The sequence below is a fragment of the Chlamydotis macqueenii genome, chromosome 8 (assembly GCF_036417535.1).
Source record: "Chlamydotis macqueenii isolate bChlMac1 chromosome 8, bChlMac1.mat, whole genome shotgun sequence".
In the NCBI taxonomy this organism is placed as follows: domain Eukaryota; kingdom Metazoa; phylum Chordata; class Aves; order Otidiformes; family Otididae; genus Chlamydotis; species Chlamydotis macqueenii.
In genome coordinates, this window is record NC_141563.1 from 3,124,935 (window position 1) to 3,191,723 (window position 66,789).

At 50.9% G+C, this 66,789-nt stretch overlaps 3 protein-coding genes across 3 annotated transcripts; all 3 read right to left on the minus strand.

Annotated features, from left to right (window-relative positions):
• Positions 1–14,817: 14,817 nt before the first annotated feature.
• On the minus strand, positions 14,818–15,771 carry LOC147599870 (olfactory receptor 14A16-like). Its single transcript, XM_086753702.1, has one exon. The coding sequence runs from the start codon at positions 15,769–15,771 to the stop codon at positions 14,818–14,820; it is 954 nt and encodes a 317-aa protein (XP_086609828.1).
• An 11,908-nt stretch (positions 15,772–27,679) lies between these two features.
• LOC147599871 (olfactory receptor 14A16-like) lies at positions 27,680–28,609 on the minus strand. The gene has a single exon (XM_086753703.1). The coding sequence runs from the start codon at positions 28,607–28,609 to the stop codon at positions 27,680–27,682; it is 930 nt and encodes a 309-aa protein (XP_086609829.1).
• Positions 28,610–48,270: 19,661 nt separating this feature from the next.
• Positions 48,271–48,903, minus strand: LOC147599872 (olfactory receptor 14J1-like). The gene has a single exon (XM_086753705.1). The coding sequence runs from the start codon at positions 48,901–48,903 to the stop codon at positions 48,271–48,273; it is 633 nt and encodes a 210-aa protein (XP_086609831.1).
• Between the last annotated feature and the right edge of the window lie 17,886 nt (positions 48,904–66,789).

Here is a 66,789-nt window from a genome sequence, read left to right on the forward strand (position 1 = left end):
CCCATGCTTGGCCATCAAACCCACATTCAACTGCCCTGATTGAGGTCAGGCAGAGGAAGGACGTATGTGGGACAAGTGCCATTCTACCCAAAGGACAGGTGGAAAATACAGCTGATGGTGAAGAGAAAGGGAAACTGAGCTCTCCCTGTTCTACTCCACGTGCTCAGCTGAACACCTCTGCCCTCTGGCCTGAACATCATGACTAGGGAAAAGTTCGCTTGTCCTGCATGTGGGCTTCTGCTGTCCTTTCACCTCCTCAAAGGGATTCCCCACCAGCCCCCAAGAGACACCTTCAGGTGCTGGCCTGTCTCTCAGCACTGCCTCATGACAGCTTGCAGCCAGCTCCATGCAGAGGGATGCAAGATTTGCTTCTTGCTTCCTCCACTCATTATGACATCACAAAATGTCTCGGAACAGCCTTGCTATGACATCATCCTGCTCTCAGAGCATCCTTAGATCCATCCCATCTGGTGCAACGGACTCTTAAGCACTGACCTTACCTAAGTAACCTCTGACTCCATCTCCATCCACTGCTGTGTTCTGGCTGGGCTCTGCCTTTTAGGCACACGCAACTCAGAGACCTTGCTGGAGAAGACAAAGGCCGAGAGTACCTCAAACCTATCTATTCTTCCTCTTGCTAAACCCAGCAGTGGCCACACATTCTCTTCCTTTCTTCTTGACCTTTTCCTCAAGTAGGAACAGCTGATTGTTGTGCACCTGAACTCCCTTGCAAGTGTGAAAAGCTTTGCACAAGTCCAGGGAGATGATATCCGTTGCTCGTCCCTTGTCCACCGATGCTGTCACCCCGTCATAGAAGGCCACCAAATTGGTCAAGCACGATCTGCCCTTGGTCAAGCCATGTTGGCTGTCACCAGCCACCTCCTTGCTCTCCATGTGCTTTAGCATGGTTTCCAGGAGAATCTGCTCCATGACCTTGCCAGGCACAGAAGTGAGGTTGACCACTCTGTAGTTACCCAGGTCGTCCTTATTCCCCTTTTTAAAAATTGGGGTTATGTTCCCTCTCTTCCAGGCATCGGGGACCTCACCAGACCGCCACGACTTCTCAAATATATAATGGTCAGTGGCTTGGCAACTTCATCCGCCAGTTCCCTCAGGACCCGCGGATGGATCTCATCAGGTCCCATGGACTTGTGCACCTTTAAGTTCCTCAGATGATCCCAAACCTGCTCTTCAAGTACAGTGGGTGGTTCTTCTTCCTCGCAGCCCCTGCTTGTGCCTTCTACAGCTTGGGTGGTGGGACAAGAGCCCTTATCGTTGAAGACTGAGGCAAAAAAAGTCATTGAGTACCTCAGCCTTCTCCCTGTCCTGGGTAACCAGGACACCAGTTCCCTTCTGGAGGGGGCCTACATTTCCTTGGACTTTCTTTTGTCCCCCACGTACCTATAAAAGCTCTTCTTGTTGCTTTTTATATCCCTGGCCAGATTCAGTTCTGCCAGGGCTTTGGCCTTCCTTACCTGATCCCTGGCCACTCGCACAGCCTCTCTGTAGACCTCCCAGGCTACCTGTCTCCATTTCCACCCTCTATAGGCTTTCCTCTTCACTTTCAGTTGGTCCAGGAGCTCCTTGCTCATCCACGCCAGCCTCCTGGCCTTTTTGCCCGACTTGTTCTTCATCGGGATGCACCTCTGCTGAGCTTGGAGCAGGTGCTCCTTGAATGTGGACCAACTTTCCTGGGCCCCTCTTCCCTCCAGGGCCGCCTCCCATGGCACTTGGCCCATCAGGTCCCTGAAGAGGCCGAAGTCCACAGTCTTGAAGTCTAGGGTTGAGAGCTTGCCATGTAGTTTCCTCGCTGCCCCGTGTCGTGGTTGCTGCAGCCAAGGCTGTCCTTTAGTTTCACATCCCCCACCAGCCCCTCCCGGTTGGTGAGCACAAGGTCGGGCATGGCATCCCTCCTTGGCCACTCCTCTAGTGCCTGCAGCAGGAAGTTGTCGTCCAGGCATTCCAGAACCTCCTGGACTGCCTGTGCCCTGCCGTGTTGTCTCTCCAGCAGATATCAGGGTGGCTGAAATCCCCCATGAGGACCAGGGCCTGTGACCGTGAGGCTGCTCCTGTCTACCTATACAGCGCTTCATCTGCTCTGTCCTCCTGCCCAGGCGGCCTGTAACAGACCCCCACCATAACCCCTGTCCGTCCCCATCCTCTAATCTTGACCCATAAGCTCTCTGTCAGCTCCTTCTCCATCCCCAGTGTCGTAGTTCAGCCCCAGTGGAGACCAGACTACGCAGTCTCTCTCTCACTCCCCCCCGCTCTCCGAGAGAATAGGAGGAGATTTGGTAAACAAAAGAAAACCAGGACAAAAAAAAAAAAAACAAACACATGGGTTGAAATTGAACAAAAGTAAATTAAGCAGTAATTACAGAAGAAAATAAAACAGTAATGGAATACAAATACAGTATAATATCTTAAAACAGGTCTCCACACCCAGTTTCTTCCAAGTAGCAGGGAGATCCCTTCAGCACCCTCCTCGCTTATATACTGAGCATGATGTCAGATGGGATGGAATAGCCCTTGGGCTAATTTGGGTAAATGAACCCCAGCTATTAGCTAATTAGTTAACTATCCCAGCCATAGGGGCTACCAGCTTCAGTTCTCCACCCAGCTCAGGTGAATATTAACTCTATCCTAGCCAGAACCAGGACAGGTAGCTCCTATGGCTAGTGCAAGGTGCTAGTAGCAAGAGCCAGTTCTGGTTGCATCACTGCTGCAATTTTTCCTGTTTTATTAAAGTTCATTCTTTGTTGGTCTAGATGATTTTACTATAATACTTTTGACACAATATCAGTCTCTCAGGGCGTGGAGCAGGTAGAAGCAAGGAGGGAAATATAATAGCTAGATAATGACATACAATACTGTATAGTAACCGACATCAAGCACTTCAAATTATTGGCTCTTTTCACCTAAAATTAGATCTCCTTGAGGTACACATCGGACTTTCCCATCCTCCTGCATTACCCACCAAGTACACACATGTTGGCCCATCTGACACCCCATCTGCAGAGACCTGTTTCCCAAAGTGTCCCAAGACCCTCCAGCAACCTCCACAATATTTGGCATGCTGATTTGCTCCCCTTCCAGGTGCTCCCAGGGTCACTGGTCGCAAAATTCTCCAGGAGGACTTGAATGGTTTCTTTATCTCCCACAGCAGTGTGCTCCTCAGCCTGAGGACATTGGTGCATGTTTGGCCTGGAGGTGAAGCCCATCCCAGCAAAGAAAGAGAGGATTTTGAAAGCGGTTTTGGGTGAGGACATCCTGTGATACAGGAACATCGTGAAACCTGTTGGATGAATCCATGATGGTATCATCAATGGGAAGGTTAACCGATGGGGAGAGAAGAACCAGGAGGGTTTGAGAGTGACGGAACACTTGCAGAGACCTCCGTGGGAGATGTTTTGTGTTCATGTGCTGTCATCCGTCTAGTGGATGGAGAAGGGACAGACCTTGTGTCTCTGCAGCGGTGGGATTCAGTCACTGGGCAAAGGCACTGAATTGGTCTGAGATGGCCTGGCTGGTGCCCGTCACACCGCTGCTCTGAATGGGGCTGGGCTTCCTGCACAGGGCCGCTGCTGTCTGTGCCAGCTGCATGCAGCTGTGCTGCAGAGCCCTGGCGTCTCGCGTAGCACTACAAGCCCATGCTTGGCCATCAAACCCACATTCAACTGCCCTGATTGAGGTCAGGCAGAGGAAGGACGTATGTGGGACAAGTGCCATTCTACCCAAAGGACAGGTGGAAAATACAGCTGATGGTGAAGAGAAAGGGAAACTGAGCTCTCCCTGTTCTACTCCACGTGCTCAGCTGAACACCTCTGCCCTCTGGCCTGAACATCATGACTAGGGAAAAGTTCGCTTGTCCTGCATGTGGGCTTCTGCTGTCCTTTCACCTCCTCAAAGGGATTCCCCACCAGCCCCCAAGAGACACCTTCAGGTGCTGGCCTGTCTCTCAGCACTGCCTCATGACAGCTTGCAGCCAGCTCCATGCAGAGGGATGCAAGATTTGCTTCTTGCTTCCTCCACTCATTATGACATCACAAAATGTCTCAGAACAGCCCTGCTATGACATCATCCTTGTCTCTCCGCATCCTAAGGTCCATCCCATCTGGTGCAACGGACTCTTAAGCACTGACCTTACCTAAGTAACCTCTGACTCCATCTCCATCCACTGCCGTGTTCTGGCTGGGCTCTGCCTTTTAGGCACACGCAACTCAGAGACCTTGCTGGAGAAGACAAAGGCCGAGGGTACCTCCACCCTATATATTCCTCCTCTTACTAAACCCAGCAGTGGCCACACATTCTCTTCAGTTCTTCTTGACCTTTTCCTCAAGTAGGAACAGCTGATTGTTGTGCCCCTGAACTCCCTTGCAAGTCTCAACTCTGCAGCTTTCCTAAAACCAACCCTATTTCTGAATTCCTTCTTTCTTTCAAGTCTCCGCATCCATCTCCTGTATGCTTCCTTTTTGCCATGGAGCTTTCCCAGGAATTTCCTGCTTCCTCCAGCTTCTCTCCTGAATCTCTCTTCTTCTTTTCCTGACTGTTGGTGCAGACACTCTTGGACTTGAAAAGCGCTGTCCTTGAAGACCAGCTCTACTGAGCTCTGCTGCCCTTCTGTGCTGCTCACATGGGCTCCCCCACTACAAATCACAAGACTAGGCCAAAGCCTCCTCCTCGGAAGTCGCGCATCTGCACTTTTCTAGTTTCCTTCCTCATTCTCCTGGGGAGGTGAGACCCTGGTATCTAATGATCGTGACGACTAAGGCTGACTCTGGCTTTCACATCCCTCATCAGATCTTCCCTCTTGGTGAGTAACAGATTAAATGAGTTTCACCATTGTTGCCCCATCTGACACCCCATCTACAGAGACCTGTTTCCCAAAGTGTCCCAAGACCCTCCAGCAACCTCCACAAGATTTGGCATGCTGATTTGCTCCCCTTCCAGGTGCTCCCTGGGTCACTGCTCACGAAATTCTCCAGGAGGACTTGAATGGTTTCTTTATCTCCCACAGCAGTGTGCTCCTCAGCCTGAGGACATTGGAGCATGTTTGGCCTGGAGGTGAAGCCCATCCCAGCAAAGAAAGAGAGGATTTTGAAAGCGGTTTTGGGTGAGGACATCCTGTGATACAGGAACATCGTGAAACCTGTTGGATGAATCCATGATGGTATCATCAATGGGAAGGTTAACCGATGGGGAGAGAAGAACCAGGAGGGTTTGAGAGTGACGGAACACTTGCAGAGACCTCCGTGGGAGATGTTTTGTGTTCATGTGCTGTCATCCGTCTAGTGGATGGAGAAGGGACAGACCTTGTGTCTCTGCAGCGGTGGGATTCAGTCACTGGGCAAAGGCACTGAATTGGTCTGAGATGGCCTGGCTGGTGCCCGTCACACCGCTGCTCTGAATGGGGCTGGGCTTCCTGCACAGGGCCGCTGCTGTCTGTGCCAGCTGCATGCAGCTGTGCTGCAGAGCCCTGGCGTCTCGCGTAGCACTACAAGCCCATGCTTGGCCATCAAACCCACATTCAACTGCCCTGATTGAGGTCAGGCAGAGGAAGGACGTATGTGGGACAAGTGCCATTCTACCCAAAGGACAGGTGGAAAATACAGCTGATGGTGAAGAGAAAGGGAAACTGAGCTCTCCCTGTTCTACTCCACGTGCTCAGCTGAACACCTCTGCCCTCTGGCCTGAACATCATGACTAGGGAAAAGTTCGCTTGTCCTGCATGTGGGCTTCTGCTGTCCTTTCACCTCCTCAAAGGGATTCCCCACCAGCCCCCAAGAGACACCTTCAGGTGCTGGCCTGTCTCTCAGCACTGCCTCATGACAGCTTGCAGCCAGCTCCATGCAGAGGGATGCAAGATTTGCTTCTTGCTTCCTCCACTCATTATGACATCACAAAATGTCTCAGAACAGCCCTGCTATGACATCATCCTTGTCTCTCCGCATCCTAAGGTCCATCCCATCTGGTGCAACGGACTCTTAAGCACTGACCTTACCTAAGTAACCTCTGACTCCATCTCCATCCACTGCCGTGTTCTGGCTGGGCTCTGCCTTTTAGGCACACGCAACTCAGAGACCTTGCTGGAGAAGACAAAGGCCGAGGGTACCTCCACCCTATATATTCCTCCTCTTACTAAACCCAGCAGTGGCCACACATTCTCTTCCTTTCTTCTTGACCTTTTCCTCAAGTAGGAACAGCTGATTGTTGTGCCCCTGAACTCCCTTGCAAGTCTCAACTCTGCAGCTTTCCTAAAACCAACCCTATTTCTGAATTCCTTCTTTCTTTCAAGTCTCCGCATCCATCTCCTGTATGCTTCCTTTTTGCCATGGAGCTTTCCCAGGAATTTCCTGCTTCCTCCAGCTTCTCTCCTGAATCTCTCTTCTTCTTTTCCTGACTGTTGGTGCAGACGCTCTTGGACTTGAAAAGCGCTGTCCTTGAAGACCAGCTCTACTGAGCTCTGCTGCCCTTCTGTGCTGCTCACATGGGCTCCCCCACTACAAATCACAAGACTAGGCCAAAGCCTCCTCCTCGGAAGTCGCGCATCTGCACTTTTCTAGTTTCCTTCCTCATTCTCCTGGGGAGGTGAGACCCTGGTATCTAATGATCGTGACGACTAAGGCTGACTCTGGCTTTCACATCCCTCATCAGATCTTCCCTCTTGGTGAGTAACAGATTAAATGAGTTTCACCATTGTTGCCCCATCTGACACCCCATCTACAGAGACCTGTTTCCCAAAGTGTCCCAAGACCCTCCAGCAACCTCCACAATATTTGGCATGCTGATTTGCTCCCCTTCCAGGTGCTCCCTGGGTCACTGCTCACGAAATTCTCCAGGAGGACTTGAATGGCTTCTTTATCTCCCACAGCAGTGTGCTCCTCAGCCTGAGGACATTGGAGCATGTTTGGCCTGGAGGTGAAGCCCATCCCAGCAAAGAAAGAGAGGATTTTGAAAGTGGTTTTGGGTGAGGACATCCTGTGATACAGGAACATCGTGAAACCTGTTGGATGAATCCATGATGGTATCATCAATGGGAAGGTTAACCGATGGGGAGAGAAGAACCAGGAGGGTTTGAGAGTGACGGAACACTTGCAGAGACCTCCGTGGGAGATGTTTTGTGTTCATGTGCTGTCATCCGTCTAGTGGATGGAGAAGGGACAGACCTTGTGTCTCTGCAGCGGTGGGATTCAGTCGCTGGCCAAAGGCACTGAATTGGTCTGAGATGGCCTGGCTGGTGCCCGTCACACCGCTGCTCTGAATGGGGCTGGGCTTCCTGCACAGGGCCGCTGCTGTCTGTGCCAGCTGCATGCAGCTGTGCTGCAGAGCCCTGGCGTCTCGCGTAGCACTACAAGCCCATGCTTGGCCATCAAACCCACATTCAACTGCCCTGGTTGAGGTCAGGCAGAGGAAGGACGTATGTGGGACAAGTGCCATTCTACCCAAAGGACAGGTGGAAAATACAGCTGATGGTGAAGAGAAAGGCAAACTGAGCTCTCCCTGTGCTACTCCACGTGCTCAGCTGAACACCTCTGCCCTCTGGCCTGAACATCATGACTAGGGAAAAGTTCGCTTGTCCTGCATGTGGGCTTCTGCTGTCCTTTCATCTCCTCAAAGGGATTCCCCACCAGCCCCCAAGAGACACCTTCAGGTGCTGGCCTGTCTCTCAGCACTGCCTCATGACAGCTTGCAGCCAGCTCCATGCAGAGGGATGCAAGATTTGCTTCTTGCTTCCTCCACTCATTATGACATCACAAAATGTTCCGGAACAGCCTTGCTATGACATCATCCTGGTCTCTCAGGTCTCTCCTCTAAGGTGGGGCATCTGTACTTTTCTATTTTACTTCCTGTCACGTACGGATAAATATCCGGTTTGAAAGGTACGAATTTCTCGGTTACAGAATTAAGACACAATGGCATCATACGCATATGTTGGTTCTTTTTTTCATTCACACACAAACTGTAATGGCGGGGAGAGAACGAGAAAGAGAGAGTCACCTTGGAGAGTCAGCCTCCTGAAAGTCTGTCTTATATAGTGGGTGTGGTGGGCGCCTCAAGAGGATGACAATGCCACCACGGAGAATCGGCGTCCCAAAGGTCCATCTGAGTGGGGTGGAGGTCCACACACGGGTTCATGCGGTGACCCTTTTTATAGTCCTTTCTATCAGCCCCCCCTTCTTGATATTTTGGGGTCTTTACCAGTCTTTCCATCTTATGAGGTCAGGTGCTTCCTGCCTGTGGTTTAGCTTGTGATTGCTGCATCATGCTGATCTGTCTCTGTGGTGGTGGGTGTTAGCTCTCTGCAAATGCAAGGCCTGCTTGTTCTTTTTAAGCCATGAGGTTACCTGAAGCATATTGTTACCTGATGTCCAGCAAGACGTTGTCCACAAAGTCATTTTGCATTCCCCAGTGCGGGCCTCCATTGTGCAGTCACTTGGCAATGCTGTGCATGTTTGGTATCATCCAGGGCCTGAGCTCATGCACAGGGTTTGGCTCTATTCTGGGGGAAGGGTACAAAAAGAAGATACCCCGTTTTGCAGTTCTTGGAGTTTTTAAGCACGCGTTGCTGCGTCAGCTACAAAAACAGGATATTTGTCTAGACATTCTTTCACAGTTATTGAAGTTTTTAGTATTATGGTTTATCGACATTTTGCTCAGTTCCATTCACCGTTTAGATATGCTGAGACATTAATTAACTTTTTCAGTCTCTGACAAGGGAGGTAGATTTAGATTAGATCTTAGGAAAAATTTTTTTAAACTGAGGGTGGTGGAACACTGTCCCAGGTTGCCCAGAGAGGTGGTGAATGTCCCGTACCTGGTAAAATTCAAGGCCAGGTTGGATGAGGCTCTGAGGAACCTGATCTGGTTGAAGATGTCCCTGCTCCCTGCAGAGGTGTTAGACTAGACAACATTTAAAGGTTCCTTCCAAACCTAAATATTCTAGGATTCTAAAATTTCCACTTAAATAATATTATTCTTGGCATTCAATTCCTGGGTTTTTTTGATCCAAACACCTCATGTACAAATGGAGCTAGACTCCTTGTGTAGAGAGACACAATAAAGAAACCAGTTCAAAATTGTTTTTCCAAGCTCCCATCTCTATTGAACTTTTCCTGAGCAAGGTGCAGCTGCAGCATGCAGGAGGGGTTCAGGAGCCAAGAGCCCAGATGCCGCATGGGGACCTACGGCCTTTCCATTGCTCTCCAGTTACCCCCTGACCTTGCACCTTGTTCAGAATCAGATCCTTCTCAAGTACCCAGGTGCTGCTTTGAGCTTCAAGGAGTCAGAAGCCTCGCCTTGTCTGTCAGCAACAGGATTATCTCTTCAGCCAGCTCCCTCACTGTGTTTGTATCTACCTGTGAAAAGCATCTCCAGTGAGGTTATCCCCTGTGGGTGGTGAACCTCATTGGAGGCACCTTAGACTTAGCATACAGATGAGGAGTGTGGGTTCTTGTTTATTAAACTTTACCATCCTCTCCTTCTGTTTGTTTGCAATGAAGGAAACCCTGCTGTGCCTGTGTGCAGCCAGGTCTCTCAGGAAAGCAGGTGGGAGTTGGTGCAGAGGAGCTGTCACCTCCAGCTGCAGACCTGGGTGCAGGAGTCTGATGTCAGGAAAAGTGATGCAAGTCCAGGGGGGTGATGAGAGGAATGGTGGGGCTGGAGTGGTGAGGAATCAGGTTGTCCATGCAGTGCCTGACCTCCAGGAGGAGCTGGTCCTACCCATGCTGATACCATTAGCAAATGCCCTGCATTCATATCGACTGAAGAATGCTGCAATCACTCCTTCTGACCACTGAAAAAAATAATAAAATTGAAAGAAAATTAAGAAACTAAAAAGTAAAAAATGCTTTTGTGTTGAATACTCAGTGAAAACTTCCCCTTTACCTACACTCTGGAGACTTCTCCAAGTAGTTGTCCAAGACTTGAAGATTGTAGAAAATAATTGGAGAAGACACGGCTTTTTGCATTTTAACAAGCCCCAGGGTGTACCTGGTGCTGAGACCGTGAAGCTCAGACACTGAGAGGAGCCTGGACAAACCCCTGAAGAAGCCAATGTCAGAAGCAACCCCTACAGTTTCAGGGAGTATTAATGGGTCCCACTGAGGATCGTTACCAACAAAGCTTCCCTGGGGGCTGGTTAGAGGAGAAAATGGGAGGCAGAGATGAGAGGCAGGCAAAGGCCATGTAAAGGTGGCTCTGAGACTGAGTGAACCTCCATGTGTTGCATGAAGACAAAGGGCCATGGCCTGACCCCCAGCCCCTGGGAAGGGACATCCTGTGGGTCACACATTGCTCAGGGCTTTTCCTGGGGCAGTGTGATGTAGGAATGTGTGGTGCCATGTGCAGGAGTACGGTATGATGCTTATGGGTCTCTCCTTGGTAGGATGAGGAGGCCTTCATGTCCTGGTCCCATCAAGTTTTGGTGTCTCATGACAGGCCTTGGTGGTCCAGGCAACAGGGGTAAAGACCTTGGCTCTGTTGGGAGCTCCTAGCCTTGCCACAGCCCTTGACCATCTCCACTACAGCCTGTTCTACAGAGTCTCACATCTGCAGCTCTTTCCCTGCACACTGTCAAAACCTTCCTTGCTTCCCTCTCCTGATCTCACCAGACCATATCCCTAATATTAATGATCTCTCTCTGTGCTCCCTGATTGTTCCTCAAAACACGAAGACACGGACTAATCTCAATTCCCTCAGAGTGACCTGTTGTAGCACAGAACAGCATTTGGAGAGACATTTCTTTCTCTTCGTGTCAAATCTCAGCCTCCTAAGCTGTACTTTCTCCTTTTCTTTTTATCTCAGGTTGTTTTTCACTGTGAAGCAAAGGCCCACCATCTCTGAAACCACCCTTCAAGCACTCTCAGGCTACTCCTGTACTGCTCTGAGCCTGTCTGCCACTGGGCCAAAGATGCCCAGATTTCTCCTTCTCTATACATAGATCATAAGCTTGAAGCTCTGAATCCCATCTTGGGAGACCTCCTCTGAGCACCCACCAAAATCAACAGGTAAGAGCTTCAGGGTCCAGACCATGGCCTTTGAGGGTGCTAAAACTTGATGCTATGAGCTTCAGGGGTAATGTGGAGCTGTCTGAGGCAGTGCCTCCCAGGCTCCCCTTGCAGTCAATGGAGTGGAGGAGAAGTTCACCTGACTTGGTTTACATGGTCACATAAAACACAGGAGGATTTGTGCCCCATATACATCTGCTCTCTCATCTGCTGAATAGATATCAGACAAGAGATCCTAGGATGATAAAAACATTGAGATTCGGAGCAGACCTTGGGACATCTGTAGAACCTCAAAGCAGCATCAGGTATATGGTCACACCTGGTTGCTCAGGGCTTGGTCCCTCTGGGTCTTGAAAATCTCCAAGGACGGAGGACTTCACAATGTCTCGTGGTGACCAAAGCTTGTTCCAATGTTTGGCTAGCCTCATGGTAAAAAAGATGAGCTCCCCCGCTTGCTGTGAGGTTCCCCTCAGCCATCCCTTCTGCAGGCTGAACAAGCCCAGCTTCATCAGCTTTTCCTCACAGGGAAAGTGATCCAGCCCCCTGACCATCTTCAGGGCCCTTCACTAAACCTGCTCCAGCTTGCCAACACCTTTCCCGTGCTGGGGTTCCCAAAACTGGACACAGTGTTCTGGATGTGGCCTAACAACCTCCACATAGAGGGGGAGTGCTTTCCCCCCATCTCCTGCCCATGCTCCTGCTCGTACAGCCCAGGGCACCGCTCTCCTCTCTTCCTACCAGGGCACACGGCCGCCTCCTGTCCAGCTCCCTGCCCATCAAGTCCTTTCCCTCAGAGCTGCTCCCCAGCCTGTGCCAGGGCCAGGGTGAGTGCCCTGCACGGGCAGGAACTGGCACTTGTCCTTGTGGGATCTGCCCAGGTTCCTCTCAATACACCCTCTCCTCCTCCTTGAGCCCTGTCACTAAGGAGAGGCCTGGGAGACCTTATCAGCAAAGCCTGAGGCAAAGAAGGCATCCAGTGCCTCAGCCCCGCCTGTGTCTGCAGTTATGCCCCCTCCACCCCATCACTCAGCAGCCTGTTCCTTGCTCAGCCTTCACTGCAAACTCAGTGACTGAAGCTCTTCATTTTTCTCTTGACCTTTCCTGCAGCCCCCATCAGCTCCAGGGGATTGTCAGCTTTCCTAAACACGTGCCTGTACGCTGAGGTCACACTTACAAATTTCTCCTTCATGGCCTGTCCTTGCTTCCACCTCCTGACTGTTGTCTTGTGGCTCCAATCTGTGACCCGTTCCTGAGCCAGCCCAGCCCCACTGCCCAACACACGCCCCCACGGCCCCCCCTCATCAGACACTGCACAGGACAGGGTGTGTTTGGGGTGGGGAAACTTCTGTCACCAGAGTTCCCCTGCCAGACCTCAGTGTCCATCCCCATCAGCCCTCCTTCTTTTGTAGTCCCCCAGTGCCTAGATCCAGCCAAGCCCCAGCAGTGTCCATGCAAGGGCTCACCAACAGCCCTGCTCTAGGGTCTGCCAAGGTCTGGGTGAGAAGAGCAGCTGGGCAGGGCTGGCTCTTCCCCCAGCACAGGTGCCGAGACCAGCAGGAGGATGGAGATGGCCACAGAGCAAAACCACCCACAAACTGGTGTGAGTGGCCAGTGCTAGAAATATCTGACAAAGGAGGCTGTGGGGTGACAGGTGCCCTGGGGCACCTTCTGGGACTGTCCATGCCACCAAGGGAACGGACCAGCCTCCTCTTTCCTGCACTTGTCTGTCTCAGCTGCCTTCCAGGACACTGGGCTCTGCACCACACACCCACTGCAGCGTGTCCTCGCTCTGCATGGTCAAACATCTACGCTGACATTGGTGTTGGCCTCTCCCAGGCACTTTCCAGCCCAGTCTAGCCCCTCTCCAGCTCTTCCCACCTCCCCTGCCTGCTCCCCAGCCCAGCCCCACAGAGCAGCCCAGTCTGGGCTGGCCCCATGGCAGTGCCCGCTGCAAGGTGCTGCAGAATTCTGGCCATAAACCCCCCAGCCCCAGCTCCTCTGAAGTGCACAGCAGTTGCTGCAGGGCAGGGAGGGGTCTCAGGCCCAGGGATGGAGGTTCACCACGGCATGAGGAAATGGATGTCAGTGAAACTCCAGTACCCTTGGTCTCGGGACCAGGAGATGCCCACCACAGACTGACTGTCCCTCCTCAGTGTCGACTCCTCTCCCCAGGCCAGCACAAGAGTCCTGGGCAGGTGACAGAGACATGTCCTGCCCTTGTGCCTGCAGAAGGAGGTTTCTCCTTTTCATTGATTCCTCCCTGCAGGCACAGAAATGCTCCCTTGCTCTTCTCCAGAGTCATCCCTGCTCCCCAAGAGCCTTTCCCAGCTGAGCGTGTCTGTGCTGGCCTGGTCAGCTGTGCCTGGCTCCCTCCTCATGCTCTGTGCAGGACCCTGATCCTGCGGTGCTGCTCTGCAGAGCAAGAGGACAATGATGCCCTGGGGCCACAGAGTTACTGTCCCCTAGCCGTGCTGGTGAGGGTGGGAAGTAGATCCAGACAGACAGAGTTCAGTGCTGCTGAGGCCCTTTCCATCTTCCCTTGATGGACCAAGAGCCAAAGACAAGGCTTAGCAGGACTATGGAGTGTCTCCAATGGCACTAAGGGCAAGGGAGGGATTCACTAGATCCAGCCCACGGGGTTTCCAAAAGGGTGTCCTGAACCACTCTCCAGTCTGGTGTCCCTTTGCCTTCTGGCTCCTCACAGCCTCTCCTGGCATTGCAGGGCCCTCATCAGCCCATGGTGTCCTCAGGTTCACCTCATCCTCCAGGAGACTCTGCCTTGGTTGGCTGTTTATTTTATGGGCTGCCACTCACTGCCCACCCAGACTCACATACTGTCCCTGGAGATGCCCTGAGCTCTCCTGTCAGCTCCCACTTCCTCTCCAGGATGGCATCTGCCATCAGCCCCACTGCAGGAGGGACAGTGCCAGGCAGATAAATCAAAGACCAGTTGCTGTCTGCTTGAACATGTGCAGCCAACAAGGGAGGTCTCTCTCCAGCCCTGGGTCCCTAACATGTCCAGTTGTGGATCCGAGCTTGTCTCCCTGAAACCATCACGAACCCCAGAAGAGCAAAAGTCTTTTTGAGGGAGCTGCTCCTTGGATCTATTCCTGACACTGGTTTTTGAAGAGGCATCCAGTCTTCTGGCCTTGCCCTGAAGAACCCCTTTGGTTATGGTGGTCCTTGCACGGAGGCCAGTTCTGACACAGTGGTTCACACTGCCTGTTCCTGCCTGCAGCCACAGGGATGCCACTGTGGACACAACGGGACTGTCCAAAGTTACACAAGACCCTGGAGGTAGCCCAAATGCAAGGGCACAGCAGGACAGTGTGGAAGTGAGACACCAGCACTGAAAAGGCCATGTCCTGCTGCTGTCCTTGGCCACGGCTCCAGGGAAGCATTAGCCCCCATTCGCAAGCAGTAGAGAGGCCGTGCCTGCCATGGAGCGAGGGGGAGCCCTGAGGGCAACAGGGGCTGCTTCTCCATGTCACAGCTGGGTATTTGCTTCCTGAATCCATCCTGTGTGCCGGGCTTCTGGCTCTCACAGCTCCAGAGGAGAGCTGAAGAGATGGGAGCAAAGACAAATAATTTTCTTCTACTTTCTGTATTGAATTTATCTAAACAGGGAGTCTGAATCTTTATGTACATGAGGTAATTGGGTCAAGAAAAAAAAACATGTAGGAGGCCAAGAATAGACAATTATAGGTGTAAAAGAAACAAAACCAAAACCCAAACAACCACCCCTACAAAGTTATAATAAAGATACACAGAATAAAACTTAAGCCTAGCTTTTCCTGAGATACAGAGAGAGTTATAGTAGAATAATGGACACCTTATTAATCTGCAGTAGCTTATGTTCAAATACTTTCCCCAGGGCAGCTTTGATTTCATTGTTCCTCATGCCATAGATGAGGGGATTCACTGCTGGAGGCACCACCGAGTACAGAATTGCCACCACCAGATCCAGGGTTGGAGAAGAGAAGTAGGGCTTCAGATAGGCAAACATGACAGTGGTGACAAACAGAGAGACCACGGCCAGGTGAGGGAGGCACGTGGAAAAGGCTTTGTGCCGTCCCTGCTCAGAGGGGATCCTCAGCACAGCCCTGAAGATCTGCACATAGGACACCACAATGAACACAAAACAGCCACATCCAGCAAAGACACTAAACACAACAAGCCCAGCTTCCCTGAGGTAGATGTCTGAGCAGGAGAGCTTGAGGATGTGGGGGATTTCACAGAAGAACTGGTCCACAGCATTGCCCTGGCAGAGTGGCAGTGAAAATGTATTGGCAGTGTGCAGCAGAGCATGGAGAAACCCACTGCCCCAGGCAGCTGCTGCCATGTGGACACAAGCTCTGCTGCCCAGGAGGGTCCCGTAGTGCAGGGGTTTGCAGATGGCAGCATAGCGGTCATAGGCCATGATGGTGAGAAGATAAAACTCAGCAGATATAAAAAATAAAAAGAAGAATAGCTGGGCCACACACCCTTGATAGGAAATGACCCTGGTGTCCCAGAGGCAATTGGCCATGGATTTGGGAACAGTGGTGGAGATGCAGCACAGGTCAAGCAGGGAGAGGTTGAGGAGGAAGAAGTACATGCAGCTGTGGAGGTGGTGGTCGCAGGCTATGGCAGTGATGATGAGGCCGTTTCCCAGGAGGGCAGCCAGGTAGATGCCCAGGAAGAGCCACAAGTACAAGAGCTGCAGCTCCCGTGTGTCTGCGAATGCCAGGAGGAGGAACTCAGTGGTGGAGCTGCCGTTGGACATTTGCTCTTTCTTGGTATAAGAACACTGCTTTAAAAAGGAAAACATAGGGAAAAATTAGGACAAACTTCTCTGAGGAAAGCCCCTCCAATTTTCATAGCATATCCCCCACCCCTCCCCACTGAAATTCTTTTTCTCTCTCTGATTCGTACTGTCTGAGTTTGCTGTGAGGAGCAGGAGCTCTGCCTGTGCGCTGCTGAGGAGTCAGCTTTGCCCTGCTGTAGTGGGTGCGTGGGAGCTGGTTTTGTGATGTTCACAAGGGATGTCAGATGTAATCCATCTTTAATAGAAAAGTTCAGTTCTCCACTCATGGCTCTGAAGAGAGTGCGGAACAGAGTCTTGGCATGTGTTTATAATAATTGTTTTCTGTATTGGGTATTTTTCAATATCACATCTGGTGAGTGTTTGTTTCAGGGGTAGAAATCCTTGGGTTTATGACTGCAAGTGTGAAGAATCTTGAGATGGGACAGGCAAATGGCTCAACTCTCTGTGTCTTAGTGCAGCATCTGGAGAGCGGCAGTGTCCAATCGTAATTCTCCCATCTGCCCTGTGCTTTCACTTCTTTTGCCTACAATATGACTTCATGCACATATCACTCTTATAAAAAAGAAACAAACAAAACAACAAAACACAGCTGGACTCTGATGAGAGCAGGGGAGCAATGTTCAAAGAGTGGACCTGTGAATTCTTCTCCTTCCCAGGCCAGAGGTGGAGTTGTGATAGAGCAGGACACAACACCTCTCCTTTCTTTCCAGGTACCCTCTGCCTCAATGTGCTTCTTGGAAAACCCGTAGGGGAATATCCTGTGGGTGGTTTGGAGCTCTGAACAACCATGAACCATCCCTCTTGACAGCAGAAGGGCCCTGCTCGGCCAGAAGTTGTTCCTCCCACCCACAGCTTCTTTCCCCAGCGCCGTGGGGAGCTCACAAAGGGAGGCTGAGTGCTGAGCCTGGCAGAGGCAGAGTCCCTGCCCCAGCACACAGCCCCTGGGGCGCAGGGACCCTGCTCTGAAGGACAGCCCTGGGCACCCCTGGCTGCACACACACATTCACACCCTGCAGCCGTCCCTGGGAGAAGGCAGCCGTCGTGCCCTGTCCCTCTGGCAGTGCAGCAGAGAATTCCTGCTCTGGAGCATCTCCTCCTCCTCCTCTCCAGCAGAGAAGGTCTGAGAGTGATACTTACAGATCCTGCAGGCTGGGGGAGGTGCCAGCTTTACAAAATCCCTCAGAAACTGAAGCTTCAATGACCTGCAGCCAGACACTTAATATGTCAAGGGCTGTGAAGTTTTCTCCTCCAGTGGCCTCCCACCCCAGGCTGCCTCTCACCTCTCTCTGCCTCGCTCCTCTCCCCTCAGCTCATGCAGGCAGAGCCCTCAGCCCTGCTGCGCTTGGCAGAGGAGCTGCTCCTAAGAAGATCTGTCTCTTTGCAGTGCTGCCTGCATGCTATGAGTTCCCTTTGTCCCAGGAGCCCGGCCCAGCTCAGCAGCAGAGGCCCAGCCCAAGGTGCCACTTTCTCTGCCCTCCTGGTCTCCCTGGAGATGTCCCTGGGGCTCCAAGGTCTGACAGCACCTGGGAGGCAGCCCTGTCTCTCCTGGGGAGTGTAGGCTGATGCAGAGTGAAGTAATCACTGTCCCTCTCTGAACATTGTCAAGACTGATTTTGGAAGTGAGATTTGTCCTTCCATGGTGTTGTCATCCAGGAGAGATGTCAATGCTCACCTGCCTTTACCCCGATCCCTGTCCCATTGCCAGGCAGGACACCGCGGCAGGGACAGGCAGGGGTCATTTCTACCCACGCAGGGCAGGGATTTGAGTCTGTACAGGTGTCTCCTCTCTGGTGAGAAGCCCAGAGCCTGGAGTGGGGTTCACCTCTGCCCCATACACCCCACAGACCCACAGGAGTCAGGAATCCTCTTGCCTCAGCTCAGTGTGCACAAAATAGGGGCTACAGGCCAGCCACTTCCCTGAGCTCCCACCATCATCCATGGGGATGGATGGTGGCAGTGACCAGCTCACTCACAAACACCTGCTAGGCACTGGAGGTGCCAGGGACAGTCCAAGACGTGTGTAAATCTCTGTAAGCTGTGATGGAGCACACATGGGACACCTGCACCTGCCTGAGTGTCAGCTGTGGGGCTGTGAGAACAGGGTCACTTTGTCACCTCAGATTTCATTCAGTGTTTAGGGCACCTGGACATCTGGTAGACACATTTCCAAGGCAGCTGCTGGACTTCCAGATGACCAAAAGGATGAGTGCACTGGGAGGGGAGTCAGATCTCTCTCTAGGTCCCATCCTCTATACTCAGTAGAGCTCAGCTCACTGCAAAACTGCATGTGCACATCCCTCTGTCGCAGGCACTGACATTATTTCAAGGTTTTTCCCTCAATGGCATAAGAAAGGTCGCTAGTGCCCTGTCTGGTCCCTGGGGTGCCCAGCACAACTGCTTGTGGCTGGAAATACAGCATGGGACCTCCAGGAAAGCCATGTCCCCCTGGAGTAGGGGCTGGGCAGAAACCCCAGAGCCTCCCAAAGGGGCCTGGTGTGTGCAGCATCTGTACACCAGCACCACGGCAAGCATGCAAGATCCATCCCATCTACACCCAGGGGTACTGCAGGATTGGGAGGAACATCACACCAGGGTCACCACTCATGTCCCTGTGCTCTCAAGCCCTGACAGTTCTCCTCTCCTTTATCCTCTACCCATGTCCCTGATGACATAAAGAAAAACCACGCCACCGATGTCCACAGCGTGGCTGGATCACAGGCCCTGCCACCCAGGGACATTCTTTGTGGTCCCTTGTGTTCCTGGAGATTGGCACAAGGCACTGCAGAGTCACCTCTGCTAGAAAACTCTTCTCTTGCAAGGTCCCAAGCGAGGCTAAACTACGACACATGGGAAGTAAGACAGAAGAGCAAGAGAACTCAGGTTTGAGATCTCAGAGAAGCAGACATTGGCCTGCTCAGGGTTGTTGTTGTAGGAGATCCCATGGAGAGGAAGCTCTGAAAGATAAAAATCTATGACAGCTGAGAGTCCTTTAAGGACATCTTCCTCCAAGCACAGGAAAGGTCTGTCCTGATACTCAGGAAAACAAGCCTTCATCTCAGGAAACTGGCTGGGCTAACCAGGAGCCTCACGGCTCAGCTCCAGTGCCAAAAGGCAGCACGCAGGAGCTGGAAGCAGGGACAGGCTGCAAAGGTGGAGTTTAGAAAAGCTGTCTGGAGAAATAGGGATTATCTTAGGGGAGTTAAAGCTCCCCAAAATTCAAGCTTGCAAGGAATGTCAAAGGGCAACAAGATGAGCTACTACTGCTTCCTTAACAGTTAAAAAAACCCCAAATAAATGTGAAGTAGGCCACAGTTGAATTTAGAATAGAATAGAATGGAACAGAACAGAACAGAACTGAACTGAATGGAATTGAATTTTGCAATTGGAAGGGACCTACAGCAATCATCTATTCCAACTACCTGACCACTTCAGGGCTGACCAAAAGTTAAAACATGCTGTTAGGGCATTGCCCAAATGCCTTTTAAACACTGACATGGGGCATCAACTGCCTCTCTAGGAAGCCTGTTCCAGGGTTTGACCACCCTCTCAGTAAAGAAATTCTTCCTAATGTCCAGTCTAAAACTCCCGTGGTGCAGCTTTAAGCCATTCCCACACTTGGATACCAGGGAGAAGAGCTCAGCACCTCCCTCTCCACGTTCCCTCCTCAGGAACCTGTAAAGAGCATTGAGGTCGCTCCTCAGCCTCCTTCTCTCCAAACTAGACAAACCTAGTTTGTCCTCAGCCGCTCCTCATAGGACATGCCTTCCAGCCATGTTGCCCTCCTCTGCATGCATTCAAGTACCTTAAAATGCTTCTTAAACTGTGGGCCCCACACCTACACAGTGCTCAAGCTGAGGCCGTATCAATACTAAATACAGCAGGATAATCACTTCTTCTGACCGACTGGTTACACTGTGTTCAAATTTAGGAAGAGTAGATGAGCTAGGTCTGAAGTACCCTGTGTCTTTTTTTCCTCTGTCTTCACTAGCAAGGCCTCTGTGATGGATTCACTGGACCCGTAGCTGTACTCTAGTTTGGGTTGACTGAGGAGCCTAAGTCAGTCAACTAAGGATAACTCATGGCCTGCAGTGAACCTGCGAGCTGTTAGGTCCTGGCTCACGCACAAGGGAGAGAAGGTGCCTCAGGAAAAAAAAAAAATTGAGAGGTGGTCTTGAAGCCCAAAAAATGCAAGATAACCAAAGTAGAGAAGAAGACACCAGAGCTAAAATGATGACGTCTATCTTGTCTGTGCTATTGACTAGCAGCCAACTGCTCTATAAATACTACCATCAGGATGGGCCCAGTTCGAGCTCTCCCTGAATGGCAGCTGGACTGCATGCCAGGTGACTCTCCCTTTGAGCAGGGACACCTCTCACAGTTTGAGATCCCTCACCTGAGACTAAGGGATCTTAGTCTTCGTAAAAAGAGTAAGGGATCTTATCTTGGCATAAATCTCTGCCCAAGGATGGGAGATCCCTTACTGAGGACGGATCCCTGCTAAGTGACTGATAGCATGCTGAATTAATCCTAATGAAACATTACTAATCCATGTAGCTACTCAATATTATTTATAAACTTTGTACAGATAATTCCATTAGTCATAAACCATTGTCCAAGTCTGAAAGTAAGATTGGCCCTTGCAGCACCTAGGCTTCACAAGGAGTTTCTAAAGCAAGAGGATCCACTCTGAACTTCATGACTTGGCAAAAGAGTCTTCCTTATCCTTTTCCTTATCCTGGTAAACCACTGTTAAACTTTGTTAAATTCCATCAAGTATGTCAAACTCTGTCTAATTATTATTTTGCCTCAATAAAACGTATTACAGCTTCTCTCTTTTGAGTGAGGCGCATTCCACTCATGCGAGAAAACAAGTCCATGGAAAAGGACACGATACACCCAAGGGTGCTGGGGAAGCTGGACCTTGCAAGATTGTGCTTGTCTGTCCTTGAAATTTCAGGGCCCTCTGGGAAGGCTGTTGATGACTGCAGAAAGGCAGATGTTGCACCCATCTTCAAGAAGGGTTAGGAGGAGGATTTGGAGAACTACAGCCCAGTCAGCCTCACCTCATTCCCTGGTAAGATGGTGGAGTAAATCTGCCTGGAAGAAGATTCCAGGCCTGAAATGGACAAGATTGGGAAGAGTCAGCAAGCGCAAATAAAAATCACCCTTGACAAGCGCGGTTGCATTCTCCATGAAGAGGAACGGCTGTGTGCACAAGGGGAATTAATGGGCCCTTGCTTTACCAAGGCCTTTAACGCAGGCCCACTGGTCTCTCTGTATCCGAACCGCTGAGCTCTGGAGTGGGTGGAAACTTGACTGAGCCATGCAGTCACAGTGCAGCCAGTTAATAGTGGCCTCCTTCAGTGACCAACCCTTAGGGCAACACTGGTTGATATCTTTATTAACGGTCTGGAGTGCACTGTTTTTAAAATTTAACTGGACACACATTTATTTTTTTTTTTATATATACTTAAGAAACATCATTCTGTATCCAGGTGCATGTCATTCCCCAAGTAAAACAAGTGGAAACTGGTGTCAATGGGCGAAATCAGGCAGCTACAGGCTGGAGTGGAGAAAGCTCTGATCTGAACAGAGGTGCTGTCAGTCCCAGGTGGCTGAGGAGAGAGATGTGAGGTTGTACATGGGGATGAAGACTGCCCATAGAGTGTCTGACATACAGGGTCTTGACTTCCCTACATATTCCGATTCAATCAGGACTCAAGATCAGTATCAATAGGAGTTTGCTGATGGCACGTAATGCGTAAGCAGAAAGAATGGTGTGGTGCACCACATAATGTCTTACTGACATTGATCACTGAGAACTTTGTACTTTGACTACACTCCTGTAGCCTCTCAAATTAGCCACATAAGAACGGAGGAATTGAATTATGCCCAGAGACTTGGCTTGTTAGGGCATTTTGCATGTTAATGAGCCCTCTGGTGCCAATTCCTGAACTGCAGGCACCGAAAGTGGATTCAAGGGGCCTCTACAGCAGTCAAAGTCAGCAGCAAACCTCCAAGTCTCCGGGGATGTCAGTGGGCCCCACTGAGGGCCATCACTGAAGAGACCGTGGAGGAATGATAAGGTTGCTAACCCTGTGAGCTGGTGAAGTAGGAAGTCAGAGGCACTGCTTACAGGTTGAAAATCCAGTGTTAAGGTGACTGTGAAAGCCCTTGACATGTTTCATTGAGCAGGATGATCAAGGACTGACCCCATACCCTGGGCAGGGGCATCCTTTCCCTCATGGGATGCTGAGGGCCATTCCTGGGAGCACTGAGATGTGAGGGTGTGTGATGCTGAGTGCAGGAGAGCAGTAGGACACCTCCCAGCCTCTGTGGAGAGTGGGGAATGGGAAAAAAGCCTTGTGGCTGTAAGGAACTGGTGTACTCCTAGGGGTCTCACTGGAAGAAACAGTAGCCACAGTAGAAAGGAAAAGGTTTTCCATTCTGTTGGGGGGTTCGAGTCGCAACAAAGAGACCATCTCCACCCCTGCTTCCCCACCTCACTCTGACCCCTTGCTGTCCCAAGTTTGACTGAACTCACAATGGCTGTGAGTTCCCCATCACCTGTGCAGCTTCTCCGAAATACCTACTAATGCTCCTCGATTAACAAAAGTGTGCCAACCCCCTGACTCACTAGAAACCTTCTGTTTGGCTTCGTGTCCCAGCCCTGAACAGCACATCCTCCTTCTTCTGCTTCTGCTGCCTCAACATCAAAACTGAACATATTTCACTTGAGCATGACACACTCCCACCCCTCGCCATTTCACATCTTCTTCCTCTCTTTTACACACACACTGCCACGCACACACCACTGCACCCCTGCACTCCCATGTGTCTCACAATCTTTCCTCTTCCCCCGCAGCGATGGGAACTCAGCCCAGGACGTTTGTGCATCTTCCATGCTCATGGATGTTTCCTGAGGTCCATCCAAGCATGGAGAGTGAAGGAAGGAAAGGGAGGTGTCTCAGGGCTGAAGGCCACCCATGGCATGAAGTGACAGAGGACAGTGTCTCCATGTGTCCCTTGTGCCTGTCTCCCAGACATCCTTCTTGTCCACTGCCAACAAGTTGTTCTGTGCCAGCCCCTCTCCCAGGAAAAGTCTCCTGGCCCGGGGGCTCCTCAGGCTGCTGCGGCTCCCCAGCAATAGAGAAAGCTGCCCCGAGCTGGTGCATTCAGAAATAGGTTTCTCTTGGTCATTGGTCCCGTCCTGGAAGCACAGAGTTGCTCCTTTGCTTATCTCCAGGGATGTCCTTGCCCCCAGAGAGCCGTTCTCTAGGGCAGTGTGTCCATGCTGACCTGACTTGCTGCCCCTGTCCCCTACCTGTGCTCTCCACATGGCCCTGAGCTGCTGTCCCTGCTCTGCAGAGTGAGGGGCCTGTGGTGAGGAAGCCATGGGGTGACAGTCCCGGGCAGATCCCTGTGTGGAATGTCGATCATTCACCATCTCCAAGGGAACCAGACACCCACATGTTAAGGCTCAGACCAGGCCCGTTCTCAAACACCTTGCCCCAACCCTCCTCCCCTCATCCCATGGAGAACCCCAGCACAGCAGCACGGCACTGTGGGGGTAATTCCTTTAGCCTGATTTCAGGTTTGGAATGAGAGCCCAACCTCCAGACACAGATATTGTAGGAACTTTCTTTTATTATCGTGATGCAACATGGGAGGCTAGCTCTACCATTGTGCCAGACACACGTGAACAGACCTCTGGGTCAGACAGGCTGGGTCCATGCCTCTGGTCAAGTGGAGTGCATGTAGGCATGGGGAAACATGCTTATCACAGATAAAATGTCCAAAGCACAGGAGAATTTGCAATGACTTCTGTAGAGACATGGGCAGCTTAATGCTTCTGAGAAAGAGCTGATTGAATCAGCTTCTGCACTGTGTCTTTCAGCTCCTGGTTCCTCATGCTGTAGATGAGGGGGTTCACTGCTGGAAGCACCACTGAGTAAAGAACAGTCACTGTCAGGTCCAGAGATGGGGAAGACATTGAGGGGGGATTCAGGTAGGCAACCATGCCAGTGCTGAGAAACAGAGAGACCACAGCCAGGTGAGGGAGGCACATGGAAAAGGCTTTGTGCCGTCCCTGCTCAGAGGGGATCCTCAGCACAGCCCTGAAGATCTGCACATAGGACACCACAATGAACACAAAACACCCAGAGGATATTAAGAGACTGATCACAATAACCCACATTTCCCTGAGGTAGGAGTCTGAGCAGGAGAGCTTGAGGATCTGGGGGATTTCACAGAAGAACTGGTCCACAGCATTGCCCTGGCAGAGTGGCAGTGAAAATGTATTGGCAGTGTGCAGCAGAGCATTGAGAAACCCACTGCCCCAGGCAGCTGCTGCCATGTGGACACAATCTCTGCTGCCCAGGAGGGTCCCGTAGTGCAGGAGTTTGCAGATGGCAATGTAGCCTTCATACGCCATGACAGTGAGAAGCCAGTACTCTGCTGACATCAAAAAGAAGAAGAAAAAGACCTGTGCCGCACATCCTGAGTATGAGATGTTCCTGCTGTTCCAGAGGGAATTGGCCATGGATTTGGGGACAGTGGTGGAGATGCAGCCCAGGTCAAGGACGGAGAGGTTGAGGAGGAAGAAGTACATGGGGCTGTGGAGGCGGTGGTCGCAGGCTATGGCAGTGATGATGAGGCCGTTGGCCAGGAGGGCAGCCAGGTAGATGCCCAGGAAGAGCCAGAAGAGCAAGAGCTGCAGCTCCCGTGTGTCTGCGAATGCCAGGAGGAGGAACTCAGTGATGGAGCTGCCATTGGACATTTTCTGTTTCTTGGCACGAGAGCACTGCTCAAAAAAGGAAAATACAGTGAAAAATCAGGACAAACATCTCTGAGGAAAGCCCCTCCAATTTTCATAGTATATCCCCCATCCCTCCCCACTGAAATTCTTTTTCTCTCTCTGATTCGTACAGTCTGAGGTTGCTGTGAGGAGCAGGAGCTCTGCCTGAGGAGCAGCTGAGGAGTCAGCTTTGCCCTGCTGTAGTGGGTGCGTGGGAGCTGGTTTTGTGGCAGTTCCGATGTTCACAAGGGATGTCAGATGTAATCCAGCTTAAATGGAAAAGTTCAGTGATTCCACTCATGGCTCTGAAGAGAGTGCGGAACAGAGTCTTGGCATGTGTTTATAATAATTGTTTTCTCTATTGGGTATTTTTCAATATCACATCTGTTGAGTGTTTGTTTCAGGGGTAGAAATCCTTGGGTTTATGACTGCAAGTGTGAAGAATCTTGAGATGGGACAGGCAAATGGCCCAACTCTCTGTGTCTTAGTGCAGCATCTGGAGAGCGGCAGTGTCCAATCGTAATTCTCCCATCTGCCCTGTGCTTTCACTTCTTTTGCCTACAATATGACTTCATGCACATATCAGTCTTATAAAAAAGAAACAAACAAAACAAATAAACACAGCTGAACTCTGATGAGAGCAGGGGAGCAATGTTTCAAAGAGTGGACCTGTGAATTCTTCTCCTTCCCAGCCCAGAGGTGGAGTTGTGACAGAGCAGGACACAACTCCTCACGAGAGAAGCAAAGGACTCTGAGAGGAGAGTCCTGGCCTCCAAGGGAAAGCTCAGCGCTGCTATGAGAGACCTGAGCCTTTCTGGAGGGCAGCCCACAGGCCAACAGGACAGGCAAAGCAGACAGTCGGGTGTCCTGGAGATCATATGTTCTACAGAGATGGTCAGCTCACTGCCCAGAAGATGTATCCAGTGAAGGACTGTTCTGGTTTTATTTAGTGACGGGGTGCTACGGTGGTAGCTTCTCTAAGAAGCTGCTAGAAGTTACAACCCTTGGTTCAGTGGACTTGGACGGGCCTAGGGCAGACCTACTGCTGGCCAAGGCCGAGCCAATTGGTAGCAGAATGTTCCGTGATAACACCTCTGTGTTATCGGCCGGACGGCCGACTGGGCCTGACTCGGCCCAGCCCAGCTGCAAGAAGTGGAGAGGAGATGTGATGGATGATGTGAAGAGACCCTGAGAGGCATCTGCCTGCCTGCTGTGAAGGATTTCCTGTGAGTGGAACAGCTGCGGACACCAAGGTCAGTGCAGAAGGAGTGCGAGCAGTAATGCGGCTCCTGGCCAAGATTGCCCTGCAGCCTGTGGTGATGACCATGGTGGAGCAGGTTGTCCCCCTGCAGCCCATGGAGCCTCACAGTGACATGCGGAGAAAGAAACTCCACAACCCAGAAGGCTGTAAAGTAGGTATAGTTTATTTTCAATGCACTGGGCGCACAGGGAATCGCTTCCCGAAAAAGATGCGCGCCTGTGTCAGTGGACTTTTCTATATTCATCCACAGGAGTGTTTACATATTCATAAGGATTGTGATAAAGCCTATACATATTCATGACCTTTTCCCAAAAAGGTGGACCCATTCCTGGAACTCATTTCCCTAGTCCATGCTCCAGACTCCTCCTTATTGCGCCTGCGCCGTGATGTCTGGTGGTTGTGCACGGGGGTCTTTGGGGATGAAGGCAGCAGGGAAGAGTGAGGAAGAGGAGGTTAAACTTTTTACCTCTGGGCCCTCATATGCCATTAATTGCCCACGGCAGCTGTTTGTTGTCCATCTGTGCTCCTGATGTTTTGCCAATAGCTTGTTTGCTCCATATTTATCCTGCTGTCCTTGTTAGTTGGAGTAATACCTTCCTTCTTCGTGATTAATTCTGTATATTTACATCGTGTGCTGTAAAATAAGCTACATACTTTATCATCTATTGTCAAAGATTATCCTTAATTATCGTGCTACTATTTTTGGTGTTTTCCGTCCAGATCTCAATCTCTCCCTATTGTCTTGGAGGGTGGAGGGAGTGAGAGAGTGAATGCGTAGTCTGGTCTCGAGTGGGGCTGAAAAATGGCAGAGGGAAAGACAGTGACAACTTAGGGAAGATCTCTCTGAGCAGATAAAAAGCCATATCTCATAGACCTTCCCCTGCTCTGCACGTCCTTTACATTTTCTAGGAGACCTTCCCTCAGCTCTGTGCCTGGAACTCTGGGCGGTGCTGGCTGAATGTGCTGTGAGGAGAAGAGCCCCCACCCATTGCCTGCCGAGGAGTCAGCCCTTTCTGCAGCAGCGGGGTCATGGGAATGACGGGGTGAGGGGCCAATGCTGGTGTTTGACTTTGTCAGATAAAACCGCTCCTAAAGCAGAAGGGCTTGTCAGCATCTGCACTGCCAGTGCTAAGGAAAGGAAACAGGTTTGCAGAAAGGATTTTGAGAGGTTTGGGGTTTTTTTAAATCTCCATCCCCTTCTTCCCTAGGGAATATTCCTGGATGTTAGCAACCTTCAGCATTTCTGCTGCACTCAGGGAGAAAACAGAGACACCAGCAAAGGAAAGGATTGTCTGTGGCTCAGTGTACACTGAGCTCTTTCTTATTCCCAGCTGCCCTGGATCACACCTTTCTCAGATGGAGAGCAATGACATTCCCCAGTTTATCCTGCAAAGCCACCAGACACTGCTGAGAGGAGAGCAATGCCCTGAACTTGGATGCAGACAAGTGAATCTCTCACCTCTTCTCAAGGTGTCGGAACCCCACAAAGACACGCATGGCTCATTTCATCAGTCCAACAGCGTTTCTTTGGTCACAGTATCTCCCTGCTTACACATGGGGCTTGGAGATAACAGAAAGATGTGGTGAGACAGAATTACAACCTAGAGGGAAACTCTACAGAGGCTGCTATTGGACAGGTGACATCGGACACACTGTGGTGCAAGGCTCAGACACAACAGGATCAAGTCTCAAGAAATGTGATATAAACCTAGAAAATGATATATAAGTAGAATTATCACAGGGAAGAAAAAACATATGGCCTAAGATAAACTCTGGGGAATGTATATAGAAGGGGAGGTAGGATGTTGTCAGTGAAATGATGTGCATTGGGCCAGTTTCCGTAGGGCATCCTTGAGCTCCTGGTTCCTTATGCTGTAGATGAGGGGGTTCACTGCTGGAGGCACCACCGAGTACAGAAATGACACCACCAGGTCCAGGATTGGGGAGGAGATGGAGGGGGGCTTCAGGTAGGCAAACATGGCAGTGCTGATAAACAGGGACACCACAGCCAGGTGAGGGAGGCACATGGAAAAGGCTTTGTGCCGTCCCTGCTCAGAGGGGATCCTCAGCACAGCCCTCAAGATCTGCACATAGGACACCACAATGAAAACAAAACAGACAAATGAAAAACAAACACTAACCACAATAAGCCCAGCTTTTCTGATGTAGGTTTCAGAGCAGGAGAGCTTGAGGATCTGAGGGACTTCACAGAAGAACTGGTCCACAGCATTGCCCTGGCAGAGTGGCAGTGAAAATGTATTGGCAGTGTGCAGCAGAGCATGGAGAAACCCACTGCCCCAGGCAGCTGCTGCCATGTGGACACAAGCTCTGCTGCCCAGGAGGGTCCCGTAGTGCAGGGGTTTGCAGATGGCAACATAGCGGTCATAGGCCATGACAGTGAGAAGATAGTACTCTGCTGAGATAAAAAGTAAAAAGAGGAATAGTTGGGCCACACATCCTGAGTAGGAAATGGCCCTGGTGTCCAAGAGGGAATTGGCCATGGCTTTGGGAACAGTGGAGGAGATGGATGCTAGGTCAAGGAGGGAGAGGTTGAGGAGGAAGAAGTACATGGGGGTGTGGAGGCGGTGGTCGCAGGCTATGGCAGTGATGATGAGGCCGTTGGCCAGGAGGGCAGCCAGGTAGATGCCCAGGAAGAGCCAGAAGTGCAAGAGCTGCAGCTCCCGTGTCTCTGTGAATGCCAGGAGGAAGAACTCAGTGATGGAGCTGCCGTTGGACATTTGTTGTCTGGAGATGGCAATGCCTGCAGGGAGGAAAAGTCATTGCAAACTTGGAGAGAATTTTCTGAGCCAAACCGATAAGTTTTATACAGACCCCCTGCTTCCTAAACCTCCTATCCCTTTTTTTTTTCCCATTTCTGAAGACCTTCCTTTATCTCCATTGCTGAAGCTCTGGTTTGGTGCTGGCTGAATGTGCCGTGAGGAGCTGGGCCTCTGCCCGCTGGCTGCCCAGGTGCCAGCCCTGCTCTGCAGCAGTGAGTTCATGGGAACGGTGGAAGCAGGGGCCAGCTCTGGTGCTCACCTTTGCCAGATTAAACCATTACTAATGCAGAAGGGCTTGTCAGTATCTGCATTTCCTGTTCTAAGAAATGAAGATGGTAGGAAAAGCTGATGGAAACTGAAAAATAGAACAAAATCCCTCATCTTTTTTATGGTTGTATTAGCATCTGAGTAACTCTCAGCTTTTCTTCTGCTCTCAGAGACAACAGAGTGAAACCTGCATAGGAAGGGGATTGCCTGTAGCTCAGAGCAGAGTGAGGGGAGCTACTCTGTCCATCGGTCCCAGGTGCTCTGTGTTTGCACCTTTTTGAGTTTGAGGGCAAGTACACTGCTATGTTTTTGTGAGATGCCAGCAGACACTTCTGAGAGCACAGGGATCCACTGCAGAGCAATAAATGTCTCACCCTTTCTCAAGGTCTCAGCACCTCAATTGTAGCCCAGCTCAACAGCATTTCTCTGGTCATAGCATCTCCGTGCTTATCCATGGGAATTTCAGATAACACAAAGATGGTAAGAGACAGTTTGGCATGCTTGAGAAAAATTCACAGCTTGGAAGGACACCCCAAAATATTATGTTAGGTGTTTTCATGCTGGTATCCCACTGAGGGAAAAGCAGCTGATGCCCCAGCCCCACAGCCTGCATTGCCCACAGCCCCACAGGTGAAAGCTGGGACACTTGTTCCCATGGACACAGCTGCAGGAAAGGACCCACAAGATCAGGGGGGGACTCTGCAGCTGGAACTCCCCTCCCCAGACAGCCTGACAGCAAGAACAAGATCCCAGCAGCAGCACCACAGAGAGGTGGAGGCACAAGGGCAAATACAGCCAGGGTGGGGCTGAGAGAGGACAGGGCAGAGGCAGGCGGGCACTGGGGACAGCGTCCCCCTCCCCCAGCTGTGCGTGCCCCCTCCCCGACACCACCATTGCCGGGCAGCTGCTCTCAGCCCCTGTGCTCTGCAGAGGGCCGTGGGCACGTGGCTGGAGAGCTGCAGCACGGCTCTGCTGGAGCTCTGGCTGCAGAGGAGGGGGTTCATGGCTGGGACCCCGCAGCCCTGCGGGCAGAGGCTTGGGTGGGTGGGAGAGGAGGCCAGGGGGCTTGCTCAGAGGAAGGGGTCTGCCCTGGAGGGGATGATACAGAGATTTCTGAATTCTCCCTCCCACAACGTTTCTGCTTTTAGTTTCCCCTCAGTCCTTGACTGTAAACCTGCTGCCTGGGGATTTTCCTCTTGGGAGGTGTTTCCCTGTCTGATCTCTTTTCCCTGTCAGCACTCACAGACCCCATCCCAACCTCTGTGCACTCACCCTGCCCTACAGACACCTGCCTGTTTGCAGGGCACTGGCTGGGTGCCTGTTCCTGTTTGGAGGTTCCAAAGGCCAGGGCAGGACAACCCTGCTGGGTGCAGCAAGGGTGATGCTGCTGCTGTCCCTGGGCAGAGGAGTGGCTGAAGGCACCTGAGGAGGCTCTTAGCAGACCAGCTGACCACTCACAGTTACAGCTCAGGAGTTTCAAGAACTTGTCCAAGCTTGAGAGCTCCTTTTTTGATTTCTCTTTTCCTCCCCACCCTCATTAGACCCCTACCCTCAGAGTAGGAAAGCAAAAACAGAGACTCAGGAAATGTCTTTATCTCTATAGCAAACCCTGCCTTGACCTTCCTCTTGAAACATCCCCTTGGAAGTTTCCCAGTGGTGACGTGGAGCTGTGAGCAGCCCCGACCAACGCAGCACCCTCTCAACAGCAGAAGGACCCTGCTTGGCCAGAAGTTGTTCCTCCCACACACAGCTTCTTTCCCCAGCGCCGTGGGGAGCTCACAAAGGGAGGCTGAGTGCTGAGCCTGGCAGAGGCAGAGTCCCTGCCCCAGCACACAGCCCCTGGGGCGCAGGGACCCTGCTCTGAAGAACAGCCCTGGGCACCCCTGGCTGCACACACACATTCACACCCTGCAGCCGTCCCTGGGAGAAGGCAGCCATCATGCTCTGTCCCTCTGGCAGTGCAGCAGGGAATTCCTGCTCTGGAGCACGTCCTGTTCCTCTACTGTGAAAGTCCTCCTGACTGTAGGATGTGACAGATTTTGGACGTCTCTCCACAAACTACAGACACATTGCCCTTCATGCAAGTACTTACCACATAGACGGCTGTAAAGATTTCTCTCCTGTTGAGCTCTCCTCTCTCCTCCCAGCCCAGGCTGCCTTTCACCTCTCTCTGCCTCGCTCCTCTCCCCTCAGCTCCTGCAGGCAGAGCCCTCAGCCCTGCTGCGCTTGGCAGAGGAGCTGCTCCTGGGCAGAGCTGTCTCTCTGCAGCGCTGCCCTGTTACCAGCAGCTCCCTCCATCCCAGGAGCCTGGCCCAGCTCAGCAGCAGAGGCCCAGCCCAAGGCAGCACTTTCTCTGTCCCCTCTGGGCTCCCTCCAGCTGTCCCTGGGGCTGCAGGGGAACCTGCTGGGAAACAGCCTGAAGCCATCACTGATGGTCCCTCAGCTGGGCAGAGACACTTTTTTCCAGAAGCACAATTTCTCTCCATGAGACAAAGTTATAGCTTTTTTTTTTTAATTGGACAGGACACCCAGACAGGGACAGGCAGGGATCTCTTTTATCCCTGCTGACAGAAGGGATTCAGCTGAGGCTACAAAGGCATCTCAGCATTCATTTCTGTTCCCAGCATTTGAAGGGGACTCAGCTCCCTCTCACGCACACCACAAACGCACAGGAGGTGGGATTGCTCTGGCCTCTGTTCACATCTGCACAGAATAGACACCTGCATATGAGCATCTGTCAGAGTTTAGGCCCGATCAGGACCAGACTATGTACTCTCTTGCTCACTTCCCCCACACTGTGAGGGAATAGGGAGAGGGAATGTAAGAAAAAAGGCTTGAGATTTGAGATAAGACCAGCGGAAAAATCATTAAAGTTACCGTTACGGGCAAAAGAGACTCAACTTGGGGAAAATTATTTGGTTTTATTGCAGGAGAATAAGACAGAGAACAAGATAACTTCCCCCCACAGCTCCCTCTTCCTGGGCTTAACATTATCTCTACCACCTTCCCGCCGACCAAGCGGCACAGGGAGGAAGAGAGAATGGGGGTTATGGTCACTTCATCACTTGTCACTTTACGCTGCTCCTTCCTCCTCAACAAGGGAAGAACTCCTCGCATTCCTCCTCCCCTGCTTCTTCGTGGGGTCCCTCCCACGGGCCGCAGTCCTTCATGAAACTGCTCCGGCGTGGGTCATCTCTTCCATGGTGTCGTAGTTCAGCCCCGACAGGGACCAGACTACGCAGTCTCTCTCTCACTCCTCCCCTACTCTCCAAGAGAGCAGGGGGAGATTTGGTAAACAAAAGAAAACCAGGAAAAAAACCCACAAACATGTGGGTTGAGATTGAACAAAAAGTAAATTTAACAGTAATGACAGAAGAAAACAAAACAGTGATGGAATACAAATACAGTATAATGCCTTACAACAAATCTCCACACCCAGTTTCTTCCAAGTAGCAGGGAGACTCCCTTCAGCACCCTCCTCACTTTTATACTGAGCAGATGTCAGATGGGATGGAATAGCCCTTTGGCTAATTTGGGTAAATGAACCCCAGCTGTTAGCTAATTAGTTAACTATCCCAGCCATAGGGGCTACCAGCTTCAGTTCTCCACCCAGCTCAGGTGAATATTAACTCTATCCTGGCCAGAACCATTATCCACCCCTTATTCCATACCATCTACACCATGCCCAGATCCTACACTTTCCGATTCATCATCAACTTTTTCTTCCTTTGATCTACTTGTATGCCTTCATAAGGTCTGTTGAGTTTATCCAGTCCATAACTTTGGGCTCCATCTGTCATAACAGTCTCTCAGCGTAGGACAGACAACACAGTGTTTCCTCAGGTAGTCTATCTGGTGCGAGTGATTTAGCCAGTTCATAGTCTGCAGGCTGAAGATCTGTTGGTAGGTGCTAGTAGCAAGAGCCAGTTCTGGTTGCATCACTGCTGCAATTGTTCCTGTTTTATTAAAGTTCATTCTTTGTTGGTCTAGATGATTTTACTATAATACTTTTGACACAACATAAATCTCTCAGGATGTGGAGCAGGAAAAAGCAAGGAGGGACATTTAATAGCTAGATAATGACATACAGTACTGTATAGTAACTGACATCAAGCACTTCAAATTATTGGCTCTTTTCACCTAAAATTAGATCTCCTTGAGGTACACATCGGACTTTCCCATCCTCCTGCATTACCCACCAAGTACACCCAGGTCCTTGAGCAAAAGCAATCCCATGCATGGGTTTGCCTCTGCCCAAGGGAGAAATGACCCAGACTGTCTTCCCCAGTATATTCCTTACGTACACCACAGGGACTTTATCCCCTTCTACAGTATGTAGAAGTTCAGATTGGGCAGGGCCAGCTCGATTGGTGGACCCCCGAGTGTTGACTAACCAAGTGGCTTTTGCTAAATGTTTATCCCAATTTTTGAAGGTTCCACCACCCATTGCTTTCATTGTAGTTTTCAGCAGCCCATTAGACCTTTCAATTTTTCCAGGGGCTGGTGCATGATAGGGGATGTGGTATACCCACTTGATGCAGTGCTCTTTGGCCCAGGTGTCTATGAGGTTGTTTCAGAAGTGGGTACCGTTGTCTGATTCAATTCTTTCTGGAGTGCCATGTCGCCATAAGAAAGGTGTTTCGGGCAGTGGCATGGGATACAGGATATGTTTCCAGCCATCCAGTGGTTGCTTCCACCATTGTAAGTACATAGTGCTTGCCTTGGTGAGTTTGTGGGAGTGTGATGTAATCAATTTGCCAGGCCTCTCCATATTTATACTTCAGCCATCGTCCTCCATACCACAGAGGCTTTAACTGCTTGGCTTGTTTGATTGCAGCACATATTTCACATTCAAGGATAACCTGTGCAATAGTGTCCATGGTTAAATCCACCCCTCAATCACGAGCCCATTGGTATGTTGCATCTCTTCCCTGATGGCCTGAGGTATCATGGGCCCACTGAGCTAAAAATAGTTCACCCTCATGCTGCCAGTCCAGATCCACCTGAGCCACTTCAATTTTAGCAGCTTGATCCACTTGCTGGTTGTTTTGATGTTCTTCAGTGGCCCAACTCTTGGGTACGTGGGCATCTACGTGATGTACTTTTACAACCAGGTGCTCTAACCGGGCAGCAATATCTTGCCACAAAGTGGCAGCCCAGATAGGTTTGCCCCTACGCTGCCAGTTGCTCTGCTTCCATTGCTTTAACCATCCCCACAGAGCGTTTGCCACCATCCATGAGTCGGTGTAGAGATAGAGCACAGGCCATTTTTCCCATTCAGCAATGTTTAAAGCCAGCTGGATGGCCTTCACCTCCGCAAACTCGATTCACCTTGGCCTTCAGCAGCTTCTGCCACTCGTCGTGTAGGACTCCACACAGCAGCTTTCCACTTCCGATGCTTTCCTACAGTACGACAGGACCCATCAGTAAATAGGGCATACTGCTGCTCATTTTCTGGGAGGTTGTTATATGGTGGGGCCTCTTCAGCACACGTTACCTCTTCCTCTGGTGGCTTTCCAAAATCTTTGCCTTCTGGCCAGTCTGTAATTACTTCTAATATGCCTGGGTGATTGGGGTTTCCTATTCGGCTCCGCTGTGTAAGCAGTGCAACCCGCTTGCTCCATGTCGCATCCGTTGCATGATGCGCAGAGGGGACCCTTCCTTTGAACATCCAGCCCAGCTCTGGCAGTTGGGGTGCCAGGAGGAGCTGTGCTTCAGTACCAATCACTTCTGAAGCAGCTCAAACTCCTTCGTATGCTGACAGGGTTTCTTTTTCGGTTGGAGTATAGCAGGCCTCAGATCCTTTATATCCCCGGCTCCAAAACCCAAGGGGTCGACCACGGGTTTCCCCTGGCACTTTCTGCCAGAGACTCCAGGTAGGGCCATTCTCCCCAGCTGTGGTGTGGAGCACATTTCTTACCTCTTGCCCTGTCCAGACTGGCCCAAGAGCCACCGCGTGAACAATTTCTTGTTTAATTTGTTCAAAAGCCTGCTGTTGTTCAGGGCCCCATTTAAAATCATTCTTCTTTCGAGTCACTTCATAGAGAGGGTTTACAATCATACTGTAATTTGGAATATGCATCCTCCAGAAACCCACAACGCCCAGGAAAGCTTGCGTTTCCTTTTTGTCAGTTGGTGCAGCCATAGCTGTTATTTTGTTGACTATATCTATTGGAATCTGACAACGCCCATCTTGCCATTTTATCCCCAAAAACTGTATCTCTCTTGCAGGTCATTTCACCTTACATGGTTTTATGGCAAACCCAGCTTTCAGGAGGATTTTAATTATTTTCTCCCCTTTTTGAAAAGCTTCTGCTGCTGTGTTGCCCCATACGATGATGTCATCAATGTACTGCAGGTGCTCTGGAGCTCCACCCTTTTCCAGTGCAGCCTGCATCAGCCCACAGCAAATGGTGGGGCTGTGTTTCCACCCCTGGGGCAGTCGATTCCAAGTGTACTGGCCGCCCCTCCAAGTGAAAGCAAACTGTGGCCTGCATTCTGCTGCCAATGGGATTGAAAAACACGTGTCGGCAATATCAATGGTGGCGCACCACTTGGCTGCCTTGGATTCCAGCTCATACTGAAGTTCTAATATGTCTGGCACAGCAGCACTCAGTGGTGGTGTTACCTCATTCAGGCCACGATAGTCCACTGTTAACCTCCACTCTCCACTTGATTTTCTCACTGGCCATATGGGACTGTTAAAAGGTGAGCGGGACTTGCTGATCACTCCCTGGCTCTCCAGCCAATGAATCAGCTTATGGATGGGGATCAGGGAGTCTCGGTTGGTGCGATACTGCCACCGGTGCACAGTTGTGGTAGCAATTGGCACCTGTTGTTCTTCAACCTTCAGCAACCCCACAACAGAAGGATCCTCTGACAGACCAGGCAAGGTGGACAACTGTATAATTTCCTCCATCTCCAAAGCACCTACACCAAAAGCCCACCTTTTGGGTCCTTGAAATACCCCCTTCTGAGGTAATCTATACCAAGAATGCATGGAGCATCTGGGCCAGTCACTATGGGGTGCTTTTGCCACTCATTCCCTGTCAGGCTCACTTCAGCCTCCAATACAGACAGCTCTTGGGATCCTCCTGTCACTCCAGAAATACAAATGGGTTCTGCCCCATTATATCTTGATGGCATCAAGGTACATTGTGCACCAGTATCCACTAGAGCTTTGTACTCTTGTGGGTCTGATGTGCCAGGCCATCGGATCCACACAGTCCAATAAACTCTGTTGTCCCTCTTCTACACCTGGCTGGAGGCAGGGCCTCTCTAATCCTGGCCACTGTATTCATTGTTCATTTCTTTTAAATAAGCACGAGAGGTCCCTTCAAGAGGGTCAGAACCAAAGCTATTCCTTCTACTCTGCCTATTGGAGACTAGTGCAACAATTTTCAGGGAAGAATCATAGAATCATAGAATGGTTAGGGTTGGAAGGGACCTTCAAAGGTCATCTAGTCCAACCCCCCTACAAGGAGCAGGGACATCCCTGACTAGGTCAGGTTGCTCAGAGCCTCATCCAGCCTGGCCTTGAACGTTTCCAGGGATGGGGCTTCTACCACCATTCTGGGCAACCTGTTCCAGTGTTCTATAACTAGCATTGTAAAAATTTTTTTCCTAATTTCCAATCTAAATCTACCCCCCTCTATTTTAAAACCATTACCTCTTGTCCTATTGCAACAGGCCCTACTGAACAGCCTCTCCCCATCTTCTTGCAGGCCCCCTTGAGGTACTGGAAGACCGCTATCAGGTCTCCCCGGAGCCTCCTCTTCTCCAGGCTGGACAGCCACAACTCTCTCAGCCTGTCCTCATAGGAGAGGTGCTCCAGCCCTTTTATCATCTTTGTGGCCTCCTCTGGACCCTCTCCAACTGGTCCATGTCCTTTTTATGTTGGGGGCTAAAGAAGTTCAGGGGCACAACAATCAGCTGTTCCTACTTGAGGAAAAGGTCAAGAGGAAATGAAAAGAATGTGTGGCCACTGCTGGGTTTAGCAAGAGGAGGAATAGATAGGTTGGAGGTACTCTCGGCCTTTGTCTTCTGCAGCAAGGTCTCTGAGTTGCGTGTGCCTAAAAGGCAGAGCCCAGCCAAAACACAGCAGTGGATGGAGATGGAGTCAGAGGTTACTTAGGTAAGGTCAGTCCTTAAGAGTCCGTTGCACCAGATGGGATGGATCTTAGCATGCTCTAAGACCAGTATGATGTCATAGCAAGGCTGTTCCGAGACATTTTGTGATGTCATAATGAGTGGAGGAAGCAAGAAGCAAATCCTGCATCCCTCTCCGTGGAGCTGGCTGCAAGCTGTCATGAGGCAGTGCTGAGAGACAGGCCAGCACCTGAAGGTGTCTCTTGGGGGCTGGTGGGGAATCCCTTTGAGGAGGTGAAAGGATAGCAGAAGCCCACATGCAGGACAAGCGAACCTTTCCCAAGTCATGATGTTCAGACAGAGGGCAGAGGTGTTCAGCTGAGCACGTGGAGTAGCACAGGGAGAGCTCAGTTTGCCTTTCTCTTCACCATCAGCTGTATTTTCCACCTGTCCTTTGGGTAGAATGGCACTTGTCCCACATACGTCCTTCCTCTGCCTGACCTCAATCAGGGCAGTTGAATGTGGGTTTGATGGCCAAGCATGGGCTTGTAGTGCTACGCGAGACGCCAGGGCTCTGCAGCACAGCTGCATGCAGCTGGCACAGACAGCAGCGGCCCTGTGCAGGAAGCCCAGCCCCATTCAGAGCAGCGGTGTGACGGGCACCAGCCAGGCCATCTCAGACCAATTCAGTGCCTTTGGCCAGTGTCTGAATCCCACCACTGCAGAGACTCAAGGCCTTAACGTCTCCATCCAGTAGATATACAAGAGCACATGAACACAAAACATCTCCCACGGAGGTCTCTGCAAGTGTTCCGTCACTCTCAAACCCTCCTGGTTCTTCTCTTCCCCATCGTTTATCCTTCCCATTGATGATACCATCATGGATTAATCCAACAGGCTTCACGATGTTCCTGTATCACAGGATGTCCACACCCAAAACCACTTTCAAAATCCTCTCTTCCTTGCTATTGTCCGCTTCACCTCCAGGGCAGACATGCACCAATGTCCTCAGGCTGAGGAGGACACTTCTGTGGGAGACAAAGAACCCGTTCAAGTCCTCATGGATAATTTAATGACCAATGACCCTGGGAGTACCTGAAAGGGGAGCAAAACAGCATGCAAAAAATTCTGGAGGTTTCTGGAGTGTCTTGAGACAGTTTGGGAAACGGGTGTCTGTAGATCGGGTGTCAGATGGGCCGACAATGATGAAACTCATTTGCACCTGTTACTCACAAAGAAGGAAGGTAGGGCTATGGATGTGAAAGCCAGAGTTAGCCTTAGTTGTCACGATCAGGGTCTCACCTCCCAAGGAGAAAGAGGAAGGAAAATAGAAAAGTGCAGATGGCCGACCTCAGAGGAGGAGACTTTGGCCTAGTCTTGTGATTTTAGTGGGGGAGCCCATGTGAGCAGCACAGAAGGGCAGCAAGAGCTCAGTAGAGCTGGTCTTCAAGGACAGCGCTTTTCAAGTCCAAGACCCTCTGCACCAACAGTCAGGAAAAGCAGAAGAGATATTCAGGAGAGAAGCTGGAGGAAGCAGGAAATTCCTGGGAAAGCTCCATGGCAAAAAGGAAGCATACAGGAGATAGATGCAGGGCAACTCCAGGCCTGTCAGCCTCACCTCTGTGCCTGGCAAGGTCATGGAGTAGATTCTCCTGGAAACCATGCTAAGGCACATGGAGAGCAAGGAGGTGGTTGGTGACAGCCAACACGGCTTCTCCAAAGGCAGATCGTGCTTGACCAAGTTGGTGGCCTTCTATGACGGGGTGACACCTTTGGTGGACAAGGGACAAGCAATGGATATAATCTACCTGGATTTGTGCAATGCTTTTGACACTGTCCCGCATGACATCCTGCTCTCTAAAGTGGAGAGTTACGGGTTTGATGGATGGACCACTCGGTGGATAAGGAATTGGCTGGTCAGCCACACACAGAGAGTGGTGGTCAATGGCTCAATGTCCATGTGGAGACAGGTGACGAGTGGTGTCCCTCAGGGGTCCATGTTGGGCCCGGCCCTCTTCAACATCTTTATCGGCGACATGGACAGTGGGGCGGATTGCACCCTCAGCAAGTTCGCCGATGACACCAAGCTGTGTGGTACTGTTGACACACTGGATGGGAGGGATGCCATCCAGAGGGACCTTGCCAGGCTGGAGAGGTGGGCCCGTGCCAACCTCATGAAGTTCAACCAGGCCAAGTGCAAGGTCCTGCACCTGGGTCGTGGCAATCCCAGGCACAAATACAGGCTGGGCGGAGAATGGATTGAGAGCAGCCCTGAGGAGAAGGGGTAGAAGGGACCCTCAAGGGTCATCTAGTCCAACTCCCTTTCAAGGAGATAGGACATCCCCGACTAGATCAGGTTGCTCAGAGCCTCATCCAGCCTGGCCTTGAATGTTTCCAGGGATGGGGCATCCACCACCTCTCTGAGCAACCTGTTCCAATGTTCTACCGCCCTTAGTGTAAAAAAAAAACTTTGCCTAATGTCTAACCTAAATCTACCTCCCTCTATTTTAAATCCGTTACTTCTCATCCTGTCACAACAAGCCCTACTGAGCAGTCTCTCCCTGTCTTTGCTGTAGGCCCCCTTGAGGAAGTGGAAGGCCACTAGAGTGGTCTCCTGGGAGCCTCCTCTTCTCCAGGCTGAACAGCCCCAGCTCTCCCAGTGTTTCCTCATAGGAGAGGTGCTCCAGCCCTCTTATCATCTTCATGGCCTCCTCTGGACCCTCTCCAACTGGTCCTTGTCTTTATGTTGGGGGCTCCAGAACTGGATGCAATACTTCCTCGACCTGCTGGCCACGCTTCTCTTGATGTAGCGCAGGATGTGCTTTGCTTTCTGGACCAGCTCTACTGAGCTCTGCTGCCCTTCTGTGCTGCTCACATGGGCTCCCCCACTACAAACCACACCACTAGGCCAAAGCCTCCTCCTCTGAGGTCGGGCATCTGCACTTTTCTATTGTCCTTCCTCATTCTCCTGGGGAGGTGAGACCCTGGTATCTAATGATCGTGACGACTAAGGCTGACTCTGGTCTTCAAGGACAGCGCTTTTCAAGTCCAAGACCTTCTGCACCAAGAGTCAGGAAAAGAAGAAGAGGTATTCAGGAGAGAAGCTTGAGGAAGCAGGAAACTCATGGGAAAGCTCCATGGCAAAAAGGAAGCATACAGGAGATGGCTGCAGAGACTTGAAACAGAGAAGGGATTCAGAAATAGGGTTGGTTTTAGGAAAGCTGCAGAGTTGAGACTTGCAAGGGAGTTCAGGGGCACAACAATCAGCTGTTCCCACTTGAGGAAAAGGTCAAGAAGAAAGGAAGAGAATGTGTGGCCACTGCTGGGTTTAGTAAGAGGAGGACTAGATAGGTTTGAGGTACTCTCAGCCTTTGTCTTCTCCAGCAAGGTCTCTGAGTTGCGTGTGCCTAAAAGGCAGAGCCCAGCCAGAACACAGCAGTGGATGGAGATGGAGTCAGAGGTTACTTAGGTAAGGTCAGTCCTGAAGAGTCCGTTGCACCAGATGGGATGGATCTTAGGATGCTGAGAGACCAGGATGATGTCATAGCAGGGCTGTTCCGAGACATTTTGTGATGTCATAATGAGTGGAGGAAGCAAGAAGCAAATCTTGCATCCCTCTCCATGGAGCTGGCTGCAAGCTGTCATGAGGCAGTGCTGAGAGACAGGGCAGCACCTGAAGGTGTCTTGCAGTCTTCTCTTGCCGGCTTACCTACCCTGCACGCAGCGAAGCCCCGCTCCGGGGAAAGCAGGGCATCACACGGATACCGTCAAGCCAAGACTTCAATTTAATGCTGCGCAACACAGGTTAAATACCCGTACACCCGCTACACACGCGAACGCACCCGCCCCCCTGCTCCCATGGACCCATCCGTGCCCGCCACACACCTACCCCTACACTCATGGATTTATCCGTGCCCACCACGTACATGGACACACCTAACCCCTGCACTCATGGATTCATCCGCGTCCAGTGTGTGAGTCACCACGGACCGCCCCTCCAGCGTACGTGCATCACTTCTAACGTTTCCCCACAATTCCCCTCCTCTATGCTAAATAATTCTAGTCTAATGGCTGGTACCCTGAGGCGGATGCCGCTATAACATAGTTGATCACGAATAGTTGCCTAGTAACCCCTCAATCATAGCATGCAAGAAAGGTAACAATAACAGAAACAAACAAAGCCTTATCAAAGCAACTACTAGGATCGTCAGACCTATGGACACAATATTTCTTAGCCATCTAGGTAAACTGAAGAGGTCCGAAAACTACCCCCAGTCTTTTAGAGCCCTGACGTTGAATACTAACTGGGCAGCATGCGCACTTGTCTTCTCCGAGGCCAAGGAAGCATTTTTGCTGAATCCAAACAGCAGTAGCTTAGGAGACCTAGGACTCCCTCCAAGTCGCTGTAACCGATGCCAGGCCTCGCAAGGGCATAATCTAATGCCAACTTCATTTGTGTCAGTCCTTCGTCGCGTGCTGAGTTCGTGAACCGCTCCCAGAAATTAGTCGTTATCACTGGCACTGGAAGACTCACAATCAGGATTAATCCCACTAGGATGAGCTGGAGAGTGCCACACCGCTCGGTTACCCTGCTGATCCTCCAGCCATAGCTGTACCAACCAGGCTGGGATCCATCGGGTCCCCGCACCTGTGGAGATACAAGCACACCCTCGTCCCCATGTTAGCAAATCAACGGGACCTTCCCAGCCTGGGAAGGCGGAACCAGACCTTTGGGAGTGCCTTGCCCCCAAACAGCGGCTGATGCGAGGAAAAATGGTTTTGGATAGGGGAAACGGATTGGGGGTCAGCGAAGGACATATGATTCAGTACCACAAGCGCTTCACTGACCAAGACCCCCGGCGCACCGCTCTTTCCCCCCTCTCTTAAGCACGTTAGCTATGCTTTCAGGGTTTTGTGTGCGTGTTCTACAATTGTTTGCCCGGTGCTGTTCAGAGGAATGCCAAACGTATGACAAACTCCCCACGTCTGCAGGAAGTGGCAAAATACCCGTGATCGATAATTCGGCCCATTGTCAGTCTTTATCTCCCGAGGCACCCCTAGGCAGGCAAAAGCCCAGCTCTGGTGCAGGATGGATTTTGTGTTATGGACGTTGTGAATGGACACACGAAGAGAGCTCAGGAGCAAGTGTCGATCGCAACATGAATGTATTTGAAACAGCCAAATAGCGCATAGTCTGTGATATCTAGTTGTCGTACCTGGTTCGGAGCATACCTCCGGGGTTAACGCCTGGGTAGTATAAGGCCTGGTTCGGCTTTGCTGCTTGACATGCTGGACAGGCTGGCACTACAGCCCAACCGTGTGAGATGGGCAGTCGGAACTGACGTCGTATGGCGTGTGCGTTCTGATGTATTATTCTCTGTATCACTTTTATAGACAGGTGACCAAGCACGGAATGTTAATGATTATACCTAGTATGATGCCTTGTATCACAATTTTTTAGCTAAGGGTAGCAACCACCTAGCTATGCCCTACACAAGCTAATAAGATTACTAATGACACCTTATATATATATATCTAAGAAAACCCCCTAAATTTCACTATTTTCTACTAATTTTCTATTATGATATTCTCTATTACTACAAACATAATAACTTCAATAACTTTCTTATCTACAAAGCCAGTGACTAATTTTGCAGGCCTCTGTTGAAACCAGCCATAAATTCCATTAACAATGTCTTGTATTTAAAGTTCCCTTCTCATTCCGTGGCTTTCTCCCAACGACTATGATTGTATCCCACTTCCAAGGTCAGTGTGTTTTCACTGACCTACATCTCCCCTTGTTTGTTTACGAGAAGAGGCTTGTTTCAACGCTTTATCTATTACAATCTGCACACATTTTAATACACACAAAATACAAATTAAAATAAATATATAAAAGCATGAATGAGTAAAACATCTTACAGCTATTTGTAATAAGCTTCTATCAGTCTTAACTTTCGATTTTTTTTTTCAGTCAAACATATTCATGCAGCAAAGCCCATCAAAATCCTGACAATCATGATTTTGTTATCTACTCTGTTACCCACCCTACTATGCCAATAACACCACCGCCGAGCAAGAGGATAATTATCAGCTGGGTCAGAGCAGAGAAAGGAGACAGATACAGCACCTTCAGGGCGTCCCCTGCTATTAATAAAGTGTGCTCCGGATCCTCTCCCCGCCCCCACCCCGAGTCACCCCCGTTTTATCCTCAGCAGATTCAGTGAAAGAGTAGCCACTAGACGTTGCTGCATGCGTGGCCAACGCATACAACAAGGCCTGACCAGATGTTGCTGCATGTGTGGCCAGCACATGCAACAAGGCCTGTCAAATATGTGCTCTGCAGGCTAACAGCGGTTCTGTTTTGTGAAATAGTATAGCGTATAGAACCTATATCAATTAACAGTGTTAATAGTACTGATATAATTGCATGTGTTTACTTAGCAAGCCAAAAGCCCAATTTATTTAGCATAGTTAATGCCTAGCCACTTGCCACATCAAGTGCAAAGACTGAAGCAGCAATAATTTCACCTGGTTTCCAAAACTCTATATTATCTTGGCAATCAGATTCAAAGCTGTGTGTACTTCGTTTAGGTCTTTTATGCTGTCTGGATTTTGATATGTGCTCGCGTGATTACACCATGCTGTACCGTTGCAATGTATAGGTCTTAAAGCATTTACAATCACTACCCCTCTAGTAACATTAGCTCCTGAATAGTTAAAGAAAATAGGCAGAAGTCCATCTTTAGGGATCCCAAAAGTTCCATCTTTGTTATTTAGCACTCAGCACTCACGGCTGCTGTTATTTTACACAGAATTGTCGTCCTACCGCTATCTGATCTGGCAGATTGACCAAGCATGTTCTAAAAGGCTTATTTGAAGATGATATAGACAAAAAAATGATGTCCTGTCCTGTGGCATTAACCATAATTACCCACACATTTGTTCTTTCCATAACTGATGTCCATGGAGCTGCCACACAGGTTGTTAACAATCCGACGGACGCAAGGCAGCTTGGAGCGCTGGTCGTACCCATCGTGCAGGGATCCACTTGTTCACTGCTGCTGTAGAGACACAAGCATATCCTTTCCCCCACGTCATAAGAGGGAATGGTCCTTCCCAATTACCTGTTTCCAGATTCTTGTGCACCTGCTCATTAACGAGACTTGGAAAGCCAGACAGTGTCCTTGGTCTCATTCACAACAACCCTTATTATCAGAGCATTTTATCAACATTCTTCACACACAAAATCCAAAGCTTCTGAGAGGAAAATTAACTCCATCCCTGCTGAAACCAAGACAGTATTCACCCCTTATTTCATACCATTTACTTCATGCTTATACGCACACACACACAAACACGCCACCTCTATAACAAGGAAGCTCCAAAGACTGCAGGCTCCTTTTCCGGATCTCTGGGACCTGGATCAAAGGGATTTTCCGGCTCGCTGTTGGTCTTTGTTTCCATGGACGAAGGAGCGGACGGGGTAACGGGTGCTGTTGAATCTCCTTTCTGCGCGTGATTCTTCAAGGCTTCAAACATTACACGCCACACCGGTAATAACTTTTGAACAGCAGGGTCACCCTGCATTACACAGTCCCACAGTCCAATACCTATGGTGTTCCGGGAGCCCACTGTATAGATATTACAGAGGTTTGCGTTTGATACGTGAGCGGACACCCAAGTCAACAAGCTCTTCAGGTCAGTGTTATTAATAGCACAGTTCTGCTCCTCTAACACTTTTGTTAGACTCGTTAAAACTGATTTATGTTCCTTTGAAGCAGTGCAATCTCGTCGTTCTGGTCTGGAGGACCGCGGCTCTATCACCCGCCGCTTTCTCCTTGATCTCGGGGACCGCGGCTCTTTTCCCCACCGGGAAAGCGCTAGGACCCCGCTCCGCATCCCGCGACTCCTCGGGCGCCACCTCGAAACTGGCTCCCACCTCACTATCACCCCTCTGCAAATTTACAAGCGGTGGAGCCGATGGGGCAGAAGGAGAGACAGAGGGCATTTCTGTGTCCTCGTATTTGGGGGGTTGTTCTTTCGGGTCAGGCTCCTCCAGCAAGGAAGGCATGATACACGGGGGAGTACACCCAAATTCCATCGTCCCTTTACCACCATCAGAGGCTCCCGGCCGAACCAGGCAGACCACCTGAGCTCCACCCCTCATCCCCTCCGCACCATCTCGACCCTGTTCGTCCCCCTCCCCTTCCGAGGGCCGCCCTTCTCCTTTGATTGCAGTTAAAGCCGCAACCTACACTTCGCACGCCTCTCAAGCCTTAGCCAGCAGTCTTTTCACCGAACCTAATCTAACGTCTCTAGCTGCGTCGCCACACTCTTCATTCCGACACCCCCTTCTTCCAGTAACTCCTTCCCCGCCACCTGCAACTGCACCACTTCCATCACCTCTCCCGGCTTGTTCATCAAGCCCCTTTTCTGCATCCATAGGATGAACTCCGTCAACGGTGCCCTGTGCACCGGACAATTCAGATCTTTACCCAACGCCTTTAATACCTTCACTGTATCAGAGACGGATGCCATCCTAAGAGCAGGCAGGCACGACCGCCGTGCGGCCCCAGCTCAAAACCATCCAGACCATCACACGTCAGGGTCACCACTTGCCGGCTCTCTTGCCAGCTCACCTACCCCGCATGCACCAGAGCCCCGCTCCGGGGAAAGCAGGGCATCACACGGATACCATCAAGCCAAGCCTTCAATTTAATGCTGCGCAACACAGGGTTAAATACCCGTACACCCGCTACGCACGCGAACGCACCCGCCCCCTGCGCCCATGGATCTATCCGTGCCCCCCACGCACCTGCCCCTGCGCCCATGGACTTATCCATGCCCACCACGTACATGGATGCACCTGCCCCCTGCGCCCATGGACCTATCCGCGCCTAGCGCGCGAATCACCGCGGACTGCCCCTCCTGCATACATGCAGCCCTGCTAACGTTACCCCACAGGATCCCAACTGACAGCGTCTTCAATAAGCCGAGTTCTCATTGGAGCATGTCCAGGGTCTGTGCTCTGCTACTCTCCTTCGCCATTTCCTGCGGATCTGGGAGACCACAATTTCATGGTCACTAGAGCCAAGGTGGACACTGGTCTTCACATCCCTCACAAGCTCTTCCTCTTTTGGGAGTACCATGTCCAGGGGAGCAGAAGACTGGGTGCCCCATTTGGCAGCTGTGCTAAGAAATGTTCCAGAAGCACCACAAAAAACCTCCTGGGCTGTTTTGCATCCTTCTGTCTCACTTGGCCAGTGAATACTGGGGACACTGAGTCCCCCATAAGAGCCAGGGTCCATGATCCACAGATTTCCTCAGGTCATTTAAAAGGCATCGTTCACTCCTCGTCTCTATGAACTGTAACTCTTTCCTGGATCTGGCAAGGATAGAGTTAACTCCTTTGTAGAAGTGCACAGCGTGCTGTGCTTTGGATCTGTAACTGACCCAGTGCTGATAACACAGCAGCATTTTGGCTGTTGCTGAACAGCCCTGGCAGAGCACAAAGGCTTCCTCTTTCTCACACTCTGCCCCACAGCAGGTAGGCTGGAGGTATGCAAGAAGTTGGCAGGGGCACAGGACTGCTGTGTCCAGGATGGGGCTCACCAGCACAAGGAAGGCCCTGACAGACGGGAGCGAGTCCTGCAGAGGGCAGAAAGATGCTTGGGGCCTGGAGCACGTTATGGACATGGAGAGGCTGAGAGATCTGGGTTTTTGAGAAATCCCTCAGAGCCAAACACTGGAGCAAGGACCCAGAGCAGCTGGTGGGATCTCCATCAATGGAGATTTTTGATAGGTGTCAAGACAAGGCCATGAGCACCTGATCTAGCTGGAGCTGTCTGAGAAAGGGCTTGGCTGACAGACCAGCTGTGACAACAGCTATGAGATTTGTTGCATCAGAGGTTTCCTTTTTATTAATAGTGGTGGTGGAGTTGAGCACAAGTGAGCTATGGAGGAGGATGTCGGTGAGCATACAGCTAAGGTCCCTTCTCAAGGATGGACTGTATGGGCAGAGATAGAAATGGTCGCTTGTGGGACTGATCTGGGACAATTCTCCTAAAGCAGCTTCCTTGGAGTGTCAAGGGAACATGGCGACAATTGAGGGTCCTTCTGTGCCCACGGTGCCTTGCTTCCTTTACTGGGTCACCTGGTTCTGCACAGTGCGAAACCTGCTGTGTGCTCCATGTTGCACACTCACACAGCTTGGTTGTATACCGGAGTTTTCCTCTCCCAGTCTCTTTCAAGCCCGGCCACTCCCCACCTCTCCCCACCTCCCCTGTCCTTTCTCCAGCACAGCTCAGCCCAGGACTGCAGCCCAGTCTGGGCTGGCCCCATGGCACTGCCCACTGCAGGGTGCTGCAGAGCTCTGGGCACTCACACTGCAGCCCCAGCCCCTCTGAAGGGCACAGCAGCTCCTGGAGGACACAGAGAGGTCTCAGCCTCCCCATTGGCCCTAGGGCTGCTGCTTGCAATAATGACAGAAGGAAACACAGGCCAGTCAGTCTCAGGGTCTCCTGCAGACGTATTGTAAGTGATCCTCAATACCAGCTCCATTTGCCCTCTTCTCTGCCCCCACCAGCCCCATTACCCAGGACCAGAGTCCTGGCCCTGGGGCTTCTCAGGCAGCACCCACATCTCCCCTCCTTCTACCCGCTGGGTCCCCACTGACTGCCATGGCAATACAGAGTCCTCATTTGTGGGTTTGGTGATTTAATGCTTCACTTTTGAAGGACTTGAACTTTGAAGGTGTTTCACCTTCTGAGTTTCCATTCACTCCCAGCCCAAGGCACATGGCACATCCCCATTCTGTCCTTATCTTTCCAAATTAATTTCCAGAGACATTGTATATACCATCAGCCAGTCATACCTGAAACAGTCTGAGGAGGTAATTGGGGAGCCCATGCACCATCTCTACGGCCATTGGACCCCAAGAAGACAGCCTTTAAAAGCAGAACTTTTTGGTCCAATGGAAATGAATTGTACTGTGAGCATAACCCCAAACACCAGGAGAACGCAGAGAGGAAAACCTTTTTAAAAGACCAATTTACTTTTGCAACATTTTTGGAGGAAGAAACCAGCCTTCAGACACTACACCCAGGAGATTTCCATTTATTGAGGAACAGCTAGTGGACTGGTCACATCTGACAGAGTGCTGTGCAAGGCTTAACAGGATCAAGCCTTGGGAGAAGCAGTATAAACCTAGAAAATTATATATAGATAGAATTACCACAGGGAAATACATCCAGACATGTGGCTTAAGATAAACTCTGGGAAACATGAGGACAAGGGGAGGCAGACTCCTGATAGAGACATGTTGTCCATTGGGCCAGTTTCCATAGGGCATCCTTGAGCTCCTGGTTCCTCATGCTGTAGATGAGGGGGTTCACTGCTGGAGGCACCACCGAGTACAGAAATGACACTCCCAGGTCCAAGGACGGAGAGGAGATGGAGGGGGGCTTAAGGTTAGCAAAGATACCTGTGCTGATAAACAGGGAGACCACAGCCAGGTGAGGGAGGCACATGGAAAAGGCTTTGTGCCGTCCCTGCTCAGAGGGGATCCTCAGCACAGCCCTCAAGATCTGCACATAGGACACAACAATGAACACAAAACAGCCAAATGAGAAACAGGCACTGAGCACAAGAAGCCCAACTTCCCTGAGGTAGGAGTCTGAGCAGGTGAGCTTGAGGATCTGGGGGATTTCACAGAAGAACTGGTCCACAGCATTGCCCTGGCAGAGTGGCAGTGAAAATGTACTGGCAGTGTGCAGCAGAGCATGGAGAAACCCACTGCCCCAGGCAGCTGCTGCCATGTGGACACAAGCTCTGCTGCCCAGGAGGGTCCCGTAGTGCAGGGGTCTGCAGATGGCAGCATAGCGGTCATAGGCCATGACTGTGAGAAGATAATACTCAGCTGACACGAAAAAGAAAAAAAGAAAAACCTGTGCAGCACATCCTGCATATGGGATGTCCCTGGTGTCCCAGAGGGAATTGGCCATGGATTTGAGGACAGTGGTGGAGATGGAGCCCAGGTCAAGGACAGAGAGGTTGAGGAGGAAGAAGTACATGGGGGTGTGGAGGCGGTGGTCGCAGGCTGTGGCAGTGATGATGAGGCCGTTGGCCAGGAGGGCAGCCAGGTAGATGCCCAGGAAGAGCCAGAAGTGCAAGAGCTGCAGCTCCCGTGTGTCTGCGAATGCCAGGAGGAGGAACTCAGTGATGGAGCTGCTGTTGGACATTTCCTTCCACTGCGATTTAAGGCTGTCCAAGGAGGAAAATGCATGAATAAATTAGGACAGATTTATTTAGGCAAAATCTATTCAGTTACTCATAGATACCTCCAAGAATTCATCTCCCCTTTCAGGAAGACCTTTTCCCAGTCCCCTCCATGATCTGTATTTGGTGCTGGCTGAGGGTGACTCTGGGAGCAGGGAGCTGTGCCGTGGTCTCTGCAGGATTCAGTCCTGCACTATGGCAATATGTAAATAGGAAGATGGAGTGAACTCACATGAAATCCACTTCTCTTTTCAGAGAGCTTTCTGCATTGTCACTACCAGTTCTCCCAGCTCTGGAGGTGAGCTGTGGGGATTGTCTTTGGTTTGTTCTGTTCTGGTTGCTCCACCACAGCTGAGGACTGTTGGAGTCCTTGTCATTCCTGCTGCACTCCAAGTGAAATCCTGTGAGTGCCAAGAGGTGAAGGAACTGTCCCTTAGTGTGGAATGAGGACAGACCCTGGTCTCAGCTGCCCTGTGCTGGCACCTCTTTTGAGCTGGAGGACAATCACTCTCGGGTGTTTCTCCCCCCCAAAAACCTGGACACTTCTGAGAGCAGAGGAATTCAGTTTCCAAGTGTACACCACCCTATACCTCACTCCTTCTCTTCAAAATCAGGGACGATCTTGGTGCTCTCCTCCCAGGCAGGGACACTGAGGGCTTATTACAGCTGCCTGCACACAGCTGCCTAGCAGCATTTCCATGGCTCTAGCCCTGGAAATTTTCCTGCACTGGGCACCTGGAAAAGCAGTGATACCGTGGGACAGTTGTGCCCCTCTGAAGGGCAGCCTGGAGCCCTGCAGGACTCCCCGGGGAAAGAGTCAAATATCCTAAAGCTGGAGTGTCCTGAAGAAAAAGTCAGAGCTTTTCCAGCTGCACACATTGCATTGTCTATGGCCCTAAAGGTTAGGAGAAGGTTTGGTTGCTTTTCCTCCATGGAAAAATCTCCATGACAAAACCTATGGAGCTGGTGTCTTGGCTGAACCTCTTTGGTGGCCATCCTCACCCCTCTCTTCGGTGGTCAGGTTTCTGGGAAGGCAACTGATGGCAAGGTTCCCCTTCACTGAGGCAGGGGAGGCTTTGCTGTGTACAAAAGAAGACCAGAGAATTGCTCCAGGAACAGTCCCTTCACTGCAGGGCATGGCAGGGAGGTGCCCGAATCCCCCCTCCCACCATGTTTCTGGCATCAGCTCCCTCTCCCTCTCTGACAATGTCTGCCACCTGCAGCTGTCTCTGCTGGGAACCGCTTCTCTGTGCCCAGGTCTCTTCCCTGGCAGTGCTCACAGAACCAGAGCCCCATCCCACTCCCCGTGTGCTCAGCTCTGCCCTGCAAACACCTCCTGGCAGCAGGGAACTGTTGTGGGGGCAGCTCTGCCTGTGCAAGGGCTAAGGAGCAGCTCAGAGAGTCCTAAAGAGAACGGGCATCTCTGTGTCTCCTCAAGAGTGGAACAATAAATTCCCCTCTCCCACTTCCCACCCAGCCAACCAAGAGGACTGATCCCAAAGCACAGACTCCTTCCCTTTCAGGGAAACCACACTTTGACCATCCCCTTTACAAATCCCTTTGGAAATGACCTGGGGGTAGCATGGAGCTTAAAGCAGCGCTGACCCATGGAGCACACTCTCGACAGCAGAAGGACCCTGTCCTGTCAGGGGTCTCTCCTTCCACCCACAGCTTCTCCCCACAGCCCTGGCAGCTGAGTCCCTGCCGCATCACACTACACACAGTGGTGAAGGGACCCAGCTCGGAAGGACAGCCCTGGGCACCCCTGGCTGCACATCTGGCTTTGCACCCTTGCACTCACCCCCCACACAGGGCAGACATCATGCCCTCTCCTACTGATGGTGCAGCAGGGAAGCCCTGCTCAAGAGCTCGTCCCCCTCCTCCCCTACACAGGGGAAACTGTGAGAATCGTCCTGGCAGTTCCTACAGGCTGTGGGATGAACGAGCTCCAGGAGATCCCTCCAGGAACACCAGCTTCAATGCCCTGCAGCCAGGGACTTACCGTAAAGAGGGCTGTGAAGATTTCTGCCTCACCGAGCTCTCGGCATCCTCCCACCGCAGGCTGCCTTTATCCTCTCTCTGCCTCGCTCCTCTCCCCTCAGCTCCTGCAGGCAGAGCCCTCAGCCCTGCTGCGCTTGGCAGAGGAGCTGCTCCTGGGCAGAGCTGTCTCTCTGCAGCGCTGCCCTGTTACCATCAGCTCCCTGCATCCCAGGAGCCCGGCCCAGCTCAGCAGCAGAGGCCCAGCCCAAGGCAGCACTTTCTCTGTCCCCTCTGGGCTCCCTCCAGCTGTCCCTGGGGCTGCAGGGCTGACAGCTCCTGACAGGCACAAGGGTCATCCCTGGGGAACGGCATTTGCAACAGACTGAAGTAATCCCTGACTGTCCCTCTCTGAACACTGAACCTGCTGGGAAACAGGCTGAAGTCATCACGGATGTTCCCTCCCGCAGCTGGGAAGAGACACTTCCTTCCAGCAGTGTCATTGCTCCTCTCCGGAGAAGAGTTGGCCATGAGAATCACCTTTCCTTGTCCCTCTGTTAGGCAGGGTGCCCAGACAGTGACAAGGAGGGATCTCCTTTACCCCTGCTGAGGGAAAGGACTCAGCAGAGTCAGTCATGGCCTCTCACCCTGGGTTTGCAGTCCTAGGGCTGGAACAGGACCCATCTCCCTCCCACGCACACCCCAGACCCAGAGGAGGTGGGATGCCTCTTGCCTGCATTCAGCTGTGCACAAAGAGCTGCACCTGCACGTGAGCTGTTTTTCTCAGCTCCCTTTGTAATTCCTGGTGACTGAGGGTGTTGTTCAGCTCTGAACACCTGGTGACATTTGAAGTGACACCAGAGTTTGTCCAAGAGCTGTGCAGGCAGCTGCAAGCTCCAATTGAAGCAGTGCTGATGGAGAGGACAGCATCTTGGGGCATCCTTCTGGAGCCTGGTGGGGAATTTGCTTGGTAGATGGAAATGACAGCAGTTAGGGCAACAAAAACCTCCCCTGTTCATTATGTCTGAAGTAGCCTACAGAGGCAGTCAGCTGAGGAAATGGAACCAAGTCTCCCTCAGCTCTGTGTCCTAGATCTCCACTGCCTGTAGTGGCAGTTTTCTCATGGACATCCCCACATTGCCTGACCTGATGCAGGGCAGCTGCTCAGCTACAGGCCTGTAGTGCTACAGGAGATGCCAGCATGCTGCAGCACAACTGCATGGGGCTGGCAGGGACAGCACAGGCCCTGCGGGAAATTCTGCCATTCCTGTCAGAGCAGGTGCAGGGCAGATACCCCAGACAGCATCACCAACAAATTTGAAGCCTTTGCACCAGCCCAGGTGGCATCTCAGAGAGATTCAGTTTCTGTCAGCCACTGACTGAATCCCACCACTGCAGAGAGGCAAGGGGTGACCCAAGTTCATCCAGTTCATGAACAGGAAGCCCATCACACTGCTGTCTCAAATCATTTTGCTACTCCCAAACATGGTTGGTTCTTCTTTCCATCAAACCTTTGCTCAGACCATTGACAATACAACCAAGGAAGTGTCAAATGATTTAGACTGTGTTCGTGCGTCACAGCATGTCCAAAGCCAAGGACATTTTCAGCAGCACCTTGACCTCCTGGAGCTCAGCTTCTCCTCCACCACAGCCCCTCAGGGGCAGCAGAGACACTACAGACAGCAAAGCCTTCTCCTGCCAGGGCTCCAGAGCCCAATCCTGGTTTTCTCTGGCCTTGGGGACTCAGTGGGTCCCTCATTTCATCTTTACCCTGTCATCTGCCACGCACTCCAGCATGTCTCTGGTCTCCAGCAAAGCATTTGCACACATGGGGTCTTGGGCACTTGTTACCATGCTTGCCTGTGACAAGTCTGAGCTTGGCCCCGGTGCCACAGCTGAGGTGCTGCAGCCCAACCAGGCACCAATGCCCTCAGCCTGGGGCACAGGCAGGAGGAGCAGGAGTCCCATGTGCCACCACAGACTTTTGGCATCGGTGGAATAAACGGTGAGGTGTGGTGGGACAGCTCACACTGCTGGAGGTGCTGCAGTGGTGCACACGGGCTTTTCAGGAGAGGCAGGCTGGAATGATCCAGAGGGGGATGCCCTCCGTGTGCAGGAGCTCATCGTGTGTATGGAGCTCATCTGTGGGATGTGGTGAGCCCTTGTGTGTGAGGGTGAGAGGAGAGGCCTGTTGGTGTGACATCCTGGTGGGAGAGGAAGAACCTGCCATCAGGGTAAGGAAGTGTAGCAACCCAAGGAGGTCTCCAGATCAAAGCTTCCAGGTCTTATTGGAGACTTTAATGGCCCTTATGCCCTTAATGTCTCAGATTCCATTTCTGCTGAGACACCAGGCTAGTGTCACAATGAAGCCACACTCAAACAGCTTCAAAATGTCATGGAGACTGGTGGAGCTCCCTGGAGGCTTGCAGCACCCAAATATTGCATGGATCTGTCAAAAATGAGCAGAAGAGTTAAAGGCTGGATATCCAGAGCATGTCCACATGGATCCCATTTTTGGGTACCTTAAAGAGTAGCTGGCTGGATTTAGCCCAGTTAGGTTGTCCCTGGCCATTCTCTTGGCTGTCTGTGATGAATGGACAGGACTACTGGACACGAGGAGAGTGGTGGTGGTCTTTGACCTGGAAAGCAGCAAGGCTTTCTGCATGATCCCCCACACTATTCTTGTGGTCAAGTTAGGATCTCATAGTCTGCATGAGTGGATAAGTAGATGGGCAAAATACCAGCTGGGTGGTAAGGCTGGAGAGATGTGGTCAATGTGTGGAACTCTGTTTGGAGGCACCTAGCCAGTAGGGCCCTGCAGGGGTCTATCCTGCTCAGAGGGCTGGGTACCCAGAGAACAACCGGTCTTACTATTAAAGGCTGAAGCAAAGAAGGCATTAAGTACCTCAACCCTTTCCTCATCCTTTGCATCCATGCCCAAGAGTGCTGCAATGGATCAGTACCACTTTCTCAGGAAAGACAGGCTGGAAGGATCTAGGGTGGAGTTCCCTGCAAGTGAAGAAATTAACTTTGAGTATGAAGCTCCTCTGTGGGGCGCGTGAAATGTTTAGTGAGCTCTTGTGGGGAAGGGTCAGAGAAGAGACCAGTAAAGGTGACCTCTCATGGTGGGACATAAGGAACCCACAGTCACGGTGGAGAAGTTGTCATAGGTTTTTTTTTTCCAGATGAGTCTGGCATTTTCTGGAAGGGGAATCCAGCAGGAGGAAAATAGTCCAGGAGGTTTCTGGTGTGACTTGGAACAAGTTGCCCAGCTGCCAGATGGGCCAACAAGGGTAATGCAAACCTGGAGGCATGGAGACCTGCTCAGGTATGTGCAGACTGGGTGCTGTGATCCTGTGATAGAGGGGTTCCAGCTCCCGAGGGGAGTGGGGAAGGAGGATAGATGACTGCAGATGCTGAATGTTAGAGGAGCAGACTTTGGCCTCTTCTAGGGAGGTGTAGTGGGGATCCAATGGTCACAAGCACTGAGAGGCAGCAGAGCTCACTAGAACTGGTCTTCAAGGATGCACACTCAAATGTTATCAGTCAGAAGCTACTGGAGGGGCTACATCCAAGGGTGCTGATAGAGCATCATGATGTCACAGTAAGGCCACTCTCCATCACTGAAAGGTCATGGAGACTGGAGGGGCTCCCTAACCACAGGCAAAAAGTGTACGTTGCATGCATCTTTCCAAAAGGTCCAGAGGTGGAGCTGCTGAGCTCCACATTGGATGAGGAACATGTCTCCCTGAGGGTGTCCTCTTGTGTTGCTTTCCCGGGTGTGTGAAAGAGAAGGTGACTGGATGAAGCCAGGGCTGATCATGCCTGACCATCACCATTGCTTCCACACCTCTGGGTGAGGGGAGAGCACTGTCATTTACCAGGACACCAGCAGGGCTTTCAACACTGCCCCCCACTATATTCTCTTTTCCAAGATCAAACAAGATCAGTGTTCACACAGAGTGAGAGAAAGGGTCATCAGTTTGCTGATCCATGACCTATGAAAAAATCATAAGAATATACAGACAAGCAGCATCAATATTCTGAAACTGAAGAATTCCTACACATTTATTACACTGAGATCTTTTCCTACACGTTTCAAATTCTGCCTGACATCTTCATTCCGGCGTTGATGCAGTGGCTCACACAGAGGTGGCCACTGCCTCCAGGATACCCAGGGGTGCCTGAAGCCCCCACATGGGACTGGGAAATGTGACCCTGGAGCTATGGGAGCATTTCTGGAGCAGGAGCTGGTGGACAGGTAGGGTAGGCCAAAGCATCTCAGTTGAGACAACTCATTTCAGAGCTCACTCAACAGGGTCCAGAGCAGGGGGTGCTTTGGGGGGTCTTAGAAACCATGCTTGGCACAAAAACATGTTTTCCATTGGTCAACGGCCATTCACTGTGGAGAGTGGACTTCAGAAGACGTAAGGTGGACTTAACATACCAAAAAGGAGTGTATTTAATATATTTTTTTAAGCATATCTTTCTTTGTTTTTCTTTTTTTGACAATTAAGAAACATCCTTCTGTGTCTGGGTGCAGCTCATTCTCCCAGTAAAACAGTGGAAACACTCGAGCGTATTATTTTTTTTTTAACCATATCTTTATTTGTTTTTCTTTTTTTTTTTTTTGGCAATTAAGAAACATAGAATCATAGAATCATAGAATGGTTAGGGTTGGAAGGGACCTTCAAAGGTCATCTAGTCCAAGCCCCCTGCAAGAAGCAGGGACATCCCTGACTAGATCAGGTTGCTCAGAGCCTCATCCAGCCTGGCCTTGAAGGTTTCCAGGAATGGGGCTTCCACCACCTCGCAGGGCAACATGTTGCAGTGTTCTACAACGCTCACTGTAAAGAAATTTTCCTAATATCCAATCTAAATCTACTCCCCTCTATTTTAAAACCATTACTCCTTGTCCTATCACAACAGGCCCTACTGAACAGCCTCTCCCCATCTTTCTTGTAGGCCCCCTTCAGGTACTGGAAGACCGCTATCAGGTCTCCCCGGAGCCTCCTCTTCTGCAGGCTGAACAGCCCCAACTCTCTCAGCCTGTCCTCATAGGAAAGGTGCTCCAGCCCTTTTATCATCTTTGTGGCCCTCCTCTGGACCTTCTCCAACTGGTCCATGTCCTTCTTGTGTTGGGGGCTCCAGAACTGGACACAGTACTTCACATGGGGTCTCACCAGGACAGAGTACAGGGGCAGAATCACCTCCCACGACACTCCTCTGGATGCAACCCAGGATGTGGTTGGCCTTCTGGGCCGCAAGCACGCATTGCCTGCTCATGTTGAGCTTCTCATCCACCAGCACTCCCAAGTCCTTCTCCTCAGGGCTGCTCTCGATCCATTCCCCGCCCAGCCTGGATTTGTGCCTGGGATTGCCATGACCCAGGTGCAGGACCTTGCACTTGGCCTGGTTGAACTTCACGAGGTTGGCACGGGCCCACCTCTCCAGCCTGTCAAGGTCCCTCTGGATGGCATCCCTCCCTTCCAGAGTGTTGACGGCACCACACAGCTTGGTGTCATGGGCGAACTTGCTGAGGGTGCACTCTATCCCACTGTCCATGTCACCGACAAAGATGTTGCACAGGGCTGGGCCCAGCATGGACCCCTGAGGGACGCCACTCGTCACTGGTCTCCACATGGACATTGAGCCGTTAACCACCACTCTCTGAGTGCGGCCATCCAGCCAACTCCTTATCCACCGAGTGGTCCGTCCATCAGACCCATGTCTCTCCAGTTTAGAGAGAAGGATGTTGTGCGGGACAGTGTCAAAAGCTTTGCACAAGTCCAGGTAGATGATATTCGTTGCTCGTCCCTTGTCCACCCACAGCCTTCTGTGTCTGGATGCAGCTCGTTCTCCCAGTAAAACAGTGGAAACTCGGGCCAATGGGTTGAAACTCACAGCTACTTTTAGCACTTTATCTACAATGGAGAAAGCTCTATCTGAACAAAGATGCTCTAAGTCCCAGGTGGCCGATGAGAGAAATGTGAGGTTGAAGGCAGGGACGAAGACTGCCCATAGAGTGTTTGACATACCGGGTCTTGACTTCCCTACATATTCACCCTCGAATATGTTTGGTTCCCATACCATTTGGAGATTGCGGATATCACTTAATGTGTAAGCTGAAAAATGAAGAAAAGTGGAAGAAAAATAAATCCTTTCCTATTGTTATTTACTATTGAAATCTTTTCACTTGTGAAAACTCCCTAATTAATCACATAAGAACTGAGGAATTAATTGATGCCCAGAGACTTGGCTAGTTAGGGAATTTTGCATGTTAATGAGCTCTCTGGTGCCAAGTTCCTGTACTGCAGGTACCGAAAGTGGATTCAAGTGCCCTCTAGAGCAGTAAAAGTCCGCAGCAAACTTTCAAGTCTCTGAGGATGTTAGCAGTCCCCACTGAGGGCCATCACTGAAGGGACCATGGAGGAATGAGGAGACATGATGACTGTCCCTGAAGCAGAAAGTCAGAGGCACTGCTTACAGGCTGAAAATCAAATGTGGAAGTGGCTGTGAAGCATTTAATGCATTTCATCAAGCAGGATGTTCAGGCACTGCCCCTCATACCCTTGTCAGGGGGATTCGTTCCCTCGTGGGTTGCTCAGGGCTCTTCCTGGGGGCAGTGGGATGAGGAGGTGTGTGACGTTGAGTGCAGAACAGCAGTAGGACACCTCCCAGGCTCTCTGGAGAGTGGGAGAGGAGGAAACAAGGCCCTGTGGCTGTAAGGAGTTGGTGTCCCCTCAGGGGACTTTAGTGGAAGAGATGGCAGTCCGAGTCAAGTGCACAAGGATTTCTGATCTGTTGGGGGGTTTCAGCCCCAGCAAAGGGACCATCCCCACCACAGGCTGTTCTATGCTGTCCTATGCCTGTGCCTGTTTCTCCACAGATTTTTAACCACCACCCCTGCTTCCCTACTTCACTGTGGCTCCATGCTGTCCCAAGATTTACTGATGACTCTCTGTCCTCACAGACTATTTCCTCAAAAACAAAATTATCATTTTCTGAGGTTTTGCCACTGGCTGTGAGTTCCCCATCACCTCTTCAGCTTCCAAAGCGCTACTAATGCTTCCCCATCACCCCAGATGTCCCAACCCTCCAGATCTGCTTGAATGCTCTGTCTCCATATCCCAGAACTGAACAGCATGTCCTCCTTTTTCTGCTGCCTCAGAATCAAAACTGAACCTGTTTCACTTCAGCACTACACCCCTCCACCCCCTGCTATTTCAAGTCTTCTGTGTTTTACACACTTGCTGGCACACGTACTCTGCTCTCTTCCTGCACTCCCATATCTCACAAAGTTTTCACTCTTCCCGTGCAGTGATGAGACCTCAGCCCAGGTGGTTTGTGCATCCTCCAGGCTCATGGATGTTTCCTGAGGTCCATCCAGGTGCGGGCAGTACAGGAGGGGAGGAGAACAGCATCAGTTCATGGAGCATGCAGGAGCACAGCCACTCCCAGAAGCGAGCAGTCCCCATCTTCTAGGCGTATAAGATAGAAGTGCTTCTATCATCCATGAGGGACCTTCCTTCCTGCCATATACCAAGCACAAACCTTCTCCTCCTCCTCCACTTGTAAACATCAGCTGCTTTCCATTTATGGCCTCAGACATAGTTTAAGGATTTGCTGAAGCCATCAGCCTTTGCCTTGTTTCTCATTGACATCCCCTGACCTTCCCTCCCAGGCCTGCACATGGCCAATCATTGCTGCTCAGGGTCAATCCCTCTTCAGAAGAGACCTTGAGCTTCCTGGATCTTCCTGGTGCTTGTTACAATCTTCTTTGCTTCCTCCAGACCTCATGGTCAACTTTCTTGTCTGTAACAGAGCTTTTACGACCACCTCTTATGAAATGCTTGTCTTTTTCTGTACTCACAGAAAAGCACGATCCAAACAGATGCCGAATGAAACATCAGCAAGAACCCAATGAGCTACCCCCATGCCTGTGGCTTCCTGGCAAGGAGCTTGGCCTGAGACAGGGATTCATGCTCTGCCCTTCTGTAGGAAAAAAAAAAAAAAAAGAGCAGTTTTCACACCACTTGGGGACACAAAGAGCGACCTTCGCAAGACCACCCTTCATCTGACCCAGTTTAGATGTGTCCTACTAGGTGCGTTATCATGCTTTGTGTTGCAAACACTGATTCAATTGGCATTGCTCTGAGTTGCTACTACAGAAGCTGGCTGCTATATTACATAAATTTATATTTAGTCAGAGGAAGGCTTTTTTTTCTTTTTCTAAATACTGATATTCTTAGAGAAATCACACAAACACATGAAAGATTGAAGGACTCTGACCCAATCATCTTCACATCTCAGGAAATGGGATGCTGGCGGCCAAGGGAAGGATGGTTTGGACACTATCCTGGGATTTGGGTAAGGGAAGAATCTTCCCTGTCCCCAACAACCTGTCCTCCTCATTGAGCTGAGAAACTCTGCCAACGAGATCTGAACTCACAGCTGTCTCAGGTAGCTTATGTCTAACTGCAGCCAATGCTGTCCTGCCAGCTCAGGATCTGAGCTTCCATTTGAGTTCAAATCATTTCAATTCACACTACCTCCATCTTCCTTCTAGCACTCACTACTGTATGAAAGAACTGCCCTGGCCCTCCATGCAGGATCGGAAAAAAAAAATTGATACCTGAAATAAAATTTTTCCCCTTGCTGGAAATGTGAATGCAGCCGGCTGGAGACAAGAGACCCAAGGAACTCCACTTCCTATAAGGCCAAATAATGAAAATGTCTTGTAGGCTGTGGAACTTAACTGGAGAATTTGTGAGTTCAGACAATGCAGCTTGCCTTATTTTTGCCGCTCTCAAAGGACATCTAAAGAGGAGTCACACTTCTCTGGACAACACGCTTGGGTGTTCCCAGGAACCTCAGGTGGCACGGGATACCAAATTCTGGGTTCAAGGAGACGGTCCAATGCATCATCTCCATTTCTGCAGTGGTGGCATTGATGCCTGGCTCGAGTGGAGAGTGTACATGGATGCTGACTTTTGTGGAGCAATCTTCTTAGACCTCAGAGCTGGCCCTGCTTGGAACGAAAGGAAGGACTAGAGAGCTTCTGAGCACAGGAGAATTCCACCCCGAATTTCCCCAGGAGCCAGACACCCTCACTTCCAGTTGAGTCCTTTCTCTCAGGGCACACTGCAAGGAACAAGCACTTGGAATGGATGGTCGGAAAAGGGACTGCTGATGGTCTCTGGTCCAGCCTCCCACCCAAGTTTGGGTAATCACCAGCCATGGGACAGGTTGGCTGTGGCTTTGTTGAGCTGAAACCTGAAAACCTCCAAAGATGGAGATCACAGAGAGTCTCTGCGTGTGCTGCTCCAGAGCAGCACCACCCTTCTAGCCAGTTTTTTCCTAAGGCCCAGTGTGAAGCTCCCAGGAACAAGCTTCTAGCTCTTGTCCCTGCCATACCACCTGCCACTGCAGAAAATCTTGGCCCTACCACCTGCCTAGGCAGGTGTCACCTGCTTTTAGATTGCCCTGCGCCTCCCCTTCAGAAGATTAAAGAGCCCCAGTTCCCTCAGCCTCTCCACACAGCTCATGTGCCCCTAACACCATCATGACAGACTTCCTCTGGACTTTCTCCTGATTTTCTTTTCTAAATGGGAAACCCACCGACTCATAGGGCATTCCCCATAACTGCAATGCTCTTCTGCCCAGGGCATTCTTCAGCCAGTCAGGTCACAGCCTGCCCTGCTGCATGAGGTTGTTCTGCCCCCAATGCAGACATTGACCCCTTTGCCTTGTAAAACTTCAGGTTTCTGTTGCTTAAGGCCTCACGTGTGTCAAGGTTCTTCTGGACTGAAACTCCAACACATCAACATGTAAGGTGTGTGGGCCAATGCCTCAAACAAGAGAACAATAGGAGGAGTTGCAGAACACTACAGGTAATGAAAGACATTGATGTGTGTGATGGAGTTGCTGCCCAAGGTAAAAAATACCACAGCAAGCATCTCAGAAATGACAGAATAGACAACAACACAAGGAACGTACAGCCAATGGGGAAAGGGTTAAATGTGTAGGTTGGTTTTTTTTGAGTGTATTATGACAGTAACAGGGAAGACCTCGGGTGCAGGGAATTAAAAGGGAAGCAAAGGATGTGGTCAGGGCTCTTTGAGGGCACCTGTGAAGCAGCCCTGATCCCTCTGTGAATTATTTCTGTGGTCAAGCAGATCCTGAGGTCTTTCCCTAATTTGAAAACATGAAAAGGGAGGAAGGACAGCATCATGCAGGCTGGAAAGGACCTCAGGGTGGGTCTCAGCCAACCTCCTGCTCAAATCAGGGCAAGACCAGATTACTCAGGGCTGTACCCAAACACATCTTGGTGACTTGGCGGGACAGAGTTGACACATACAGCTGGGAAACAGCTTCCAGCACTTGACTATCTTCAAGTTGGAAAATTTTTTCTCTATATGTAACCTAAGCCTCGTGTTCAGCTCATTGCCTTCTGTCCTTGTGTCTTGTGTATGATGGATGTGAGCCTGACTCACTCTTCCTGGAAACAGTGCAATGCTGCTGCATGTTCCCCCAAGATCTTCCTTTCTCCAGGCTGGACAAGCCCAGCTCCCTCAGCCTTCTTGCAAAGGCCAAGTACTCCAGCCCTCAACCATCTCTGGGGCCCTTTCCTAAACCTGCTCCAGTTTGCCATCATCTTCCCTATATTGGCCTCTGAAATCAGGACACAATATTTGGGAAGGGGCTCATGATCTGGTCAAACAGCCCAGGGCACTGCTCTCCTCCCTTTCTACCAGGGCACACAGCTGTCTCCTGTTCAGCTCACTGTCCATCAGAACGTTTCCCTCAGAGCTGCTCCCAGCCAGGCAGCCCCAGCCTGTGCCCTGGCCAGGGTGAGGGCCCTGCAGAGACAGAAACGGGCACTTGTCCCTGTGGGATTTCCTGATGGTTTTTGGTAATACGTGCTGTCCTGCTTCTTGAACCCTTTCCCTGAGCACAGATGCCTGGAGACCTTTTCAGGAAAGACTCAGGTAACGACTGAGACAGCCTCACTGAGTCCCTCAGCCCCTCCTGCATCTGCTGTCATGAAATCCCCCTCCCCATTCACCAGCAGCCATGCATTTTCCATGTTCAGTCTCAGTCTCTAGGGAACAATCAAAGCTCTTCTTTTTGCTCTTGACTTCCCTGGCAACCAGCATCTCCAGGTGAGCTTTGCCTTTCCTTCAAACATGCCTCCACAGTGAATGCAATATATAGGTATTTCTCCTTTGCCTCTGTCCTTGTTGACACCTCCTGGCAGCTGCTTCATGGCCCCTGTCAATGTCCTGCCCCTCTGCTGGCTCAGCCCTGCTGCCCATACAGTCCCACAGCCTCACTGGGCAGGCTCGGTATGGGGAAGGGTACCCTCAGGGGTGGGGAAATGTCCCCCCATTATGATCCCAATGACAGCCATCAGATCACAGCTCCCCCGTGACCTTCCGATTTTTACAGCTTCCCCCAGCACCCAAACCCTGCGGTGCCCCAGCCATGTCCAATGTGGGGCTTCGCAGACTGCCCAGCTCTGGGGTCTGTTGGGATCTGGGAAAGGACAGAGTCCAGGCAGGGCTCGCCATTCCCCCAGACCGGCCCTTGGCCCAGCAGGAGGATGGAGATGGCCTCACAGCAAAACTGCCCTATAAACCTAGGGTGAGCAGCCCATGCTGGAGATGGCCAATGAGTGAGGCTGGGGGTGTTGCCTTTGACGGCGTGGCGACCTGGTTCAGGAACGGCACGGCGACCAACCCCAGGCCGCTTGGTCCATCAGCTCGCAGACACCATTGTGGTGGACAGCAAATGGCCTTTATTGATGGGTAACACGGCCTTATATAGCTTGGGTTTACACCGTCACTTCCGTCTGCTTACATCACAAGCTAAACGCTATTGGTTATCAGGAGAGGGGCCCTATCTTTCTGTACAGCACGATATCTTCCAGTCACCAGACCCTAACTACCCACATTTCCCCCCTCCCTATGCATAATTAAATTGGCTAAAAGATCACAATCTTTTCCCATTCGAAAGCAAACAATTTTGACTGGCTTCATGGAGGGGGTGGCAAAAGAAAGCATCCTTCAAATCCAGAGCAGCAAGCCAAAGTGGTTCAGGTGTCAACACAGTCAGTAGGGTATATGGGTTCGCCACTTCTGGGTAGAGGTCTTTTTACTTTCCGTACCTCCAGTCCCAACAATATCTTTCCAGTGAGCGAGTACACAACCTAGAGAACTTTTCTCTAATATTCCTCCACTCTGACCCCCTCCCATATTTATTGATTTATTCTCTCATCCTGTCTTTGCTCCGTGTCCAGCAACTCAGTTGCTGTACCACCCCTTCCCCAGAGTCTGACGGGGGCTGCCACTCCCCCAGAATCCGACTGGGCAACTACTTCCTCTTTTCCCTCAGTCTGACTTCCTCTTTTCCAGCGTGCACATACACAGCCCTCTCTTTACTCACCTAGGACACTCAAAATTCCAGCCAAACACTATCCACAACTTTTCATTACAGCACTTACACTCTGGAACAAACACAAGTTTACAAGAGTTATCGTGGTGTAAAGGACACCATTCAGGACCGTCGGGGTCCCACAACAAGGGAGCAAAAGAATCTACAATGACAGAACACAATAAACTACTACCGCGGTTACAAACACACACTTTGGATCCAATTCAATCTTTGCATACAAAAAGAATATATACACCGTAATTTTGGATAAAAAACATACTAAGTGTATAACTAAATTAGCTAAAACATTCTGTTCTTGTTCTATGCTTTACAACAATCTTAAAATATATATATCTTAAAACAGTTGTTACCTTAAAAAGATCGATTAATGGCACTTTGTGAGTGGGTATAAAAGCAAAGGCAAACCTAATACTACTAATAAACCAAATTTAAAATACTGTGTAATCATCTCGCGATAGTGAGCATAAGGCACACTGGGCAGATGGTAAATGGGGAATAACTAGGAGTAACTGAGTAATTGGGGATAACTCTAAACAAACACAACCTTAAAGCAGTTGTCGGTGTTCCCTGTGTTCCACTAACATGATGTTAACTGTCTCTAACCGGCTCTTAACGAACGACACGAGTCTGTTTAATATACAGGGTCCGAAGATCAATGCTATCACGATCATTGCGATCGGCCCTATCAGGGTAGATATCAGGGTGGTTAACCACGGTGAATAGCTAGACCATGATGCAAACCAACTTTGTTGTGCCTCTCGTTCCCTTTTCCGTTTTTCCAATCCCTCTCGCAATGTGGCTATCGAGTCTCTGACCACTCCAGTGTGGTCCACATAAAAGCAACATTCCTCTTTCAAGGTGGCGCAGAGGCCTCCTTGTTGCATGAACAGGAGGTCTGATCCCCGTCTGTTTTGTAAAACAACTTCTGAGAGCGAGGAGAGGGATTGTTCCAGAAAACTTATGGATTTTTCGATTTTTTGCAGGTCCTCATCGATGGCGATTTGTAGTTGAGTCAGGCCTTGTCGCTGCGTAACCAGGGAGGTCACTCCCGTGGCCGTGCCGGCTACTCCCATACCGAGCAACATCGCTATCGTTACCGCTGTCAGTACTTCTCTTTTTTGAAGTCTGATGTTAGCTTCTCCCCAATGATAGCACATCTCTTCTTCTGTATGATATAGGACCCTAGGAACAATCAAAACTTGCACACAAATGTCAGCGGAATCATTAAAAAGTTCAAGGGACACACAGGGGGTTACCCCCAATTGATGACAGATCCACATTCCGAACGTAGACGGGATCGCCCATTTATAGGTTCTATTAATCGTAATGGTTTTCGCACAAACAGCACTAACCCAGTTTGCCAGTGAGATATTACCAAAACACACGCCTTGGCCTCTGACTTGGCTCAGGGTAATTCTTTTTTGTGGTGTGTTCCACCTACACTGGATAGGGTTGATATCTGATGAATAGTCAAATGAAGCATTGAGGGCGACGCCCTTGTAGAAGGGGGGATTCATATCATAGCATAACCAGCAAGAACTCGTAATATTCGGGTTTGACTGATTCAGCGACCAGAAGGCAGCGTTTAACACATCAAGAAACGGCTTGTTGGGCTGGTAGTAGGGGTTTACATTTGATTTGCTTAAGGGAACTACTGGTTCAGGTGGTAGGGGACTGGTTGGAACGGGGGTGGATATCGGCGAAGTTTCCTTTCTTTCCACAGGCCCAACATGGTCCTCTGGATTGATTTTGGTGCTGGGGGGATGCTGTTGGCAGGTTCCCCAACCGAGGGCAGTTTGCTACAACGTGGCGCACCTGGCAGCATTTAAAACATGCCATCACATTAGCTATTGCGGTGCGGACAGCCGCCTGGATCGGGGCTAAATGCTCTTCATTCATGACATGCTTAATCATGTCCGTGATATCTGACCCCATTGGCAGTGATCGTAGGATTTCTTTGGTTGTTGAATTACACTGCTGACGTAAGCAATCTGCAACAACCAGGCCTTTCGCTTCTGAAGGCAGGGTTGAGGAGTCGACCGCTGCCCGGAGGCGATCCACAAATTGCGTAAAGCTTTCGCTTTCATTTTGCTTTATTGTGGACCATGGCGATGGCTTGACAATAGCTCTAGAGGCTGTGCGAATAGCTTCTCTGGCCGCACGCGTAGTTGTCGTAACTTCATGGGCCCACATGCCCTGGGCCTGCGCCTGGGGGGTAATCATTGTCGGGTCAGAACCCATCAGCCGCTGCAGGCTGGAGCCATGTAGTGGGTGATCCGCCCCGGTTACTTGGGCTAGTTGCTTTGCACAGTTGTCCTCCCATTCTTGTTTAAAAACGATCATCCCTGCCCCGTCAAAGATCAGTCTACAAGTTTGTTTTATATCAAATGGGAGCATGTCGTCCCCACCGAAGACACCGTCTATACGGGTAGAGACCAAGGCAGAATTGAGCCCTTTGTCCGCAATTGCTTTAACAATCGCTTGTATGTCCTTGGGGTTTATTGGCGAGTAAACCCTTTGTCCCCCGTCTGCCACCCGGACCGGGAACGCCAGCGTGGCTGTTGGGACCCAATCCGCACAGGCAATCTTTATTTCCCTCCAATCCGTGAGAGGAATTTCTTCCCCTCGCAATTCCTTTTTATTTTGGCTGGGGGTATTTTTGCTTTTGACTCTATTTACCCTCGTGTCCTCCTCCTCTGAGTCTGAATGAGTTACAAGCCACTCATCCCAGCTACTGCCTGATTCCGAATCAGAACTGGACTGACTGGTTACTTCCAGGTTCCGGTGCTTTTTTGTTGGGCCCCGCCCACTTCCTTTGTGGGCGGGCCGTTCCCTCCCCCTTGGCTTGTCCCTCCGTCTTGGTTCGCCCCACCTTCTGCTCGGCGGGCCGCTCTGATTGGCTGTCTGCCCTTCGCCCGCACTCCCCTCCCCTTCCCGGTCGCCCCTACCACCCTTCTCCTTCTCGTTCTCCTCCCCTTCCCTTTTGTGCGCGCTTGTTAGCTCTAGTGCTTAATCCCTGTTCCTGGCGGGGACATCTTCGCCCCACCCTCCCCCCGGGGTTCAGCGCCATT

What these genes read in the sequence shown, in the direction of transcription:
- LOC147599870 (XM_086753702.1), bottom strand. Translation starts at nt 15,771, where the DNA reads ATGTCCAACGGCAGCTCCACCACTGAGTTCCTCCTCCTGGCATTCGCA.
- LOC147599871 (XM_086753703.1), bottom strand. Translation starts at nt 28,609, where the DNA reads ATGTCCAACGGCAGCTCCATCACTGAGTTCTTCCTCCTGGCATTCACA.
- LOC147599872 (XM_086753705.1), bottom strand. Translation starts at nt 48,903, where the DNA reads ATGGCCTATGACCGCTATGCTGCCATCTGCAGACCCCTGCACTACGGG.